At 44.8% G+C, this 72,089-nt stretch overlaps 1 protein-coding gene across 1 annotated transcript; it reads right to left on the reverse strand.

Annotated features, from left to right (window-relative positions):
- Positions 1–17,031: 17,031 nt before the first annotated feature.
- Positions 17,032–38,373, reverse strand: LOC123052412 (brefeldin A-inhibited guanine nucleotide-exchange protein 5). The gene is made up of 32 exons (XM_044475574.1): positions 38,059–38,373; positions 37,765–37,952; positions 36,594–36,715; positions 36,454–36,512; positions 35,912–35,969; positions 35,375–35,459; positions 35,070–35,276; positions 34,910–34,968; positions 34,709–34,778; positions 34,519–34,587; positions 34,319–34,441; positions 34,166–34,219; positions 33,992–34,080; positions 33,726–33,822; positions 33,524–33,622; positions 33,237–33,443; positions 32,979–33,089; positions 32,699–32,883; positions 31,993–32,616; positions 31,465–31,882; positions 21,656–21,895; positions 21,429–21,552; positions 21,163–21,311; positions 20,685–21,038; positions 20,013–20,179; positions 19,723–19,931; positions 19,457–19,620; positions 18,489–18,605; positions 18,243–18,379; positions 17,877–18,165; positions 17,666–17,761; positions 17,032–17,573 (listed from the first exon to the last, which is right to left on the reverse strand). The coding sequence occupies exons 1-32, from the start codon at positions 38,171–38,173 to the stop codon at positions 17,511–17,513; spliced, it is 5,148 nt and encodes a 1,715-aa protein (XP_044331509.1). The 5' UTR covers positions 38,174–38,373; the 3' UTR covers positions 17,032–17,510.
- Positions 38,374–72,089: the final 33,716 nt, after the last annotated feature.

Consider the following 72,089-nt stretch of genomic DNA (forward strand, 5'->3'; position numbering starts at 1 on the left):
CCTCTTTAGAGGCTCCGCCCTTTTTCTCCTTCTCGGACTTGGTCTTACCAGCTTCAGTAGATTTCTTCTTCTTGGACTTGCCCTTCTTCTTGAAACTGGTGGTCTTGTTGACCATCAACATTGTCTTGTTCTTCTGCATTCCATCTTCCGCAGTTTTGAGCATAGCAAACAACTCGTGTGCACTTTTATCCATCCCATTCATGTTGTAATTCATGCTAAAGCCATCGTAAGATGGGGAGTGAAGCAAGGAAAATATCTATACCGAGTGTCGATGGAATCCCAAATTCCAGAGAAGCCAGTCTATCAACATAGCCAGCAAGCTTCACTGTATGCTCACTCTTTGAGGAACCCTCTTTCGTCTTGCATTCAATCAAGGCCTTAGTTAATTCAAAACGTTCAGTCCTTGCCTGTTTTTGTATAGAACTTCCAGTGACCCAATTATGAACTGAGTAGTGGATCGTTCAAAACGCTTATGTAGTTAAGAATCCATGCAAGTTAACATGAGGCACTAGACTGAATCATAGTCATCACAATGAGTAGCGTAAGCAGCAACTTCTCCTGGTGTTGCATACTTTCCGGGAGCATCACCTAGGGGCTGATCCAGCATACTCCTTCTTAGCACTCCTGAGAACAAATCTCAGGTTCCGGATCCAATCCACATAGTTTCTACCATTAGCAGCCAACTTTTCTTTCTCTAATATAGGGGCTAAGTTGAACATATTGCGAGCCATTGATCTACAATGATAGACACAAAATTCATTTAGACATTTTCATAATTAAATCTTGCACTAAGTTGTTAATTTAACAATATATAAATTGCACTCCCACTCAAATCAATATCTCTCGTAATTTATAGTGACTCAAGATCCAAATCTAGTTCTCTGCCATTGATGTGGACATCACTGATGACGAGAATTTTGACCGGTGGCAAACGATTACCCATCATATCACCATATGACTCTTGTTCATCTTTCAATGCTGTGTGCTCTGAGCTCAGAATGATTCTGCTAGAACTTCAACACAACCGAGTGCTATCTGCCGACATGGTCTGACCAGTCTTGTCTTACACCTCACGTCCCATTTGTACTCATGTGAACATGACGCACTCCGAAACGCTGCCCATTATAGATGGTTGCAACACTAGGAAGAGCACCTTTTAACTTGATATTAACTGTGAGAGATCATCCTAATAATTTATTACTGCACAATCAAAGGGTGCAGACAACAAAGGGATAAAACTCTCAGGCAGTTCATAAAAGCATGATATGGTATAGCCCTAGGCGCTGGGAATCTCCGTAATCATCTTCAATATTCAGTTGAGGCGTCGTGATGTTCAATATTTCATTGTCGTGGCAACAGTTTCAAAAACATTGTTGTGGCGGCAATTTCAGAAAACCGTTACCATGGTGACTGTTTCATAAAACATTGTCGTGGCACCAAATTCAGAAATTCCACCGTGGCACGAAATTATAGCTCCTCGTCCTGCACCATGTACACCTTCTCCTCGTCGGGGTCCTCCATGTATGTTTGCCATCATCACCTGTAACCTATAGTCTATCTCTACGAAATTTACATTAACGTGGCAATCTTGTGGCTCCAGCCATCATGTCGTGACACGCATGCCACTTAACATTACAACATATAACCATCTCATACATAAACTCATTATCATGACGAAGGCTATGCCACATCATATGCATACCCTGCAAAACCAAGTTAGACGTCCTCTAATCGGTTTTAGGAAAATTGTAGTTATGCGGTTAACCAATTTTAACAAGTAATACTAGCTGCTAAGTCCACAATTTAGGTGATCATTCTTGATGCTAGATTAAGTTTCGGGGTGTGTGAAAGAAGAGACTTAATAAAAATCTCGTCCCCCACACTAAACTTCGTCTAATACGCGTGACCCCTTAGAAGATCATCCATCTTCGGCGCCCTCTTGAGTACACGACAGTTCACTATTCTCAACTATGGTGAAGCCCAAGGAACTGTTAGCAGATTGTCCATAGAAAGAGCCCATCGATTGTCAGAACCTTGTAAAAGCGACACCATGTCATCGATGAATTGAACCGAATCAACACTCGAGGGAAGCGTAGCAAGAACATCAACCCTCACAATCACATGTGATTTGGATCGCAACCTGCACTTACTCATATAACTGCTCATGATGCCACTGTTGGGAAATGTAGTCAAAAACAAAAAAATGTACCTAAGATCACCCAAGATCAATAAGAAGATGCATAACAAGTTGGGATCACGATCATTACCATCACCGAGTTGCAGCGGAAGAAGAATGTGTCGATGTAGATCATACTTGGAGTCCCTAGAACCTTCGATGAACGATCCCTTGTACTGCCCACGAACAGTCCCTCAAACTAAATACCGAAAGCACAGCCTCTCTACTTGGTTGCAAGCGTGCGGCCTTCACGATCCGGCAGCGCTTTGCTGTCCAGAGCAAATCCTCGCCGAAGAATTTAGAGGGAGGATATTAGAACCACGCTTGTCTTCTAATTATGAGGACAATAGGATTATTCTAGCTCTAATTAGTCAACTAGGACCAACTAGAACTAGAAGAACTAGAGGAGGCACCAAAACTTGTATGAAACAATAGAGTAAAAACCCCTTGTATATATAGGTTGGAGGACGAGGAGGAGAGGGCAGCCACCAAGGGGGGAAAGTCCCCCTTGGGCGTCGGCCAAGGGAGAGGGAGTGGACTCCCTCCCCTTGTCCAATTCCCTCCCCCGCACACACATGGAAAGGGGGGCACCACTTCCTTATGGGCCTATGTGGCCCATAACTCCTTCCCCCTCTTGGCCTTTTTAAGGCCCATTGATATTTAAATTAAGTATAAAATGTTCTAAATACCTCTAGACCATTATATATATATATATATATTAACATCTTTGGAAACATTTTCCACCTATATATAATATATCGGTAATACCCGGTATTACCCGATATTCACCGAAACCCTTCCGGTGACCCCGAAAAGCTTCCGGGTCCCTCGGCACTATTCTGAATATTCATGAAATAATTCGACAAACATATCCTCATGACTCCCGTCCTACTAACACTCAGCAGATCATGATTGCCTTAAGCTTGTGACCCCGTAGGTTCGGTAACTCATAGTCATGAACGAAACCGTTCGTTCAATGACTGACAGCGGGACCGTCGACGTTTGTATCGGTCCATAGCTATGAGTACACAAAACCCGGGATGCATCGGTATACTCCTGAATCATCACTATGCTCACTATACAGAAATCCTCGTTACCGATTTTGTTCTTCTTTCTCGTTATTATGTTCCGCATCACCGTGACGGAGTCACGTGTGTCTCGCCAGACGATGATCGATGCCGTCACACGGTGCAATGAATATATGTCCATCGTCGAAGGAGCAAATCTCACTCTCGAGCTATCTGGTCACTTGTCAAACTTTCCGATGAACCCGTAAGTTGTCATTGCGATCATCGTGTTACCGGTGACGTTTGAGCAACCCCAAAGTCCATTGTATGGTAAGAAGTGAATGTGACACTCTCATGGTATAAGGAGCAATATCACACGTTAACACTCCGAGTTATTACAATTGAATACAGATGATGTTGATTCAATTCATAACAAACAAGATTGGGTCAGTTCAATATGATCTTTCTTCGAACGTCATACTCTTAATGTTGTTTTAGTACTGTCGTTACACTTAACGATATCCTAAGATCCAGAAAACGTGATCACCAACAACACTTGAGCTAGTCCTAGAGGCAAGACTAGGAACCTTTTATTTTACCGTTTATCATTCCACATGTGCATATGAGTTTCCCACTTAATCGCATATTCCAAGATCATAGCAGTTTTAACATAGAATATAAAATCTATAATTATGAATATGGAAATGTAAAAATACAAATATTATTGCCTCTAGGGCTTATTTCCAACAATTACTAGGGATAGAACGCAACTTACGATCTCGAGGTGGATCAAGCTTATACTCGATACATCATCATCAATACAGTCAAAGCAGGACATAGGGTATTACCTCTTTGAGGGGGCCCAAACCTGGGTAAATATTATCCCCTTCATCTCCCGTTACCCATAGATCCGAGATCCACTGCTCGGGACCCCCTACCCGAGTCTGCCGGTTTTAGTACCGACACTGAGAAATTGTCGTTCTGATGCAGCTTCCACGGAAACTTGCCTGGCTCGCTTGTCGGTTGAATGTCCTCTAGACGAGAGAGTAATTTGTTGGAAATATGCCCTAGAGGCAATAATAAATTTGTTATTATCGTATTTCCTTGTTCATTATAACCGTTTATTATCCATGCTATAATTGTATTGACCGAAAACTCAAATGCATGTGTGGATACATAGGAACAACATGTCCCCAGTAAGCCTCTACCGGACTAGCTTGTTGATCAAAGATGGCTATGGTTTCCTAGTCATAGACATGAGTTGTCATTTCATAACGAGATCACCTCATTAGGAGAATGATGTGATGGACAAGACCCAAACTATGAACGTAGCATATGATCGTGTCAAGTTTATTGCTATCGTTTTCTGCATGTCAAGTATATGTTCCTATGACCATGAGATCATGCAACTCACTGACATCGGAGGAGTAACTTGTGTGTACAAAATGTCGCAATGTAACTGGGTGACTATAAAGGTGCTCTACAGGTATCTCCGAGGGAGTATGTTGAGTTGGCATGGATCAAAACTGGGAATTGTCACTCCGTATGACGGAGAGGTATCTCAGGGCCCACTCGGTAATACAACATCACAACAGGCTTGCAAGCAATGTGATAATGAGTTAGCCACGGGATCTTGTATTACGGAACAAGTAAAGAGGCTTGCTGGTAACGAGATTGAACTAGGTATGGTGGTATCGACGATCGAATCTCGGGCAAGTAACATACCGATAAACAAAGGGAATTGCACACGGGATTGGCTAAATCCTTGACATCGAGGTTTGATCGATGAAGATCTTCATAGAATATGTAGGAACCAATGTGGGCATCCAGGTCCCGCTATTGGTTATTGACCGTAGAGGTGTCTCGGTCATGTCTGCATAGTTCTCGAACCCGCAAGGTCTACACACTTAACGTTTGGTGACGATAAAAGTATAGTTGAGTCATTATGGTGGTTACCGAAGGTTGTTAGGAGTCCCGGATGAGATCCCAGGCATGACGAGGAACTCCGGAATGGTCCGGAGGTGAAGATTGATATATAGGATGAAGGGTATCAAAGTCCGGAAGTGTTCCAGTGGCACCGAGTTATGACCAGGATGACCGAAAGGGGTTTCGAGGGGCCTCGACAAGTGTTGGGGAGGCTCATGGGCCTATAGGATGGGGCACACCAGCCCACTAAGGGGTTGTGCGCCCCCCTCACCCCATCCTACGAGGCTAGGAGGGTTGGTGCGCCGCTAGGGCTGCCTCCCCCTTGCTTGGGGGACCCAAAACCCATCTAGGGTTGCCTTTGTGGCCGCCCCCCCCCCTAGGGAAACCCTAGGGTGCCTCCTCCTCCCACCTTCCCCCTATATATAGAGGGGTAGAGGGAGGGCAGCCACACCCATCTATGCCACGGCGTTGCCCTCCCTCTCCCTCGTAGCCCTCTTCCTCTCTGTAGTGCTTAGCGAAGCTCTACTGAGATTCCACCACCGCCGCCGCCACCACGCCGTCGTGCTTCCGGAGGACTCGAGCTACTGCTTCACCATCGCTCGCTGGATCGATAAGGTGAAGGCATCATCAAGTCATACGTGTGTTGAACATAGAGGTGACGTCCGTTCGGCACTTGGATCGAGAGTTCGTGGGACGAATCGTGATTGGATCGCGAAGACGTTCGACTACATCAACTGCGTTTCTTAACGCTTCCGCTCAGCAATCTACAAGGGTATGTAGATGCAATCTCTCCTATTGTAGATGTTCATCTCCTAGATTGATCTCGGTGAGCGTAGGAAAATTTTTGTTTCCCATGCGATGTTCCCCAACAGTGGCATCATGAGCTAGGTCTATGCGTAGATGACTTCACGAGTAGAACACAAAGGAGTTTGTGGGCTTTGGTATTCAGATTGCTTCCTTCCTTGTTCTTTTCCCGATTTGGTGGTATTGTGGGATGAAGCAGCCCGGACCAACTTTACATGTCCACGTACATGAGACCGGTTCCATCGACTAACATGTGACATTGTCGCATAAAGATGGCTGGCGGGTGTCTGTCTCTCCCACCTTAGCTGAATCAGATTTGAAAAAAGGTGGTCCTTGTAGAAGGTTAAATAGCAACTTTCATATCACCTTGTGGCTTTGCGTAGGTAAGAATCGTTCTTGCGAGATACCCATAGCAGCCGCGTAAAACATGCAACAACAATTAGAGGACGTCTAACTTGTTTTTGCAGGGTATGTTGTGATATGATATGGCCAAAGACATGATGAAATATATTTGATGTATGAGATGATCATGTTTGTAATAGTTTATATTGACTTACATGTCGATGCATACGGCAACCGGCAGGAGCCATAGGGTTGTCTTTAATTATTGTATGGCATGTGTCTCAATCATTAAGTGTTATGTAATGCTTTACTTTATCGCTAAGCGGTAGCAATAGTAGTAGAAGCATGGTTGGCGTGACAACTCCGATGGCAGCACGATGATGGAGATCATGGTGTCATGCCAGTGATGATGGAGATCATGTCGGTGCTTTGGAGATGGAGATCAAAAGCACAAGTTGATGGCCATATCATGTCACTTATTATTTGCAAGTGATGTTAATCCTTCTATGCATCTTATTTTGCTTAGGACGATGGCAGCATTATAAGGTGATCCCTCACTAAAATTTCAAGATAAAAATTGTGTTCTCCCTAAGTGTGCGTTGTTGCAAAAGTTCGTCGTTTCGAAGCACCATGTGATGATCGGGTGTGATAGACTCTACGTTCGCATACACCGGGTGCAAGCCAGTTTTGCACATGCGGAACACTTGGGTTAAACTTGACGAGCCTAGCATGTACAGACATGGCCTCAGAACACCAAGAGACCGAAAGGTCGAACATGAGTCATATAGTAGATATGATCAACATGGAGATGTTCACCATTGAAACCACCTCATCTCACGTGATGATCGGACTTGGATTGGTGAATTTGGATAATGTTACACTCGGACAACCGGAGGGATGTTGATTTGAGTGGGAGTTCTTAGGTAATATGATTAATTGAACTCATTATCATGAACAATAGTCTAAGTTGCCTTTGCAAATTATGTTGTAGATCAATAGCTCATGTTGTAGCTCCCTGTTTTAATACGTTCCTAGAGAAAGACTAAGTTGAAAGATATTGTAAGCAATTATACGGACTAGGGCCGTAGTCTGAGGATTGTCCTCACTGCTGCACTGAAGGCTTATGTCCTTGATGCATCGCTCGGCGTGCCAACCCCTCTAACATCATTTGTGGATGTTGTGAACATCTGGCAGACATGTTCTGATGACTACTTGATAGTTTAGTGCGCCATGTTTTACGGCTTAGAATCGGGGATCCAAAGGCGTTTTGAACGCCATGGAACATATGAGCTGTTCCAAGAGCTGGAATTGGTATTTCAGGCTCATGCCCGTGTTGAGAGGTATGAGACCTCTGACAAGTTCTTTGCCTACAAGATGGAGGAGAATAGCTCAGCCAGTGAGCATGTGCTCAGAATGTCTGGGTGCTACAATCGCTTGAATCAAGTGGGAGTTAATCTTCCAGATAAGATAGTGATTGACAGAGTTCTCCAGTCACTATCACCAAGCTACTAGAGCTTCGTGATGAATTATAACATGCAAGGGATGGAGATGATCCCGGAGCTGTTCGCGGTGCTTAAGGCCGCGAAGGTAGAAATCAAGAAGGAGCATCAAGTGTTGATGGTTAACAAGACCACTGGTTTCAAGAAGGGCAAGGGCAAGAAGGGAAACTTCATGAATGGCAAGCCAGTTGCCGCTCCAGTGAAGAAACCCAAGGTTGAACCCAAACCCGAGACTAAGTGCTTCTATTGTAAGGGGAACAGTCACTGGTAGCGGAACTACCCCAATAGATAAGAAGGCTGGCAACTTCAACAAAATTATATTTGATATACATGTTATTGATGTGTACCTTATTAGTACTCCTAGTAGCACCTGGGTATTAGATACCGGTTCAGTTGCTAATATTGGTAACTCGAAACAAAAGCTGCGGAATAAACGGAGACTAGCTAAGGGCGAGGTGACGATGTGTGTTGGAAGTGTTTCCAAGGTTGATGTGATCACCATCGCACGCTCCCTCTACCTTCGAGATTAGTGTTGAACCTAGATAAATGTTATTTGGTGTCTGCGTTGAGCATGAACATGATTAGATCGTGTTTATTACAATATGGTTGTTCATTTAAGTCGAAGAATAATGGTTATTCTGTTTACATGAATAATACCTTCTATGGTCATGCACCCAATGTGAATGGTTTACTGAATCTCGATTGTAGTGATACACATGTTCATAACGTTGATGCCAAAAGATGTAGAGTTGATAATGATAGTACCACTTTCTTGTGGCACTGCCGCTTGGGTCATATTGGTGTAAAGTGAATGAAGAAACTCCATGTTGATGGACTTTTGGAGTCACTTGATTTTGAATCACTTGACACATGCGAACCATGCATCATGGGCAAGATGACTAAAACCTCATTTTCCGGAACAATGGAACGGGCAAGTGACTTGTTGGAAATCATACATAGTGATGTATGTGGTCCGATGAGCGTTGGCGCGCGAGGTGGATATCGTTACTTTCTCACCTTCACCGATGATTTGATTAGATATGGGTATATCTACTTAATGAAGCATATGTCTGAGACATTTGAAAAGTTCAAGAAATTTCAGAGTGAAGTTGAGAATCGTCATAACAAGAAGATCAAATTCCTACGATCTGGTCGAGGGGGAGAGTATCTAAATTATGAGTTTGGCAATCACTTAAAATAATGTGGAATTGTTTCACAGTTGACACCACCTAATGGTGTGTCCGAACGTCGTAACCGTACCCTATTGGATATGGTGCGTTCTATGATGTCTCTTGTCGATCTACCACTACATTTTGGTGTTATACGTTAGACAACTACATTCACTTTAAATAGGGCACCATCTAAATCCTTTTATACCCACCGTATGAATTATGGTTTCGCAAGAAACCTAAGTTGTCGTTGGTTTGGGGCTGCGACGCTTATGTGAAAAGGCTTCAGCTGATAAGCTCGAACCCAAAGCGGACAAGTGCGTCTTCATAGGATACCCTAAGGAAATAGTTGGGTACACCTTCTATCTCAGATCCGAAGGCAAGGTTTTTGTTGCCAAGAATGGATCCTTTCTAGAGGAGTTTCTCTCAAAAGAATTGAGTGGGAGGAAGGTAGAACTTGATGAGGTTGGTGAACCGTCACTTCATTTGGAAAGTAGCACAACGTAGAAAGATGTTTCTGTGGCGCCTGCGCCAAGTGAGGAGGAAGCTAATGATGATGATCATGAAGCTTTAGATCAAGTTACTACCGAGCCTCATAGGTCAACAAGGACTCGTACCGCCCCTGAGTGGTACGGCAATCCTGTCTTGGAGGTCATGTTGTTAAACAACAGTGAACCTACGAACTATGAAGAAGCGATGGAGGGCCTGGATTCCAACAAATGGCTAGGAACCATGAAATCCGAGATAGGATCCATGTGTGGGAACAAAGTATGGACTTTGGTGGACTTTCCCGATGATCGGCAAGTCATTGAGAATAAATGGATCTTTAAGAAGAAGACAAACGTTGATGGTAATGTCACCATTTATGAAGCTCAACTTGTCGCAAAGAAGTTTCCGACAAGTTCAAGAAGTTGACTACGATGAGACTTTCTCACTCATAGTGATGCTAAAGTTTGTTGGAATTATGTTAGTAGTTGCTGCATTTTCAATTACGAAATCTGGCAGCTGGATGTCAAAACAAAGTTTCCTTGATGGTTTCTGTGATACAACCAGATGGTTTTGTTGATCCTAAGGATGCTAAAAGGTATGCAAGCTCTAGCAATCCTCCTATGGACTGGAGCAAACATCTCGGAGTTGGAACGTACGCTTTGATGAGGTGATCAAGCTTTGGGGTTTATACAAAGTTTGCAAGAAACTTGTATTTACAAGAAAGTGAGTAGGAGCACTACAACATTTTCTGATAAGTATATGTGGATGACATATTGTTGATCAAAAATGATGTAGAATTTCTGGAAAGCATAAAGGGTTGTTTGAAAGGAGTTTTTCAAAGGAAAACCTTGGTAAAACTGCTTACGTGTTGGGCAACAAGATCTATAGAGATAGATCAATACGCCTGATAAGACTTTCACAGAGCACATACCTTGATATGATTTTGAAGGAATTCAAAATGGTCAGTCAAAGGAGTTCTTGCCTGAGTTGTAAGGTGTGAAGTTAAGTAAGACTCAAAGCTCTACCACGCCAGAAGAAAGAAAAAGGACGAAGGTCGTCCCCTGTGCCTTAGCCATAGGCTCTATACGGTATGCCATGTTGTGTACCGCTCCTAATGTGTGCTTTGCCAGGTGTCAGGCAAGGGGGTACAAGAGTGATCATGAGCGGATCACTGGACAGCGGTCAAAATTATCCTTAGAGGAATAAGGAAATATTTTTTGGTTATGGAGGTGATAAAGAGTTCGGCGTAAAGGGTTACGTCGATGCAAGCTTTAACACCAATCCGGATGACTTTGAGTAGCAAACCGGATACATATAATGGAGTAGCCATTTGGAATAGCTCCAAGTGGAGCGTGGCAGCAGCATCTACAATATGATATAGAGATTTGCGAAGTACACGTGGATCTGAATGTTGCAGACCCGTTGACTAAAACCTCTCTCACAAGCATAACATGATTTAACCCCGGAACTCATTGGGTGTTAATCACATGGTGATGTGAACTAGATTATTGACTCTAGTGCAAGTGGGAGACTGTTGGAAATATCCCCTAGAAGCAATAATAAATTGGTTATATCATATTTCCCCGTTCATGATAATCGTTTATTATCCATGCTATAATTGTATTGATCGGAAACTCAAATGCATGTGTGGATACATAGGCAACAACATGTCCCTAGTAAGCCTCTACCGGACTAGCTCGTTGGTCAAAGATGGCTATGGTTTCCTAGTCATAGACATGAGTTGTCATTTGATAACGGGATCACATCATTAGGAGAATGATGTGATGGACAAGACCCAAACTATGAACGTAGCATATGATGTGTCAAGTTTATTGCTATCGTTTTCTGCATGTCAAGTATATGTTCCTATGACCATGAGATCATGCAAATCACTAACATCGGAGGAGTACCTTGTGTGTACCAAATGTCGCAACATAACTGGGTGACTATAAAGGTGCTCTACAGGTATCTCCGAGGGAGTCTGTCGAGATGGCATGGATCAAAACTGGGATTTGTCACTCCGTATGATGGTGAGTTATCTCAGGGCCTACTCGGTAGTACAACATCACAGCAGGCTTGCAAGCAATATGACTAATGAGTTAGCCACGGGATCTTGTATTATGGAACGAGTAAAGAGACTTTCTGGTAATGATACTGAACTAGGTATGGTGATACCGATGATCGAATCTCGGGCAAGTAACATACCGATAAACAAAGGGAATTGCATACGGGATTGGCTGAATCATTGACATCGAGGTTCGGCTGACGAAGATCTTTGTAGAATATGTAGGAACCAATATGAGCATCCAGGTCCCGCTATTGGTTATTGACCGTAGATGTGTCTCGGTCATGTCTGCATAGTCTCGAATCCGCAGGGTCTACACACTTAACGTTTGGTGACGATATAAGTATAGTTGAGTCATTATGGTGGTTACCAAAGGTTGTTCTGAGTCCCGGATGAGATCCCAGACGTGACGAGGAACTCCGGAATGATCCAGAGGTGAAGATTGATATATAGGACGAAGGGTATCGGAGTCCGGAAGTGTTCCGGGGCACCGGGTTATGACCAGGATGACCGAAAGGGGTTTCGGGGGGCCCGGCAAGTGTTGGGGCCTCATGGGCCTAGAGGAGGGGGCACACCATCCCACTAAGGGGTTGTGCGCCCCCCTCACCCCGTCCTATGAGGCTAGGAGGGTCGGTCCGCCCCTAGGGCTGCCTCCCCCTTGCTTGGGGGGGCAAGGCACCTAAGGGGGGCCACGCAAAACCCATCTAGAGTTGCCTTTGTGGCCGCCGGTCCCCCTAGGGGAAACCCTAGGGCGCCTCCTCCTCCCCCCCTTCCCCCTATATATAGAGGGGTAGAGGGAGGGCAGCGCCGTGGCATAGATGGGTGCGGCTTCCCTCCCTCTCCCTCGTAGCCCTCTTCCTCTCCGTAGTGCTTAGAGAAGCTCTGCTGAGATTCCACCACCACCACCACGCCGTCGTGCTGCTGGAGGAATCGAGCTACTACTTCACCATCGCTCGCTGGATCGAGGAGGTGAAGACGTCATCAAGCCGTACGTGTGTTGAACGCGGAGGTGCCATCCGTTCAGCCCTTGGATCAGGAGTTTGCGAGGCCGATCGTGATTGGATCGCGAAGACGTTCGACTACATCAACCGCGTTTCTTAACGCTTCCGTTCAGGGATCTACAAGGGTATGTGGATGCAATCTCTCCTCTCGTAGATGTTCATCTCCTAGATTGATCTTGGTGTGCGTAGGAAAAATTTTGTTTCCCATGCGACGTTCCCCAACATAATTAATTCCATGCTGCCAGACGAGGGCCAAAGAGGTCCCTATGAAAAGAAATATTGGAGTTTTCTTGTCCCAAAACTTGTTTGATCATGACAAATTTATGTGTGGCAATCTAGTACAAGCTAGGGTACTGCACCATAAGTGGGGTGGCGCCTAGCCAGGTATCTTCCCAGAATCGAACCTGGGAACCATCCCTATCTAAGAAAGTACCAAAATGAAAAAAGAATTCCTTGGCCTTCATGACACCATACCAAAATTGTGAATCGCCGGGTTTCCAATGAACTTGAGAAATGGCTTTTGACCCCATGTATTTTTACAAATGATTTCCTGCCACACTCCATTCTTAGTGAGTAAGTTGTAGAAGAGCGAAGTCTCAAGATCTTGAATTCCAAGGCCCCATTGACTTTTAGGGAGGCATAATACAGTCCACCTAGCCAGTCGATATTTCTTGCATTCACTATCGCATTGCCAAAAAATTCTGGATCTAAAGTAATCAAGACGCTGAAGAACCCCTTTCGATCAGTGGAAGAAAGACAACATGTATAGAACCATATTGCTGAGGACGAAATTGATCAAAATCAATCACCCCCCATTTATCAAAGAAATGAAAAAAGCCTCAAAAATTGAAACCTTGTGCATGAAGCCCTCTTGTGTGAACTAGTTAGTGAGAAAAACCATAAACTTGCAATACCACAAGTTTGAAAAAAAAACTTCAAGAAATGGCCTATCTAGCATGAACTTGCATGGATTTCAAGGCATATGCCCATGGCCATCGCCACGTCCATGGCATAGTCCATGATAACATGTCCAGATTTAGCATAACTATGGGTGCTACCATTGGGAACAATGTTGCCATAGGAATTATAATTTTTTGCAATAAAAACTAAAAATTTCATTTTTCAAGTGCTAGAAATGACTTTTTGTGAAGGAAGTGCCTGAAATAAGTTTGAAAATTGGGCCTTTCCATTTTCATCCAAAGTAGACCATATTGGATGCCCACTAACCAAGTTTCATGAATTTGAGAGTATTATTTCTATATTTCATTTATTTACTCAATTTCCAGTGAATTACCAGAACTTACTGAAATTTGAACTACAAGTGTGATGTAGTTTGGTCCTAAAAATCGAAAAAAAATCATTTTAGCCTCTAATGTTGGTGTTGCATGCATTTGGGACAACCAAAGTTGAAATTCTAAACCATTTGGTATGAATGGTCAACATTGCAAGTCTGACCCCATTTTGGGGGAAAAAATCAAAGAAAATGAAAACGCCCAAAAAATTGAAATCCTTGTGCATGAAGCCCTCTTGTATGAACTAGCTAGTGGGAAAAACATAAACTTGCAATACCACAAGTTTGAAAAAGAAAACCTTCACAAAGTGGCCTATCTAGTATGAACTTGTATGAACTAGCTAGTATGAACTTGTCTCGATTTTTTTTTACATTTGAAAAAAAATTGGCCCCGGGAGCATGTGCTCCCGGGAGCCAAATTGAATTTCCGGAGTGAATCCCACTACTAATTGTATCAACATGTGTGCTTTCACATCATGAAAAAAATGTCCCGGGGCCAATTAGTTCAGTTGATGTGGTTGTGGCAGAGGCCCCCAAATAGGCGCTTGATCGAGTGGACAAAGGATGCCACGCATTCTTTTGGGCCGGTTCAGAAGAGGTGGATGGGGGTCGGTGTTTGGTCTCCTGGAACCGGGTCTACCGCTCTAAAGAGCTGGGAGGGCTAGGAGTTATTGATCTGTTCAAGCAGGGTATTGCACTAAGGCTTGGGTGGGCTTGGCTCATGAGAACTGACGATTCTAGGTCGTGGCAGTGACTTAACCTAACGCCGGATAAGCAGGTGAGTGCGGCGTTTGGCAGTTTGGTGAATTGGCAAGTGGGCGCAGGCAAGAAGGTGCTGTTCTGGAAGGATCGCTGGATCAATGGTGCCACAATTAAGGAACTGGCACCTCTCGTATTCGGACGTGTGAGGACACAAATAGCCAACGGGAGATGTGTAGGGGATGCGTCGTGGATGCATGCTTGGATGAATGACATCATTGGGGAACTATGTACTGACGGTTTGGCCCAATTCATTCGGTTGTGGGAGATCTTGATGGGCATGCAATTGATCCCGACATTGAAGATAAACCTATTTGGGCTTGGAACCGAGAAGGGATATACACGGCCTCTCTGCTTACAAGATGATATGTATTGGAGGGGTCAGATTCCAGTCCTACACTGCCATCTGGAAGTGCTGGGCTCCTCTAGTGTGCAAACTTTTCATGTGGTTGGCCGTGCAGTATAGGCTTTGGACCTCGGACAGAAGGTTGCGACACGGCCTGCGGGAGGAGATATCGCCATGCTACTTTTGTGAGCAGGAGGAGGACACCGTCGATCACATCTTGTTGCAGTGTGTCTTTGCTCGGCAAGTATGGTACCTATGTTTTAGAAGAATGGAAATCGATCCGGCCCTCTGCCCTTCGGTTCAGGCTAGAATCGGGGACTGGTGGTCGGAAGCGAGGAAGCGCATGCCAAAACTGCAAAGGAAGAGGTTTAACTCTGTCGTCATGTCGATATGTTGGAAATTATGGAAGCAACGCAACGGTAGGGTTTTTGGGAGAACCGAGCTGCGAAATGAAGGGGGTACAGTGGATTTGATTTGGCAAGAACTAGAGATGTGGACTAGGGCAGGAGCCACCGGAGTAGCTACATTTTGTGAGTAGTAGGCTAGGCCATGGGGAGTGGAGACTGATGTAGTATCGTTGTGTGATGTCTATCGAGCTCTGATGTAATCTTTTGTATATATTTTTCTCCCTTATATAAAGCTATGGTACACCTTTAGCGTACCTCGAAAAGAAAAAAGTATTGTCGCAACTACATTTATTAGCTTGATCCACAAGCATCCCCTACCATGCAACATGCATTAGTGCATTCTAAGTGGCATTTAGTTGTAACATGCATAATTTTCATGTTAAGATTTGTATATTTGTTTATACTGAAATATCTTGCATGGTTTAAATCTTAAGGAGTGAATTAGTATTCTACAACGGTAAGCACAAGTTTCATTCACTAGGGAACACATATTACTCCCTCCGTTTCTAAATATTTATCTTTTTAGATATTTTAAATGGACTACCACATACGGATGTATATAGACATATTTTAGAGTGTAGATTCACTCATTTGGCTCCGTATGTAGTCATTTGTTGAAATTTCTAGAAAGACAAATATTTAGGAACGGAGGGAGTAGTTCACTATGAGCCACGAACTGCCACATGTTAGTTTACTTTTGTAGCACAGACAGGGCACAAGGTGTGCCTCCCCACGGGAGGACAAATTAATTCACTTGGTAGCTCATGTTAGTTCACTTTAAGATCACAATTTTCGACCGAAAAAGGTTCATCAAAACCTATCAACATCAGATCTAGTTTTAAAGATAACGTGAGAAATACAGAACTTATCAACATGGGATCCAGTCTAGCTTTAAAGATCTCGACACAAGGACCGGTGAAAACACGCAAGGTACAGCAAATGCTACAAAAGTAAAATGTATACCAAATACTGCAACTGCCAAACGCCACTCGGTTTCTCTAATGCTACAAGTTACTATAGTATTTTGCATAAGGTTGCATGGCATGCCTACATGCTCCGTACTCCCTTCCCAAATATAAGTTTTTCTAGAGATTCCAACAAGTGACTACATACGGAGCAAAATGAGTAAATCTACACTCTAAAATATGTCTACATACATCCGTATCTACATACATCCGTATGTTATGGTCCATTTGAAATGTCTAAAATGACTTATATTTAGAAACGGAGGGAGTATTACTACAATTTTAAAATACTTCGTATCCAAACACAGCTCTATCTGCTTTCCAAAAAAGAAGAATGCATTAACCACGGCAGAGATGGTACGTATCGCAAAACAGGACGCACACGCGAACCAACCTGTGGTTGAGATGGTTAGGTGGACAGTGGAGCAGTGTTCAAATCCTGGTGCTCGCATTATTCCTTGATTTATTTCAGGATTTCCAGCGATGCGCTTTCAGTGGGAGGAGACGTTCCCGTCGACAACGAGGCGCCTACGGTGACTTTGTAAATCTCAAGATGATATGCCGGCTCAGTCTGTCAAAGGTGCTCATAGAGGTAGGGTGTGCGTGTGTGCGTTCACAGGGGTAAGTGTATGCGCGTGTATATACTGATGCTAAAAAAAAACAGGACGCACACGGGAAAAGGCACAATCATACTGTTACCAACTGATACTAGTGGCAAAAAGTTAGTCAAATAAAAAGAAACCAATGACCTAATACAATGTTGTAACAATCTCGGAATCAGATAGTGGAACAATGATTGGACTTTAACTTTATTAAATGCAGCCTACAAAGCCCTACCATGAGTAATCTAGTCTTGCCACATAACAACAGGCACCAAGTACAATGTGCTGACCAATGTACACATATAATGCCATATCCATCGTCTCAACTCTAGTTGTGTATAGAATGATAGAATCATGGCCCTCCAGTCCAGGCACGGAAAAATAACACATAAATTACAGCAACTCACCAAGGAAAAATGGCATGCTGCAACAAGCAAAGCTACTTTCCATGATATCTGTACTCACATCATCTACGAAAACTTGTATACTAATTTACAGATCTCGAGCTTACAAACTCTTCACCTCCTAGGATGTAACTATTAAAGCAGATATGCGCCTTGAGGACGTGAAGCTTCCCTCGGTGCACCATGTGCAAAAAATGCTGATACAGAATATACTCCAGTAAGAAAGATATTTGCAACAGGGAGGAGTTTGACCAGGACTCAGGGCATGAGTGGAGTAAGTTGTTTGCTGAAAAGATCGCCAAGGGCCCCACGAACATCCATCTGAAACATAAGCACAGATTAAAGCTCCAGTACTGCTATAGCTAGTACTCCATGTGTGGAGTATATGTTTATCGCCACAAAACCACACATACCTGATCACAGCAGATAAGTTTGGTGATTAATGGATAGAACTCTCTTAGGTGCTTCTTGAATATCTGAGCATCCATGATGCACATTCCATTCAAAACCTGATATGCAAAACAAAACAAAAAAAATCAAACTATGGGAACAGAATATTTCTCCACAAAAGGATGAAAACCTCGGAAAGGCCCTATGTATATCAGAATCCAGATGTACTATTACCTTCATAATAACAGGTGCACGTAGATCAAGTACACGGTGTATGTCCGCACTAGCAGTTTCCCCGTTGCTAGGCTGGAGATCAGACGCTTCTTTCAAAATATTCCCACAAAATGAAACGAGCTTCCCTTCTGCCAGGCTCCTGAGCTTTTCTTGTTGATCAGACTCCACGCTAGATCCGTTTGTTTCCTCAGATGAGCCATTTGCACCATTGTGCACTGTTGATTTGTGTAGAATCTCTAAATAAATAGTAGTTCCAGCTAGCTCCTGGCGAAGAAGATTTAGTGGTGGCCTACACATGATATTAAGTTCCCAATGTTAGAAACATTAATTTGGGAAGCTAAAATATATGTAGTCTTCAAGCATTACCTTTCAGGCGGTATATGGTGCATCCTTGTCCGAAGGTTCGATGGTGAGTTATATGAAGAAGCAAATTCTAGTAGCGAGAGCAGGATATCCATAATTGCGATCTGTTGTGTAGCTTGCAGTTTGCTCCAATACCTCTTCTGTAAAGTTCATCCGTCGGCACTAGTTAAATATATCAGCAGAAGCAATGCCTGAACATACCATAAATTATTCAGATCTAGTATCCATCTATAAAGCACAAACTGTTACCTGTATACTGTCAATAGCCCCAAGTAGCAGCAGCTGAGTGATGCATTTACTTCTAACAGTCTCCATCATAGGGTTCTCTTCTTCTTCAGTCTTGTCGGCTCCATCAGCTTCAGGTGTCTAGATCAACAAGCAGGCAAATTAAATATATAGAAATAACATAGCAAACCATGAAGAAAATGACACTTTGTACTTCCAAGGTTCCAAACTAAGCTCACTGCTTGTATCTGCTAATAGCCTAATATGCTTCAGTATATTGAATCATAGGTGAACAGCTCCTTCATGGATGCCAGCTCAGTCTAGCACAGATATGACTTCTGGCAGGTTACAACTATAGTCACAGATGCTGAGCAAGGTTTTCGAGTCGATGAGTCGACGAGTCGTTCGGGGGTAGCGACTCTTGACGAGTCATGCCTGGCCGATCGACTAGTCGCAACTAACGAGAGGTTGAGTCGACATCTGGCAATGCGACTCATCGAATAGTTGATGACTAGTCACGCGACTCAAAAACAGTGATGCTGAGAACATCGATATAAAATGGATAGCATATCAGTTGAAGAAAAACACAAAAATAAAAGCCTCAAATTTTATTTGATCCCATACTGATTAGGATTCACAGTATATAAAACTGCCTAGCACGGCAACAAGGCAGTAACATTCCAAAAGTATCTAAACGTATCAATTTACAGTATATTATTCAATATTTTATGTAACTCCATCTATCCTTGTTCGAATGAACTCGGTTGTCGACAAGTAAAACCAAAAACTTATGTTTTGTGTGAAACACAGAAACACCCAATTTATTTACCACACTTTTGTGATAATATATGGTTAATGCGCAGATAGATATAGCAAGCAACAGATGCCTACAGGCATATGTCTAATGACGCCTACAGCACATGTCATCTATTAATGTTCATATCATAGGCTAATGACACCTAATAACATTGGCAAGAGGAAAGAACATGCACCTTTGCAGGTGAGGGCGGAGCAACATCGTCCATTTTGCCCTTTGGTTTCGATGTAAGACTTCTGACCAAAAGATTACCCATCATATTACCCATAAATCTTTGTCCAAAGGTTTGATTAGATGGGGAGACTGCAGGTTGTGCTCTCCCAGATGGTGATGGCAAACCTAGATAAGTGGAACATATTGTGTAGAATTTTCAGTATTCCATTCATGTGAAAGTATTGCTGGGTGCATAAAACAACTAGAGAAACACTTTAGCTTACTTACCTTCTGAATTTTCCAATCCAATCCGTGGACTTGTTTCCTGATGACCCTCCTGTTCGCCATTATTACTTATTGATGCTTCTCCTTCCCTGATATCATGGTAACTACTAGCATCGGTCTCAGATTCTCTTGAAAGTAATTGTTGATTGCTTGTCTTTTGAAATCCTAGTGAATTGAGGAGTTCAAGGGGTTGTGTTGTGTATGATGCATCCCTGCAATGTTAAAGCAACATTAATATATGAAAGACAAAAGCTAGAATACATTTTAGTAGGAACAGAGTTTGAGAAACATACCTAATACTCTTTAGTAGTGTTTCCCAATCACCATCGCTGAATTGGTGACCACCAACCTCTATTAGATGAACTAAAGCTCCCAGAGCAATTGAGACTACAGTTTGGTCTGTTTTCTTGGCACACTCTAGCAGTAAGCCCAATAGAGGTGGAAGCATAAATGACACTTCCTGAAAAATCACAATGAGATGATAACCAACCAAACAACTTTCCAGTATCTCTACTACGTGCAGGACAAGTAGACAACTAAAATATACAAAGTCAACTATGGATACAAACATGAAGTAAATATACCAAGGCCTTCTTTGGTTTAGAGGAATTTTGAGGGAATTTTAAAGAATAGGAACTTTGTAGGAAAAAATCCTTTAGAGCCCTTTGGTTTGTAGGAATAGATTCCTATTCCTGTGTAGGTTAGGAACCAATCCTTCTCATTTCAAAGGAAAAAAACATTAGCCTAGACAAAATGAAAAAATGCCTATGCTATGAATCAAGTGACATCTCTTTCCCTACAGCAATTCAGATACATGTCATTCTCAATTCTTATGGTTTTCCTATTCCTATCCTATGAACCAAAAGAAGCCTAACATCAAAAGTTTTCATGATATTGATGTTCCGAAGATACAAATGATTTCCATTAAGCAACTAAAGTGAAAGGACAGAGAAGGCATTTGTTACCTTATAGAAAGTATTGAAAAGGTTGCAGATTAACTGCAAAGAATGAATGCTAGTATCACGAAGCCAATCATCCCCAGAAGAAAGGCCATCCCTTCCAGCATGTCTCACATGATCAAATATAGGAAAGAGTACACGATGGAAAATGCTCTCCCAAAAGGGAGAAGAGAATTTATGTCCTCTCTCGTTCAGCAGATCAAACAGAACTTCAAGAGCGCAATGTCTAACTTCTGGTCTAGAGTCTAAGGTCAGATCAGACAAGCCAGCAAGCATAGGAAACCAGTAATGCTCCGTCACATCAAAATTGGCCTCTGGGAGAACATCAACAGGCTTAACAGAACCACCAGGAATAAACCCCTATACAAAGAAATGGATGAGGGAAAGATAAGTCATTTCAATGAATAAGAGTGCAACAGAACTACAGATAATAACAGGGGCTGCAAAAAGTTTATTTGCAGCGAAGGGTATTCATTGTCCCAACCTCTGCCAAACGATCTTCACATATACGTAGGAGAGCAATAGCCTTCAAACTAATCCGAGAAGTGCATTTGTTATTGGCGAAACCAATAAGACAGTTAACACAATCCATGAAGCAATCACCAACAACTTGATCAAAATGTTCCAAGATAACTGCAAAGCACATCCATTCAGTTCAAATTTTAAGCCGGGAAGGGAAAAAAATCAATACTGTCAACATATAAGTTGCGGGAAAAGCCATGCATTTATATAGGTTATTCTAAAACTTACCTTGTTCGACGTTTTCAAAAGCACTTTCAACAATATATTCGTTCTCATCATCAGCTGCTGCAGTGAATATCATGAACACACAACGCCAACCTGACTTTATGCTACCAACTTTTGACTTGATCAGCTGCACGTTCATACAACATTTTTTTACTTAGAGCACTATTTGGTATAAAAGCCTATATCATTAGATTTCATTGATTGTCAAAAGAATGTGCATAATAACATACCTGAACAATGCAGTCGACAATTAGACCACGGATCTTTTCGCTGCGACTATTCCTCATTAAAATAACAAAAGGCTTCAGTATGTCATTCTGAAATGTGAATTTGTTCAGCTCCGCACGCTCCAAGTACTTCATGCCAAGCTGCCTCAGTGAGTCAATGGCATACATAGCAACTTTCTCGTCATGGTGGCTCCCAGCAGCAATAAAATGCTGAGCCAGCACCGACCATATTCTGGCCCACACCTACACGTACACAAACAGATGGCAAGTTATTAGCAACAAAGGCCTACTACTTTCATGGCATGACAAATCTTTCCTACTTATAAAGATTGGAGTTGGTGGTGAGTTCACATGTGAGTCCACCATCCTTTCCAAATAAACAAACACACGCATCCCCACATGTGGAACTAGCAACCTTCCAAGAGACATATAAACAAATATAACTTACATGTGGGATCTATCATATAAATAAACAAATACACTACTTTCATGTGAGACCAAATTTTTTTTAAAGGCACAAATAACAAACACAAAAGTGTGACTTCAACTCAAAATAAATTTTGTTTTAGTTTCTTTCCCAACCTATTATGGTCATTTGAAGTTCTCTGACGATGCATGTCTCTACCATATTTTTGCTATCTTTTCTAAACGTAAATCACACAACGGGAACAAGGACACCAACGTTATTTAACCACCTCATAAGCCAATGGCTCGGTGGCAACACATGGGCATTGTGCTAGTAACAATTAGAATTTTGTGTTAGGATTCGAGACAACCCATAACAGTAAAAGATCCCTGATGTTGATGTGCACACTGGCCCTTCTATCCGGTTGATAGACTGGCGTTTAGATGCAGGCCAATAAAATGGCTCCAGCAGGTACACAAACATTTGGGTAAATGGAACACACTGAATCTTTTCACGCTTTTTGCAAAACTTTGGTGCATAAAAACAAACTCAAGGAAACACTGGATTGTTTGGCCTACTGTAACTGGGTGAAAATGTCCGTTTCATCACTTGCTAACTGGATCAGACGTCCAAAACACTAGAGATGATACCCTCCGTGCTGCTGCAAGAATTATGCGCAAGTATTTCAACTAGATTTGGTTGAATGAAACATTAGTATTTAGATTAAGGGCGTGTTCGGGAGCCCTCCGGCTCCTCAACTCCTCGACTCCAGGTCAGGAGCTGAGCCAAATGGTCCAATCGTGGCTATGGGAGAGAGAAGTTGGCGATCCGCCGCGTGCAAATTTGATGGAGTTGAGGAGTTGGAAAACTCAAGCTCCACAAAAACTGGGAAGCGAGTTGGCTGAATTTACGACTGATTGCCACCGCGAAGTGACCGTAGGTACCGCTTCGAGGCAGCGCTCGTCTCCTCCCTCGACTCGATCCACTGCTCGCCCGTTCCCCTCCACGCCTGCGACGAACCCTAGCGCGCCGCCACGAGCACCCAACCGGCACGAGGACCAGCGACCACCCTCCCCACCACCGCGCTCGCCCTCCTCCTCCTCCCTTCTGACCGGAGCTCGACCCCGCCGTCCCCGACCGGAGTTCTTCGAAGCCGTCCCCAACCACCGGAGCACAAAGGCTGCATCGACGAGCTTGTCCCCGACCTCCTCTGCCTCCTCCAAGTACCTCGTCCGTCTATTTGAGGGTGAGAGTTCAGAACAACCCCAATCTGACCTCAGGAGCAGAAGCTAGTGAACCGAACGGTTAGCTCGCTCCAGGATTTTAGGCGAGAAGCTGGCTGCTGACTGGTGGCTATGGAGTCATGGATTTCGTGGCTGTGGAGGGCTCCTGAACACACACTTACAATATGAAAATTTGAAACTAAAATACATGATTTAATGTATTTGATTATTATATAGTTGTAGAATATTTATTAAATATGAGTAGCATGAATGGTGAGCGTTAAGTTGGGCCTTTTCCCATGCATGGTGACATGGTGAGTTGGCATAGTTGCATGTTGAAAGAATTAGAGTTAGTGGGGATCAACTACTTAGGTATATAGGATGAACAATTGTTCAAAACGAAAATATTTGTGTTCCACTGTTCCTTTCGACCATATTTATATATCTGCATCATTGTATAGATAAATAAAAATATTGTTGTGCTGATATCATATTGCTCCAATGCCACATGCCATAATGCATTCTGATTGTTGTGGATCTTTGTATTCTGTCTGTGGCAAAAATTCTTAGAGAATAATATTAGGTTTTTCCACTTCGCAGTTTTTCTTCCCTTGGCACCAATGTGCGCCTTTACCCATTTTTCCTCAGAAATTGCATATCTACTACTGCTAATGTGTGCAATGCAAGCATAATGATGAGGAACAATAAATGAGGAAAATAAAAATATAATCATATGTCAAATCTGTTTGGCTACTTCTAGATACATCTATTGTAGTCTAGTATTTCTTTTCTTTTCTCAACCCTAGCTACAGTTTTCTAGAGTCTTCTAGCTATGAGTAGAATAGTGAATCTTAAGTAATGTTTTCTGGAGTGTTCTAGCCATAAGTAGAAGTATGTGAAGGCTTCCCAAAGCCCTATAAATAGAGGTCCTCACCTCTAGTTTGTAGGGAGACAATGTACCCCCACTACCTATAATAGAACTTGGAGTTCTTATCTAAGATATTGGATTAGATCTAGCGTTCTAGGAGTTTTGGATTGAACTCTTGCTGCCCTATCGGCCTATATTCGCCTCTAGAGCTAGCGCAGCACATTGAAGCTGTTCCTTCAACACTTGTGCTGCACACATTGTAGCAGCAAGGTGGAGTTGCTCCTCCACAACTTTGTGCTGCTTCAGGTGGTACCAGAGCCCCATTGATCCATACAAGTTCTTGTTGTTCTCTTTGAGAAAAAGCTGCAGCAAGCAATGGAGCAATTGGAGAAGAGGATGGATGCTGCAGAACAACAAATCAAAGAGCTGTGTGAAGATCTTAATCGGAGATTTGACCAGCTGGTTGAGATGATAAGAAAGGGTGTTCCCCTGCTGCCAATGAAGAAGATTCATCTAAAGAAGAAGATGTTCAACGACGAAGAAGGGGAGGTAATCTTGGAACAAGATCACCACAACAACGTGCAGTTCAGCGTAATTCAAGAAGGCCAATTTATGTTGAAGCTTCTGAAGATGAAGAATATGAGGATGCCCTTGAAGAGCCTGATCTCTATGCATATCGGAGAGTACCCAACCCTACATATGCAAGGGAAACATACAAGGTAAAAGCTGAGATCCCAACTTAATGGAAATATTGATATTGAAGGGTGCCTTGATTGGTTATATGAAGTGGAGACTTTCTTCGAGGTCATGGAGGTTCCGAAAGATCATAGAGTTCCTTTGGTCACGTACAAGCTGAAAGGAGGAGCCAGTGCATGGCGGTATCACGTTCAAGACGAACGCAGGCTGAGAGGAGAACCTCGTGTGAGAACTTGGCGGCAAATGAAAAGTCTTTTGAAAGGGAGATTTTTACCCGCTGATTATGACCAGATCCTATTTATCCAATTCCAAAATTGTGCTCAAGGAAATAGGACTGTTTCAGATTACACGGAGGAGTTTCTAAGGCTACACGTGAGGTGCAACCTTGCTGAAACTAAAGATCAACAAGTTGCAAGGTACATCAATGGTCTCAATGATGCTATTCAAGATCGATTGATGATGCAACAAATCTGGTCCATTGATCAAGCACAAGCTCTAGTCTTGAAGGCCAAGAGGTTTGTGAGGATGAGAAAGACAACTAAGGCTCCATATCCTCCATATCCCCATACCGAAGGCTCGTCCAGGAGCCAGAATAATAGAGTGGAAGAAAAGACCGCTACACCGAAGGCAAAACGACCCATCCTGAAGCAAACTAGAGGCAAGGGTAAGGCAAATGAAGGCCCAAAGTGCTATAAATGTTGTAAAGAGGGACACATATCCGGTGGTTGCCCACTAAAAAAAATTGTTAACACAACTATCCATGATGGTGAAGACGATGAGGAAGAATACAAATCTGAAGATGTAGAGGGACAAGAGGTTTGTCAAGAAGAAGGTCAAGAGATGGTATGTGTGATTCAGCATCTCCTATTTTCCACACCACAACCTGACGACACAAAGGAAGAAAATATTTGAGAGCAAATGCACGGTGAATGGCAAGGTATGCAAATTAGTGATTGATAGTTGCAACTGCGAGAATCTTATCTCCCAGAAGTTAGTGAACCATTTAAAGCTTGATACTCATGATCATCCAAACCCCTAGACTATTGGGTGGATCAAGAAAGGAGTGAATATGAGGACCACCAAACAATGCAACCTGCCACTTCCTTTGGGCAAGCATTATCGCTCAAATGTGTTGTGCGATGTGGTTGACATGGATGCCAGCCATGTTCTTCTTGGGAGACCTTGGCAATTTGATGTGGATACTACACACAAGGGCAAGGAAAATTCTTATTCTTTCATTTGGAACAAGAGAAAGATCATTATTCTACCAAACAAAACTGACGGTAATATCGCTAAGGACGAGGGGAAAAGAATGTTAACTATCTCCCACACCTCTAATGAGTTTATGGAAGACTTGAAGGAGGCAGATTTGTGTGCTGCACTTATTGTAAAAGGAGAAGAGCACCCGACTGTTGAAATTCCGGCAAAGGTACATGGCTTATTAGCTGAATTTCATAACATACTTGGGGAGCCACAAGGCCTACCACCGATGAGAGGGATTCAACATAGAATCGACTTAATTCCAGGAGAAAGTCTTCCTAATCTTCCACACTATCGAATGAGCCCAAAAGAGCATATTGAAGGAGAGAGTGGAAGAATTGCTACAGAAGGGGCACATTCGAGAAAGTATTAGCCCATGTGTTGTACCGGTCCCTGCTCACGCCCAAGAAAGATGGATCTTGGCGCATGTGTACGGACAGTAGAGCCGTTAACAAGATCACCGCAAGGTATAGATTCCCTATTCCCCGTCTAGATGATATGTTGGATCAGCTTAGTGGAGCAAGAGTGTTCACAAAGCTAGATTTAAGAAGTGGATATCATCAACTCCGTATCAGACCTCGGGATGAATTGAAAACCGCCTTCAAGACAAAAGAAGGGTTGTTTGAATGGCTAGTCATGCCATTTGGACTCTCAAATGCATCAAATACCTTTATGCACTTGATGAATCAAGTACTTCGACCCTTCTTATCCACTTTGTTGTGGTCTATTTCGATGACATCTTGATCTATAGCAAGGATGGGGATGAACACTTTGATCACATTCGGAAGGTGCTAGAAGTACCAAGGGAAAATGAGCTCTACTTAACTTGAAGAAATGTGTTTTCCTGCAAACACAACTTCTTTTCCTAGGATTCGTCATAACATGTGTATTCGTGTTGATGATTCTAAGGTTGAAGCAATCCAAGAATGGCCAACTCCGAAGACCATTTTTGAGGTAAGAAGTTTTCATGGCCTTGCAACTTTCTATAGGCGATTTGTGAAGAATTTCAGCACTATCATGGCACCAATTACTGAGTGTTTGAAGAAAGGAAGGTTCCAATGGACATAAGCGGCTGAAGCTAGTTTCAATGAGATTAAACAAAAACTCTCACAAGCTCCTGTCTTGGTGCTACCTGATTTCAACAAGACTTTTGAGTTGTGTGATGCAAGTGGAGTAGGCATTGAAGTTGTTCTATCTCAAGAAAGGAAGCCCATTGCTTTCTTTAGTGAGAAGTTAAGTGAAGCTAGACAGAAATGGAGTACCTATCAGCAAGAACTGTATGCCGTTTTCAGAGCCTTGAAAACTTGGGAAGTCTTACCTAAAGAGTTCATTGTTTATAGTGACCATCAATCCTCGAAGCATTTCATAAATCAAAAGCATGTTAACCGCATGCTAGCAAGATGGGCAGCATATCTGGAGATGTTTAACTATCTCATCGTGCATAAATCTTGGACAACTAACCGAGTGGTCAATGCTTTGAGTCGTCGTGCATGCCTCTTTCTTTTGAGGCTGAACTTCCAGGCATGGATGAAACAAAGGAGTTGTATGAGGATGATGAAGACTTTGGCCATGTTTGGGTGAAGCACATCAGGGGCCAGCCATTAGGTGATGACTATTTGGCGCAGGATGGCTATCTCTTCAAAAATGAACGTTTGTGCATCCCAAGGAGTTCTCTGCGTGACAAACTAATTAGAGAACTGCATTCAAGTGATCTTAGTGGGCATGTTGGACGGGAAAAGACTATCGCTAACTTGGAAGCTCGCTACTTTTGGCCACAACTAAAGAGAGATGTTGGAAAGTTTGTTCAGCGATGCCCTATATGTCAAACAAGCAAAGGCCAAGTCCAGAACACAGGGTTATACATGCCTTTGCCTATTCCTGTCGCTCCATGGGAGGACATCTCTATGGACTTCATCTTGGGCTTGCCAAGAACAAAACAAGGGAGTGATGTTGTGTTTGCGGTCGTGGACAGATTCTCTAAGATGGCTCATTTCATCCCATGCCGCAAGACAACGGATGCTCATCATGTGGCAAACCTATTCTTTCAAGAAGTGGACTTCATGGAGTTCCAAGATCCATCATCTCAGACCATGATAGCAAGTTTCTTGCTGCATTTTGGCTCACTTTGTGGAAGCAATTCAACACTGAATTCAAATTTTCTAGCACTGCTCATCCACAAACAGATGGATAGGAAGTGGTGAACAAGTTTTTGGGTAATCTGATCCGTTGCATTTGTGGAGAAAGAAAGGGACGATGCGATTTGGCTTTATCTCTTGCAGAGTTCTCCTACAATAACCCCAAGCATAGATCCACATGAAAGAGTCCTTTTTCCATTGTCTACACTAAAGTTTCAACACATGTGGTGGACCTGGTGAAGCTACCATCAAGGGGAAACTCAAAATCAGCATTGTCCTTTGCTGATAATTACGCTGAGTTATTTGAAGAGATCTGTGGTGTTTTGGAAGCACAAAATCAGAAATATAAACAACTTGTTGATTGCGAAAGGAGGCCAAAATCATTTCAAGTTGGGACAAGGTGATGGTCAACCTCCCAAAAGAGAGGCTGCCTTTAGGTGTTAAAGGGAAGCTTAGGCAGTGAAAGTATGGGCCCTTCTCTATCATGAGGGAGATAAATGATAATGCTTATATGATAGATCTTCCAAGCAACATGGGTATATCCAACACTTTCAATGTTGCGGACTTGACCCTCTACCATCCAGAAGAAGCGCTCTATGAAGATAACTCGAGGGCGAGTTCCAAACAACCATGAGAGAATGATGAGGAACAATCAACAACAACAACAACAAAGCCTTTAGTCCCAAACAAGTTGGGGTAGGCTAGAGGTGAAACCCATAAGATCTTGCGACCAACTAATGGCTTTGGCACATGGATAGCAAGCTTCCACGCCCCCTGTCCATGGCTAGTTCTTTGGTGATACCCCAATCCTTCACTCCTCCCATGTCAAATTCGGTCTACCCTGACCTCTCTTGACATTCTCCGCAAGCTTTAGCCGTCCGCTATGCACTGGAGCTCCTGGAGGCCTGCGCTGAATATGCCCAAACCATCTCAAACGATGTTGAACAAGCTTCTCTTCAATTGGTGATACCCCAACTCTATCTCGTATATCATCATTCTCGATCCTCCTCGTGTGGCCACACATCCATCTCAACATACGCATCTCCGCCACACCTAACTGTTGAACCTGTCGCCTTTTAGTCGGCCAACACTCAACGCCATACAACATTGCAGGTCGAACCGTCGTCCTGTAGAACTTGCCTTTAAGCTTTTGTGGCACTCTCTTGTCATAGAGAATGCCAGAAGCTTGGCGCCACTTCATCCATCCGGCTTTGATTCGATGGTTCACATCTTCATCAATACCCCCATCCTCCTGCAGCATTGACCCCAAATATCGAAAGGTGTCCTCCTTCTGAGGCACCACCTGTGCATGGCTAACCTCCTCCTCACACCTAGTAGTACTGAAACCGCACATCATGTACTCGGTTTTAGTTCTACTAAGACTAAACCCTTTCGATTCCAAGGTTTGTCTCCATAACTCTAACTTCCTATTTACCCCCGTCCGACTATCGTCAACTAGCACCACATCATCCGCAAAGAGCATACACCATGGGATATCTCCTTATATATCCCTTGTGACCTCATCCATCACCACGGCAGTCCTATCTTAATCGGGAAGTCATCAATGTCGACATCACTTGTTCGAACACTTGTTGCTGGGACTTTGTGTTTCTCCAAGGCCCGCCACATGGCCACATGAGGAACAATAGATAAGGAAAATAAAAATATAATCATATGTCAAATCTGTTTGTCTACTTCTAGATACTTCTATTGTAGTCTAGTATTTTTTTTCTTTTCTCAACCCTAGCTATAGTTTTCTAGAGTCTTCTAGCTGTGAATAGAATGGTGAATCTTAAGTAATGTTTTCTAGAGTGTTCTAGCCATAAGTAGAAGTATGTGTAGGTTTCCCAAAGCCCTATAAATAGAGGTCCTCACCTCTAGTTTGTAGGGAGACTATGTACCCACACTACCTATAATAGAACTTGGTGTTCTTATCTAAGATCTTGGACTAGATCTAGCGTTCTAGGAGTTTTCGATTGCACTCCTGCTGCCCTATCGGCCTATATTCGCCTCTAGAGCGATATCTAGTGCAGAACGTTGAAGTTGTTCCTCCAACACTTGTGCTGCACACATTGTAGCAGCAAGGTGAAGTTGCTCCTCCACAACTTTGTGCTGCTTCACATAAGCTGTGGTGTTTTCTACCACTTGCCAAACATATATTTGAGAAAGGCCCAAACTTCCCCCACACATTTTCTATGAAGTTTACTTTTTCTCCCCCACTTATTTGGGACGCCATCCCCCCAACGCAGACCATTCACATGTGCTCGCTCCACTGCTGCACACCATTCCCAGTGCACATGTGGTATACCACAGAAAGGACTGAACCCAGGTGTGGCCCCCTATCTCCTGCCGAACCAGCCACCAACCTCCAAGACTGTACCTGAGGTGGCTGCATATGCTACTGTATCTGCTCACTCCGCACACAATCGCAGGCCCATCTCCATCAAGTAATTGATAAAATTCCTCAGCACAGTGCATTTTCTTTTTATTTTCCTATTTTTCTTGAAGGGAAAGATGGCTATCTGACAATTGGCTGAGCACGGTGACCCTAAACAGAATGGTAAAATAAACCCTACTGAACCTGTTTGCAGTGGTACCCAGTAATCACCTCCAATTATATAGTAAATTGTGATTTCAGCACGCCCTAGAGATTCCAGTAGATTGTACCCAGTTCGATTGTATATTTCAGTAAAACAGCATATTTCTTTAAAAAAATCAGGTAGGGGTGCATCCCTTCATCCAGAAGGACTTAAAAAATTAGGTGTTCAGGCTGTCAGTTGAGTAAAATTCAAGGACGCTCACCAATTAGGTGCATATGCGCAACTTCATATATTTATAAATTAGGGTCATTCTATAGTTTACATGGGCATAAACTGAATGGCCAATGGCCAATGGCTAAACAAAAACAATTCTGAATAAACCAGTCTCAACTCTCCCCTGCCCCCATAATGCTCCCAATGAAAAATAAGCAGGTCTTTCTAACATAATATAAAATTAAGTTAGTTCTTCTTTGAATAAAAAAAAAATTCACAGAATGAAGATATTGCCTGATTCAATGAAGCATCCTCTACAATGGCATATAATAGTAAGAAAGTAAGCAATTTTGACCTACTTATTTATCTCTTCACTATGTCACTGAAAATTAAGTCTCATGAAATAACACAAGAATTGCTAAAAGAACAATAGGAAGCATAATGCAAACAATGATATAGACAGAAGCATACCAAACGTATCCGTGCCATATTGTAGTAGCTTATTTCAACAAGCTTTTGCAAGCTGAAGACACGAGGAGGTGTCTGTTTAAGTTCTTCAGCAGAAATAGTACATAGGCCATCGAAGAATTCAACAATAGAATCACTTGGTAGTTTTACACTGTTTACGAACACTTGTTCAGCAGGCTTCCCTGACAACTCTTTCAGTGACTGAACTACAGAATCCCTTGATATTTGATTTGATCCCTGCATAACAGTTGCGGCCATTGAAGGAACTGAAGTGATATACTCGAGTCTTGAGACACATTCTAAAACAGCAGTCCAAGCATCTTGCAAAGCATCCATATCCATGTCAGCTAAGGCAAGGAGAGTTCGCAATGCCTCAACATTTTTACTACGCATTTCCCTGGGAGCATGCAGAAATGTAAACCTGCAAAAGGTTAATGAAGGAAACGACACCATTACATCCATATAATTAAATGGGAAAAATAAAGAAATAAACAGTGCATATTCATAAATAGAAAGGGTTAATTTTCTTACCTCACTAAGGATGTCAAGAAAGCATAGCGCATGGTCTCCATCCCAAGAACACGAGTAAGATGGATACCAGCCTTAAACCCTTCCATGCACAATACAACCCTAGGCTTGTTGTCACCTTCCTCCATAGTTACAGAAAATGTTGCAAGCAAAGGCCATCCTACAGCCTCAAGCATTGGTCTAACAAGCTCAACCTGCTGAGCAACATGAAAAACACCCCTCTTCTGTCCCTGGTTTTTGAAAACTGCTTGGGTCTGCTTAATAATTTTTTCACTTTCTGCCTTTGTATCACTTGCTGACTTCAGTCTTGGGAGAGCTAAATTGAGGATATTGACGAGGCGACCCTTTTCTTCTATTTCAGGTCTTACTTTACTGGTTTTTGCCGCATGAAGATCATCTTTCATCTTTATCTCTTCATTGATAATTGAATCATAAAGTTCCTCCAAGAGCTCCTTAGGAGCACATTCCTCTTCATCACTCGCAGTGTTCAAACGTACGAAATCTGATTTTGACATCTTAGGCCATACCATTGGATTATGTGCATCAGTATTTAACATTATAACAGCATAAGCAAGAATATAAGCAGTATCTGCATTTTTAAAGAGCCCGGGGTTATCAGCACAGTACCTGCAAGTCATCACATAGTTATTTGAGGACCACAATAGAAAATGTCAAAGAAAAACTGTATTAAGATTCTACAAATGCATACCGCTCAGCAAATTTTTCCATTATGCGATCAATCTTTTGTGCCTCCCCAGGAAGGCGAAATCCTTCGAGGAACTCGCGAATTGCGGCATCAAACTTCAACCCCGAAAACTTCATGGAATCGACATAAGCATGCATCACATCAAGGGGAAATTCCTCATGCTGTCCCAAATATTCACCAATCATTACCTGCAAAGTTACAGCTCATCAAAGTTAGTGGTTAGCCACATCACTCTGACCAATAACTGCAACAGCACAAATAACATTAAATTCCATGAGATCACCTTATCCAAGCTGGCATTGCTCTTGAGAAACTGAGCTACAGATGATGCCTTATTTTCAATCAACTTATTTGACAATAAATACTCGACCCCCTTTGCTGGCTTGCGATTGAACTGTAATATAGAAGGGGCGAAAGGGCCAGTTACAATCAGTAGTGCAGCGAGACAAAACTAGGACAACAGGTTTGGTACAACCATTTACATGTATTTGAGAAGTATCATCAGGTAAAGGAAGCCAAATAATAACAGCAAGCCTCCCACCTCTGAAATTGCAGCCTCCATTGTTGATTTGTGAGCTTTAGCTCTCTCAAACTGATTGCGACCATCCTCTTGGACCTTCGTCTCATCAGTTGCCAAGCTCCTTGCAGAAGCACCGTCATCATGAGATTCAGCAACGCTCCCGTGATTTGAGGAATCTCTTCGAGCTTGCTCCCAATCAACCAATGACTTCAAAATACTGACCAAGCACTGCAATTCAGATTTATGTGTTATATTAGTGTCACATAAGAAAATGTGAAGAATTTTTGAGTAATCAGAATAATAGTAACCTGAATAGATGATCCTTTTACAGAAACTGTCTGCGATGAAGCAACTGCAGCCCTATCAGCACTTTGAGATCCATGTGCAATTCTTGACAGAGCACTAACCTGATAAGAAGTGTACGAACAATCAGATACACAACTCACAAGTCGACAAACTTGAGGACATGCCAGTCCTGTGTGGTTACAAAACAATCTTCCTTGTACTTACCATGCGTTCAAAAAGGTTTGGCCCGTCAATGTCACAATCATAATTTACAAACATATCCGCAAGCATTTGTGAGTCTTTGCAGACTTTTTCCAGCATTCTAATTGAAAAACAAGTCAATTGAACAACATCAGACATATATAGGCAGGAAGATGATCTATGTCAGCAAAACAAATAAAAGATAAAGAAGACAAAATTGGATCAAACGCATTGTATGTTTATGCATTATTATGCACCAAGATAAGGTTCCATAAAGAAAGAGGGATCACCTAAGGACACTGGACTTCTGACTGAGGGAGCTATCAGAGCTATCTAGAGACCTTAAGACTATCAAAGGAAAGAAAACACCAATTTCTCCCTGCATAGTATTCCAAAAAAAGGTCAGGATACCAGAAGAAATTCAATGCTGCAAAAAATGTCAGTTCTTCTGATGGAAATTTTACCTTGAGACTCTCTCTAAACCGAAGCAAAAGAACTGAAAATATTCTGGTAGCATACTGCCAAACAAGAAAAGATGGTTTAAAATGATAGAAGAATCTATCAATATAATCATGCCACAAGGGTATGCATCACAAGGGAAAATTTATAAAAATGACCTGAAAAACAACTGGAGATGAAGACACAGATGCCCGGAGAAGAGCGTAGGAAAGGTATGCTTTAACTGAATCAATGAAGTGGAAATTTTTGGCAAACAAATCACTGACTCCTTCTAACAATCCCTGCAGATAAAAGAATCAGCAGACATCATCTAAACAAAGAAAATAAAATATTAACAACCTCCACGATGTAAACTAACCTGCAACAGTTCAAGTGACAGCAGCCTTGTCTTGGTAGCAACCTCATCACTTTCTTCTTTCATGCTCATCTAGGAGGATGAGAAGAAAAAAAAACATGTGATACTCTAGCCAAGTCTCTTTTTGCAGGGAATATTCTAGTCAAGTCTGATAAAAGTAACATCATGTAGGCCATTCAATAGAAACACTAACCTTGCAAAGAGTCCTAAAAAGCAATAGTGCATCCCGCTGAATTATGTTCATTGTATCCAGGTCAATTCCGCTGGAAAAGAGAGGAAAGGGGGGCAAAGGTAGTAAGTTACTGCCACCTCTTAACATGTCACTAGGAATGATGCAAGGAAGTAATATTCTGGATATGAGTAAGTGCTAAACACAATTTAAAGTTCAACCTACCCTGAAACTTTCTTTCCATCCTCGAGTTCAACAGCCTTGTCAAGAACGGCCTCCAACCCCTTCAAAATGGAACATCGTATTAGAGCTAACTAATGAAATATATAACCGTTCAGATTGTCCTGATGGAAGGATTAAAAAGTACCCAGTCCAATTTCACTACCTTAATATCCGCTCCTCCTGCAAGATTCTGAAGCTCTTCAACAGATGTTGGAGATGCTTCTGAAGCCCGGTTCATGGACAACGCATCTCCAAGAGTAGTTTTTTCCTCATCCTGCTTGTCAGTGGATATTTCTCCATTTTCTGAGTCCTCCTTTGTGCTAGACGAAGGTGAGTCTTTAACTGCAGAACTTGCAGGTGGTACAGAAGCCTGAGACATATAGAAAGAAAGATCAACACCAAGAAAAACCTTCAATGAGCCATTTTTCTTCTATGTAATGCTAATATAAGTTCAGGGGGGAAAGTTGCCTGCTCAGACTCCATCCTCCTGAATACAATGCTGATCATCTGTGTTAACATGGCTTTTGAGGTAGCCTGGTTCACAGGGCTCTTGCTGAAATACCAGCAAAAAGTTTAAGCATGTATCAGAATCATAATACAGCAAACATGAAAATGTAATATACTCCCTCCATTCCAGAATAAGGTGTATCGATTTTCGTGCAAGTCAAACTTGTGTATGTTTGACCAAGATTATAGAATAAAATATTGACATCTACAATACAAAATAAATAAAATATGAAAATACTTTCATGATGGATATGATGATTCAAATTTGGTACTATAGATATTGATATTTTTTCTAATAACTTGGTCAAACATGCACATGTTTGACTTTTGAAAAACTAATACGCCTTATATTTTGGAACGGAGGGAGTAACAATTACTACCTCTGTACACTAATATAAGACATTTTTGCAGTTCAATTTGAACTGCAAAAACGTCTTACATTAGTTTACAGAGAGAGTACCTGTTAAGATTTAAGAGTTAAGAATACTAAAAAAATACCTGTTGAGAGCAATGTTATAGCATACCCTAATAACTCCAAGCAATGGTTCTCCATGTACTGCATTACAATAAGAAGTGTCAAACTAAGCATTCCCTACAGCATCTCGCATGAATGTTACATATGGAAAGCCAGCTGCAAGCAGCAATACTTACACCCCCTCACTGACTATGCTGAGGTAATAATTGAATACCAACTTTGAACTTGTTTGCCTAGAGGCTTTCTACAAAGATAACTACAGGTATGCTTTTAATTTACCACAGAAAATACATGGCAGCAAACAAGTATGCAATTTCAGATATAAATTTTGGGGTTAGCTGTACACAAAGTTAAGCTTCATGTCAGATCAGAGTTAAGAACATAGAGCTTCAGGAGGGGGCATGGTCAACACGCCAACACAGCACTAATAATCTACACTTTTTCCCATACCATGCTATCATAGCTTAGTGATCCTATCCAAACAGCCGCATTAGCTTCTAACTTGCATAATAAGCACATTGTTAATAGATGTAAAAAAATGAGCTTAGCATGACTGGAAGGTTACCTCTAAACCTATTTGAAGCAACAGCGTTGAGGAGAACTTTCAAGACCTGGAGAACAGTACTGCAACACACGTGTCAACTCATGTCAGTACCTGTGCATAATTGTGACCTAACATGATATGAACTTAAATGTAATGCATACCTGTCAGAGGAGGTGTTATCAACACACCCACATACCATGTTCAGGATGTCAGTAAATAGTGGGGAATTTTTACCCTCTTCTAGACCAGGATCACCCTCCAGATGGTCATAAGCAACAAGTTTCTGGTAATTATTAAAATGGAAACAGCCCGATCAGAAAAGGTTGTCCAGCAAGTCTCATGTGATATTGCAATGTAAATAGGAAAGGTTACACGATGTTTCAAAGGTGGCAAAAAACATATTAGAGTGATTCTTGAGTATAGCTACACGCGTAGCGGCAATTGGGGTATTCATTTAGAATGCTGCACAAGCAGAATGATAAACACACTTGTCTATATCCCTTTGCAGTGTAGCATATCATGAGCTAGCAAACACAACGGAAGGCCGTAAATGGATACCATATGGACAAGATATGGTATACACCATATATCTATATGTGATAGCTGTGGGCTCATATTCAGATTTACATTGATGTTTATGAATAGCAGACAAATGGACTGCCAAATAAACAAAACTATACCAACATAACAAGTATAGAACTGAAGTAAGCATCTTCATTTGCCTGTTTTGTGGTCTTTTCTAACTGAAAGTTTTGTTGTCTTGTTACGATAACACTTCTGTTAAGTTTGTAAACTAAAACCTTTCAGCTATGAATCAATTTGGTACTCCCTCTGTAAAAAAATATAAGAGACGCTCTTATATTTTTTTACAGAGGGAGCTGTACTGATTTTACTCTCCGACTCCAAGTTTGGTCCAACATCCAGTACATACATGATGATAGCCTATGTTAGATGTCGGTCAGAACTTTATGCTGGTCAAAAGAGTATACAGCCTGTTTACATCCCAAACCCAGATGGCCAAATGCAAGGGGTTGTGTAATGCTTCCAGACATATGGAATGAGCAACCGTCTAATACACCATCTATCACCACATTAACAAACAAAGTATCCCCTACACAGCGCATCGCCACCCTAAGGACCAATGCCTTTCACGGGGGCTTACCGCTGTAGTGAAAGATCAATTCAAGTTTGCTACCGTAGAGAACGATCACTCTTGCCGCACCACATTTGCAGCGTCAACGGTGGTGAACAACAATGTAACTCGTTTTCCGGTTTGCAAGCCTCCGGCAGGTGAACAGGTAGCAACGAGCAGGAAAAGGAGACAGCCATTACATGGAGGCAGTCGAGCGCCGGCTCGACGAGCTTGATGTGCTTGGTCTCGAAGGCGAGGCGCAGCGGCTGCAGCACCAGCTCGGCCTGGGTGCCCTCCAGCACGCGCCCGGCCGAGGCCAGCACCTGCGTGACAGGCGCCGGCGCGCCGTCCTCCTGCCGCTCCTGGGCCGCCACCCCCTTGATGGCATCTGCGACAGACACGCAAACCAGAGCTTAGTTGCTCACCGATCGGGCGCGCGCGCGGGCGCAGCTGCGGGATCCCAATGCGCGGGGGGGCGGGAGGCGTGGACGCACCGAGATAGGACTGGATGGATTGCTGGAGCGCGGCGAACTTGCCGCGGTTGGCGGCGCACTCCTTGAGCATGGCCTCGAAGGCCCGGGTGACGAAGCCTCCCGCGGCGCCCGCCATGGCCGCGGCGGATCTCCCTCCTCCTCCTCCTCCTCCTCCGGGTCGCGGCGGGGCGAGTGGGGAGGAAATGGAGTGGTTAGATCCGAGGAGAGGGAGGGGACGCGAGATCTGGAGAGAGAGAGGGGAGGGGGGGTTTGGATCTGGGCGCCTCACTCGTCGACCTGTTTTGCCTCGCTCGATCGCGGGTTTCAACGGATCGCCAGGACCATTTGCCAAATTTTCTTTCACGGCAATATACTTTGCCTTGCCACGACCTCCCACGCAGTGGCAGACTGCCTGCACAGAAGATTCGGTGCGTGTGCGCAAAGGTTTAGACTAGCCACAATGGGTAGTAACATAGAGTAGTAACACTTATGTTACTATCTCAATAGTGGGTAGTAACATAAGTGTGGTAACATGCAAAGCTTCATTTATTATGTTATAGACTCATATTGCATTGGGACATGTGATGTTACAGTAACTAGCTAAGTTACTAGTACTACATCTCTCCTCATTAACTCATTGCCACATAAGCAAAATTGTTGAGTTGGACTCGATGTTACTACCGAAGTTACTCCCACTGTGGCTAGTCTTAGCCCCACGGGAGAACACGTCGACAAACGATGGTTTATTTTGGGTTCTCAAAAGAAAACGACGGTTTATTTTGCTATAATCACCTCATCAAACATTTGCAGTTTTGCGGTGTACATACTCCAAGCATCTGTGAAGTACATAAAAGAAACAATTTTGACATCGGCTTGGTACATTTGGTGGAGAAGAAGACAGACGGTTCATACAGAAAGTTTGCAGTCCTTGTCACATGCAGCGCTATCAATTCAAGTTTTGGTGTCAAATTTTGTTAAAGCATCAGGTAAAGAGTCCCAATCAAAGTCGAGTATCTGGAAGAGGGCGACTACTGGATTTATCTCTGTAAATGTTGATGCAAAGGATATTGACTTGGGCTCTGGAGCTACAGGCGTGGTGATTAGAGATGATAAGGGAAGATTTCTAGCAGCAGGCTCCCAGATCATTCCCTTCGCGATAGATGCGGCAACTACTGAAGCACAAGCAGTTTTGGACGGAATTCATCTTGCAAACCAACTTGGGTGTCAGAAATTGGCAATCCAATCAGATTGTTCAGAAGTTATTAATATTCTTCAGAATGGGGGGTTTTCTGCGACAACTGCAGCGCCAATATTCGAGGACATATGTATACAGGCAAGCTCGTTCGGCAACGTTCAGTTCACATATTGTCCAAGGGAAGCGAACCGTGTCGCACATACGCTAGCCCAGGAGTGTAATTCAGAGAAGTGTTTTTGGGTTGATGACCCCCCTAGCTTTATTTTATTGTTGTTAATTGACGATGTTAGTGTGATTTAAATTAATAAAACAAGCCATAATGGCATTCAAAAAAAATACTCCAAGCATCTCCCTAGCTGCCCTTGCAAAAAAAACATCTCTGTAGCTGAGCAGAGCCCACATATAAAGCCAGGTTGCATTTACTTACATCTCGGTGTTTGGTCTATAGTTGTTAGGCTCATTTATGTAGTACTCCATCAAAAATTGGTTTTGGAGCTCCGCCTCCATGGAGGCCGGTTTTTGGAAAATTCAAAATTCAACAAAAATCATATTTTTTACATTTCAAAAAAGTCTGGAAAAAATACAGACATACATGGAGGCATGACATGTGGTCCCGGTCAAGGAGAAGAAGGAGCCGAAGAGGAGGGAATGTCTGTGCATCCGAGATCCTTCGGAGGCCAGATCCGAAGACACCCACGCCTCCTCCGTCCGTGAGGAGGAAGAGGAGGACGATGGGAAAGGATTACCTTCCCCAAAAAAGAAAAGGACGACATGCAAAGATGCCGAGGAGGATGACCCTCCTCGGGCCCGCAAAAGGCGCCGAAAGGCCTCCGCAGACCAACCCAGTCAGTCGTCCACCCTTGACAAGGTTGTGCTCTCTGACTCTTCAGAGGACGACCTCCCGCAACCGCGTAGGGAAAAGTCGCTGTTGAGGAGGTACGTAGCTTGATTGCACAACATGTTTTCCAATATTTGTCCTTGACTCGTGACCAACCACCTGCTTATACAGCCCGCAATGCGCCTTTCTTGGTGACGAGTCTTCGAAGAACGAGCTCCCTCCGCCTGAAAATGGGGGACAGCAGAACCGCCGAGCACACCCCTCCATCCCCTGCCCATGATGAGCTAGGGGAGGTGTCATCGCACCAGGCCCCTTCCGCTTCCAACACGGAGGGCGACAATGGTGCTACTACGGTTGAGGTCCAAGCCTCGATTGCCGAGGACCAAAGGGAAGGAATCCCTTTGGTCAAAGAAGGAGACGGGATCGGATGATGATACGTCTCCAACGTATCTATAATTTATGAAGTAGTAATGCTATTATTTTATCATTCTTGGATGTTTTACAATCATTTTATAGCAACTTTATATCATTTTTTGGGACTAACCTATTGACCCAGTGCCCAGTGCCAGTTGCTGTTTTTTGCTTGTTTTTTACATCGCAGGAAATCAATATCAAACGGAGTCCAAACAACGTGAATTTTTTGTGGATTTTTTATGGACCAGAAGACCACCAATGGGCCAGAGCATCACCTGGGGGTGCCCCGAGGGGGGCACAACCCACCAGGGCGCGCATCGGGGCCCAGGCGCGCCCAGGTGGGTTGTGCCCACCTCGGTGGCCTCCCGCATCCCCTCTTTGCCCTATAAAATCCCAAATATTATTAAAACCCTCGGGGTTAACCTAGATCAAAAGTTCCGCCGCCGCAAGGCTCTGTAGCCAAAAACCAATCTAGACCCTGTTTCGGCACCTTGCCGGAGGGGGGAATCATCACCGGTGGCCATCTTCATCATCCTGGCGGCCACCGCGATGAGGAGGGAGTAGTCCACCCTCGGGGCTGAGACTTTGTTAATATAGTCGGATCATATGGTGTTTTCCCCTCTCTATCTTGTTGTGATGAATTGAGTTTTTCCCTTTGAGATTTCATGGTTATCAGATTGAATACTTTTATGGATTTGAGAATACTTGATATATGTCTTGAAATTGAATACTCGTGGTGACAATGCGGTATCGTATTGATTCACTTGATATATGTTTTGGCACTCAACTCGCGGATTCCCGGGGTGACATTGGGGTAATCTATGCATAGGGGTTGATGCATGTTCTTGTCTTTGTTTCTCCGGTAGAAATCTTGGGGCACTCTTTGAAGTTCTTTGTGTTAGATTTGAAGGAAATATGCCCTAGAGGCAATAATAAAGTTGTTATTTATATTTCCTTATATCATGATAAATGTTTATTATCCATGCTAGAATTGTATTAACCGGAAACTTGATACATGTGTGGATACATAGACAAAATGCGGTGTCCCTAGTAAGCCTCTACTAGACTAGCTCGTTAATCAAAGATGGTTAAGTTTCCTAGCCATAGACATGTGTTATAATTTGATGAACGGGATCACATCATTAGGAGAATGATGTGATGGACAAGACCCATCCGTTAGCTTAGCATAATGATCATTAAGTTTTATTGCTATTGCTTTCTTCATGGCATATACATATTCCTTTGACTATGAGATTATGCAACTCCCGGATACCGGAGGAATACCTTGTGTGCTATCAAACGTCACAACGTAACTGGGTGATTATAAAGATGCTATACAGGTATCTCCGAAGGTGTTTGTTGGGTTGGCATAGATCGAGATTAGGATTTGTCACTCCGAGTATCGGAGAGGTATCTCTGGGCCCTCTCGGTAATGCACATCATAATAAGCCTTGCAAGCAATGTGACCAATGAGTTAGTTACGGGATGATGCATTACGGAACGAGTAAAGAGACTTGCTGGTAACGAGTTTGAACTAGGTATGAAGATACCAACGATCGAATCTCGGGCAAGTAACATACCGATGACGAAGGGAATTACGTATGTTGTCATTGCGGTACGACCGATAAAGATCTTTGTAGAATATGTAGGAACCAATATGAGCATCCAGGTTCCGCTATTGGTTATTGACTGGAGAGGTGTCTCGGTCATGTCTACATAGTTCTCGAACCCGTAGGGTCCGCACGCTTAACGTTCGATGACGATTTTGTATTATATGAGTTATGTGAGTTGGTGATCGAATGTTGTTCGGAGTTCCGGATGAGATCACGGACATGACGAGGAGTCTCTAAATGGTCGAGAGGTAAAGATTCATATATAGGACGATAGTATTCGGACACCGGAAGTGTTCCGGGGGTACCGGGTACGTATCTGGTCACCGGAAGGGGTTCCGGGCACCCCACCCCCCCGGCAAAGATATGGGCCTTATTGGGCCAAGGGTGGGACAGACCAGCCCCTAGTGGGCTGGTGCGCCCCCATATGAGCCGGCCTATGTGGAGAAAGTAAAAGGGGAGGAGGAAAGTGAAATGATCGATATAGTTGACTAGAGGGGGGGGGGGTGAATAGGCAACTAACAATTTTTAGCTTTTCTTTACCAAATTAAAGTTTGAATCAAAATAGGTTGTCTAGATATGCAACTAAGTGAGCAACCTATATGATGCAACGACAACAAGCACGCAAGCAAGTAAGAGATATAACCAAGTAAACTAGCTAAAGTAAAGGAACGAGATAACCAAGAGTGGAGCCGGTGAAGACGAGGATGTGTTACCGAAGTTCCTTCCTTTTGAGGGGAAGTACGTCTCCGTTGGAGCGGTGTGGAGGCACAATGCTCCCCAAGAAGCCACAAGGGCCACCGTATTCTCCTCACGCCCTCACACAATGCGAGATGCCGTGATTCCACTATTGGTGCCCTTGAAGGCGGCGACCGGACCTTTACAAACAAGGTTGGGGCAATCTCCACAACTTAATTGGAGGCTCCCAACGACACCACAAAGCTTCACCACAATGGACTATGGCTCCGCGGTGACCTCAACCGTCTAGGGTGCTCAAACACCCAAGAGTAACAAGATCCGCTAGGGATAAGTGGGGGGAATCAAATTTCTCTTGGTGGAAGTGTAGATCGTGGCCTTCTCAACCACTCCCGAGCAAATCAACAAGTTTGATTGGCTAGGGAGAGAGATCGGGCGAAAATGGAGCTTGGAGCAACAATGGAGCTTTTGGGGGAAGAGGTAAGTCAACTTTGGGGAAGAAGACCCCTTTATATAGTGGGGGGAACAAACCAACCGTTACCCCCCTTCTGCCCCGAAGAGAGCGGTAGTACCGCTGTGCCAGCGGTACTACCGCTTGCCACAATAAGCGGTACTACCGCTACACAACGCGGTACTACCGCTTGGCCCACAGCGGTACTACCGCGGAGGGAGGGCGGTACTACCGCACAGGAGCGGTACTACGGCCCCCCACAGCCGCGGCCAGTACCGTAAAACCCGACACGAAAAAGGAGCCCTCGAATCGAGGCGGTACTAGCACGAGACCACCGCGGTACTACGGCTTGGGGCCACTAGCGGTACTACTGCTCTGGAGCGGTACTACCGCTCCCAGAGCGGTACTACCGCTTGTGGCACCCAAGCGGTACTACCGCTCCGTCCCGCGGTACCACCGCTGGGACCAGAGTTAGTACACACATGGGGCTACTAGCGGTACTACTGCTCTGGGCGGTACTACCGCTTGTAGCACCCAAGCGGTACTACCGCTCTAGCCCGCGGTACTACCGCTGGGACCAGAGAGGGCACAAAGAGAGGAGACCCAAGCCCATCATCGAAACGGAAAGGCTCGGAGGGAGGGGCAAAGGAAGTGTACGTGATGATTCCGCCCTAGCCTTTCCAAAACGGACCCCCTCTTGATAGTACGGTGATCCCTATGAAACTAGTCCACCAAACTAATCCGAAAGGACTACGCCGTCTTCGCTTTAAGCTCTGAGGGGAGGAAATCGTCTCGTGCCAAAAGGATGAATCTCTGAAAAACACTCAACGCACATGATTAGTCCGCAAAAGCATTGTCATCAATCACCAAAACATCTTAGGGATAAATATGCCCTTACAATCTCCCCCTTTTTGGTGGATTGATGACAATACGGGATTTGCACAACTGGGAAAAAACAAAGGACATAAGCAAACCCCAAATCTCTAAAATATAGACGGGCTCCCCCTAGATGTGTGCCATCAAGATAAGTGCTTTGAACTGCATGACACACATACTAGGATCAACACTCCCCCTGTATTTTAGAGACCAACAACCTAAGCGAGATACAAGATAGCAGGATATATAACATAATGAAGCATATAACTCATGAGATATCAAATGACTAGAGACAAAGATAAAGATATGATAATGATAGGGTAGCATATGTCTCACACCATATGACTCGAACTAAAGTCTCACTGAACACAAAACCAAGCAAAGCACAAGGTCCAAGCAAAGCACAAAGTAGCACATAACGAAAGCGCAAAGACACACTCGCAACACAACGACGCAAATCCCTAAACTCTCTCCCCCTTTGGCATCGAGACACCAAAAGGGGCAAAGAGCTAACCTACGGCTCCAGGTGAGAGCATGCTGAGGATCTCGAACATCAGGACTCTGCGTGATCATCTGCACTGCCGTCCTCGCCCGGAAACTGCTCGGCATCTGAGTCGGTCCACGGACAGTGCTGCTGGATCCACTCCTCCTCCTCAGTAATCTGACCCTCTGAGCCGCTGGTGACTGTCGCACCCATCTGACGCATCAGCTCCTTGTGACGTCCTCTTGCCTTCTTCTCAGCCACATGAGTCATGTACTGACCATGAGACTCCATGCAGAACAGCTTCTTCATCTTGCGTTTGAGCTTCTTTGCCCAAGAGGGCTCTGCTGCAGAAGGCTCTGTCCCAGGAGGCACATAATCCTCATCATCATCACCGGCATCAGCCTCGTCCTCGGTCTCCATGGCAGCAGCAGAAGATGGAGCTCCAGATCTACCCCAATTATCCTTCTTCCTCAGACGCTTGATCTCATGAGAGACCAACTCTCCAGTTTCCAGCTGCTCCTCAGGATAGGTATGTCTCCAGGCCCTCTCAATAAGCAACATGATGAACGGACCATAAATTGGGCACTTGCGCTCAGAAACAGCCGCCAGAAGCTCAGACCACATGACGTGAGAGATGTCCAGGGACTCGCCGGTGTTTGCGTCCTTCTCACGCTGGCAGAAGAGAAGCATGTCCACAAGGTAAGAGTGTACCATGTCCAGATTCCCAATACGAGGGAAGAGAGTCTCGCGGAAGATACGGTGAAGGATGTCCAGATAGGTAGACAACTCATAGGTTTCCTTCCTGGTCTCAGGGTGGACCTTCCGAGTACAGTAGGGCCAGAGGGCTTGCTTGTGAGTGGAGGTGACATTTTGGTGAGGACGAAAACCAACTGGAGTCTCGAGCCCTTGATCTTCCACCTCAAGCAGCCCCATGAAGGCCTGCCACTTGACAGCTAGCACCTTTCCATTTGTCATCCAAGTCAGAGTCCTGTCTGCATCAGTTCCTAGGTGAACAGTGGCAAAGAACTGTGCCAGCAAATCTGCATCAAAGTCCTTGTTGAACTGCATGATCCTGAGAATGTTCAACTGAGAGCACATCTGTAGGGCATCACCAAAGTACTCAAGGTCCTTCTCCATAGCATCCGTGTTGATGGAATGAACATTGACAAAGAGATTCTTCTTAGCCTTGATCACATCAAAGTATGTGGCATACTGAAACCGGTTCCAGAACGGGCGATTGACAAGATTGGGTTCTTGGTCTTCCTCATAGGGGTTGCGCCGACGCCTGTCCCAGAATTCCTTGCTAGACATCTCAGTCACTTTCTTGCCACTTGGCTTCGGTCGGCTGGCAATCTTCTTCTTGCGAGGAGGATTAGCACTTGAGGAAGCACCCCCTGCCGGCTGTGGAGCACTGGAAGAACCACCTGCAGTCTCAGATGAGCGGTACCGCTTCGACGTTGAACGCCCGGGGTTGACACGGCGGACTTGCTGCTCAGGATGTTCATCACCTGGAACCAAACACACGGACACAAGAAACAACCAGAAGGAACGATCAAAACCAAATAAACACAACAAATATGGATCAACATGTGGTAGGAAACAATGGAACTGGGCATCCAGCGGTAGTACCGTGCCTGCTCAGCGGTAGTACCGCTTAGCCACATAAGCGGTAGTACCGCTCCGTGGAGCGGTAGTACCGCTCCAGCGGTAGTACCGTGCCAGATGGGCGGTAGTACCGCCCGAGACGGGGCACGGCGGATCCCTACTGCCGTGGTCAGATCCGGCACTACCGGGGATGCCAAATTCAAAAATAAACCTACCAAACATCAATCCAAAGAGTCTAGTTGCCTTCTCCAACCTACTCAAGCCTAGATTTGGCCAAAAATCTAGAGATGCAACTACTATTGCCCCTAAAACGCGAGATCTGAAAACTAGACAAGAAGAGAAGAGGAACGGGGGCAATACCGGCATCCATGGCAAGAGGACGAGGTGGGGATCGACTCCACCGAAGGAAATGGAGAGGAACGGTCCGGAGACGGAGGGCCGCCGGAGCCTTCCCGCGGCGAGATGGCGCTGGAGAGAGAGGAAGAGGAACCAGGGGACGAAGCAAATGGGTATGGGGTGGAGGAAACCACCCCTGCCCACGACTTAACCCCCTGGCCCCGCCCCTCAGCGGTAGTACCGTGGTGAGGGGCGGTAGTACCGCTTAGCCGTATAAGCGGTAGTACCGCTCCGTGGAGCGGTAGTACCGCTCCAGCGGTAGTACCGCTCCTGCACAACGGTAGTACCGCCCAGCGCAACTCAAACCAGACTCAACACATATGGTGCAAAACGAAAGACGGGAAACAACGGCAAGAAGACCAACAAGAGCACTAGCAAGAGAACAAGAATCACACGCCTCTATACGAGAGGGCGGTGGCCGAGGCCACCTATGTTTGAGTCACTTGGTATGGCACCGCGAAGAATTATCCTTGGGCCCATGACCAAAGCTCGTCTTTGAAGCACAAGTACCATCAAAAATGGCTAATGTGAAAGAGTGAGATCAGTTTATGCATTGTGGGGGGAGGGAAAGTTCATTGAGAGAACAACACTCCCCCTACGTCCATGCCTACACCTAGACAAGAAAGCACAATGAATGTGAGGGGTGTGCAAAGGTTCAAACCACATTGCTCGAATCAATGATATTTAGCTCATGCCTTAACTCGCGAAATCTTGCTTCATCCAATGGCTTCGTGAAAATATCTGCAAGGTTATCATGAGTGTTGACATAGTTGAGCTCGATCTCCCCTCGCCTAATATGATCCCGGATGAAGTGATACCGAATCTCAATATGCTTTGTCTTGAAGTGTTGCACCGGGTTGAGAGAAATCTTGATAGCACTTTCATTGTCACACCAAAGAGGCACTTTGTCACAAATGACACCGTAATCCTTTAAAGTTTGCCTCATCCATAATAGTTGTGCACAACAACTTCCGGCCGCCACATACTCCGCTTCGGTGGACGAGAGAGACACACAACTTTGCTTTTTAGAAGACCAACTTACCAAAGAGCAACCAAGAAATTGGCACCCTCCGGAAGTGGACTTCCTATCCACTTTGTCTCCCGCCCAATCGGAGTCCGAATAACCTACAAGCTTGAAGTTTGCTCCTCTTGGGTACCATAGGCCAAAGTTTGGGGTATGAGCCAAATATCGAAAGATTCGCTTGACCGCCACAAAGTGGCTTTCCTTAGGTGCGGCTTGAAACCGTGCACATATTCCCACACTCAACATGATATCCGGTCTAGATGCACAAAGGTAAAGCAAGGATCCAATCATAGAGCGATATACCTTTTGATCCACCGCTTTACCATTGGGATCAATGTCAAGTTGGCACTTGGTGGGCATTGGAGTGGAAGCCGGCTTGACATCACTTAGCTTGAATCTCTTTAGCATGTCTTGAGTGTATTTGGCTTGGTTGATGAAGGTTCCTTCTCTTCTTTGTTTGATTTCGAATCCGAGAAAGAACTTCAACTCTCCCATCATAGACATCTTGAACTTTGAGGTCATGAGAGCGGCAAATTCTTCATTGAAAGCTTTGTTAGGGGAACCAAAAATAATATCATCAACATATAGTTGGCACACAAACAACTCCCCTTTGACCTTCTTAGTAAAAAGAGTGGGGTCGATTTTCCCGATTTCGAATCCACGATCTTGTAACAACTCCGTAAGATGCTCATACCACGCACGTGGGGCTTGTTTAAGGCCATAGAGTGCCTTGTGGAGTTGATACACATGATCGGGGAAATAGGGATCTTCGAACCCGGGGGGTTGTTTGACATATACCAACTCATTTATGGGACCATTAAGAAAAGCACTCTTCACATCCATTTGTTGCAAAGTGAAATTATGATGAGAAGCATAAGCAATCAACAAACGAATAGATTCAAGGCGAGCAACGGGGGCAAAGGTTTCACCGTAGTCGATACCCTCGACTTGGGAGTAGCCTTGTGCCACCAAACGAGCCTTGTTGCGAACAATGATTCCATGAGCGTCTTGCTTGTTCTTGAATATCCACTTGGTTCCAATGACATTATGATTCCCGGTTGGCCTTGGCACTAACTTCCACACTTGGTTATGTTCGAAGTTGTTGAGTTCTTCATGCATGGCGTTGAGCCAATCCGGGTCCTCAAGCGCTTCATAAACCTTTTGGGGTTCGACACAAGAAACAAACGCATGATGTTCACAATAGTTTGCTAATTGTCTACGAGTGCTTACCCCCTTTCTTAGGCTTCCAACCACATTCTCCATGAGATGACCTTTGGTGGTGAGCTTGGAAGCGATCTTAGCGGCACGACGCTCCAATTCCTCCTCGGAAGTGAAGTGAGGAGGGGTTACTTGATCATCTTGAGCGTCGTCTTGAGCTTGTTCTTGATCTTGAACTAGCTCGAGGGGAAGAACTTGACCTTGGGCATCATTTGGTGGATCACCACCATCTTGAGGTTGATCTTGCCCTTGATCTTGTTCATGAGGTTGAGGGCCTTCACTTTGTTCTTCGGAAGCGTGTGGGTCTTGGGTTGGTGATGGCTCCACTTGAGTGGAGCATTGTCCTTCTCCTTCGGCCACAAGGGGTTCCTCAATGGGTAGGATATATCCAATACCCATTCTTCTTATGGCTTGGGGAGGAATTTCATCACCTACATCACAAGTACCACTTTGCTCCACTTGGGAGCCGTTATTTTCATCAAACTCCACGTTACACGTCTCCTCAATAAGTCCCGTGGACTTATTGAGAACACGGTAAGCATGGGAGTTTGTAGCATAACCAACAAATATGCCCTCATGAGCTCTAGTCTCAAATTTAGACAAACGAACACCTTTCTTGAGAATGAAACACTTACACCCGAACACCCGAAAGTACTTGAGGTTGGGCTTGTTACCGGTGAGGATCTCATATGGAGTCTTGTTCAAGCCTTTGCGAAGATAGAGCCGATTTGAAGCATGACACGCGGTGTTGATGGCTTCGGCCCAAAAGTTGTATGGAGACTTGAACTCCGCCATCATGGTCCTTGCCGCATCCATCAACGTCCGATTCTTCCTCTCCGCAACACCATTTTGTTGAGGGGTGTAAGGTGCGGAATATTGATGCTTGATCCCCTCATCACTGAGAAACTCATCCAAGGTGTAGTTCTTGAACTCGGTGCCGTTGTCACTTCTTATTGTCAAGATCTTTGCATTGTGTTGACGTTGGGCTTCATTTGCAAAGTCAATGACTGTTTGTTGGGTCTCACTCTTCCTCTTGAAGAAATACACCCACGTGTATCTAGAATAATCATCCACAATTACCAAGCAGTACTTTCTACCCCCAAGACTATCAAAGGATGGAGGCCCAAAGAGATCCAAATGAAGGAGCTCCAACGGCCTCTTCGAGTAAATAAGAGTCGTGGGAGGGTGAGCCTTCTCATGAAGCTTTCCTTCGATACAAGCACTGCAAGCACGATCTTTGGCAAAACTAACGTTCGTTAGTCCACGGACATGGTCCCCCTTGAGAAGACTTTGCAAAGATCTCATATTGACATGGGCTAAACGGCGATGCCAAAGCCATCCCACGTCAACTTTAGCCATTAGGCATGTCGCGGTCTTAGTGGGTTGCTCCGAAAAGTTAATCACATAGAGACCGTTCTCGACATGCCCAACAAAGGCTACTTTAAGAGTCTTGCTCCACAAGAGGGCCACGGTATCAATATCAAAGAAGGTGGCAAAGCCCATGATAGCAAGTTGACGAACGGAAAGTAAATTGTATGCAAGGGACTCAACTAGCATGACCTTCTCGATCGTGAGATCATGAGAAATGACAACTTTGCCGAGTCCCAATACCTTAGAAGACGAGGCATCACCCCACTCGACATTGGTGGGCATAGATGGAATCTTGTGCACGTCCACCACCAAGTCCTTGCTTCCGGTCATATGATTTGTAGCTCCACTATCGAGCAACCATGATCCCCCACCGGAAGCAAACACCTACAAGAGATCAATGCTTGGTTTTAGGTACCCATTTTGTAATGGGTCCTTTGATGTTAGCAACAAGGGTCTTAGGAACCCAAATAGACCATTCAATGTACTCATGAGGAGAACCAACGAATTTGGCATAAACATGCCCATCACTAGCACGGCATAACACATAAGAAGGATTAAAGTCGCCGGCTTTGTTGGAAGGAGTGGCATTGCTCTTCTTGACACCGCCACCCTTCGCATTGTTCTTCTTCTCCTTGGAAGCACCCTCTCCCTCCTTCACAAAAGTTTGCTTGAGAGGAGGAGGTCGCTTGGTCTTGTCATTCTTCTTCTTGTTCTTGGGATTGGGTGCGAACCCAATCCCCTCCTTGGCCACAACTTCCTTTTGATTGCTCAAGAGGTCGTTGAGGTTCTTCTCACCTTGTATGCATGACACAAGGCCTTTCTCAAGTTGCTCCTTCAACTTAGCATTCTCCTCAACAAGATGCACATGCTCACAACACGGGTTAGTAGCATTTGCATTATCAATTAACACCATATGAGGAAAGGTGGCTTTCTCCTTTGTTAGCTTCACTTGGAGTTGATCATGAGACTCCTTGAGGCTAGCATGAACACCCTTCAAGACTTTGTGAGCCTTGTCGAGAATGCCAAACTCCTCTTTGAGTCTAGCAAGATCAACCCCAAGTTTTGCCTTCTCGGAGTTTAGCACACGAGACACAACAAGAGCATGATCAAGATCTTTCTTTAACTTAGCATGATCATCGTTGTATGACTCCTCAAGAGCCAAACGAAGACCACGCTCTTCGTCAAGAGCATTGGAAAGATCCGAAATCTCATCGGCATAGTCACGACTATGCCCCTCCATCTTAGAGATGGTATCTTCGTGAGCCTCGATCATGTCATTGGCTTCACCAAGTTGTTCCAAGAGAGCAACGAAGTGCTTCTTGGATTTACCCTTGAGTTTACCCATAAAGATCTCAAACTCATTTTCCTCCACATTTGTCCCCTCATGTTCATCAATGCTATCCGTCGAAGAAGGATGATTAATGATGGTAGTTTTGATGTTGGAGGTTACCTTATTGGTGGCTTTAGCCATGAGGCACTTGGCGGTGATGTTCTCATTGGGTGAGTCGAAGAGAGACACCCGTGGAGTCTTCGCAATGGCAACGGAGGCCATGGCAACCGACTCACTATCTTCATCATCGTCATCATCCTCATTGTACTCTTCTTGAACCACCAACGCCTTGGGAGGAGTCTTCTTGGTGAAGTTGCTCTTGTTGGGGAACGACTTGGCCTTGTCTTTTCTAATGAGCTTGCCACCATTGTCTTCCCTCTTCTCGTAAGGGCACTCCGCAACAAAGTGGCTCACATTGCCACAATTGAAGCAAGTCCTCATCCGTTGCTTGCCCTTTGCGCCACTTGAGTTGCTTTTGTTGAAGTTTGGCCTCGTGTTCTTCTTGCTCCAAAATTGCCTTGAAGCAAGAGCCATGTGTTCATGATAGGCATACTTCGTATCTTCGAGGTTGCCCTCCTCTTCTTCCTCTTCATCCTCTTCCTCCATACTAACCTTGGCCTTTAGAGCAAGGTTGGGCTTCTTAACTCTTTGAGAGCGAAGAACCGCATTGTCGGCGGTCTTGTCCAAGATGCTCATAGCAACAAACTCATCCAACACTTCACTTGATGACAAGGTGTGGAAGTCCGGCCTTTGACGAATTACGGAGGACATGGCTTTGTGGTAGGGCATCATTGCCTTGAGGAATTTGCGCTTGATCCAATTGTCATCCGTGTCCTTACTTCCATGATCTCGGAGAGAGACCGCGAGTTTGGTTACTCTCCGAAAAAGCTCACGAGGTTCTTCATCTTCTTTCATTGCAAACTCGTCGGCTTCATCTTGCACCACTTCATAGTTGGAGCGTTGAATGCTTGCGCTTCCCCGATAGAGGGAAACAACTTGGAGCCAAGCATCTTTGGCCACGGTGTAAGGCCGGAGATGAGGAAGATCTTCGGGTGGGATTGCTTCTTGGATGATGAAGAGAGCATTCTCATTGAATTGATGATCCACAACTTCTCTAGGAGTGAAGTTACTTCGGTCATGCGGATAAAAACCTTCTTCAATGATTCTCCAAAGGTTAGTGTTCACATGATTTAAATGACGCTTAAAACGATAGACCCAAGAATCAAAATCTACATTCTTCTCAATCTTAGGGGCCGGGCCGGCATGATTCAAATGAGTGGAAGGGAGCGGTCCACCATAGACAGGTGGAGGTTCCACATGGGCAAAGATGCCGGTCCCATTTTTATCACTAGAACAAGGAGCCTTCTCGCTCGAAGCTTCCCCCTTGTCGGAGGTAGCATCCGTCACCTTGTTAGCGGGATCACCCACTTTCAACGGTGCGGTGGTAAGTTTAAGCCCTTCTAAGAATTTATTCAACATGCTTTCGACCTTGGTCGTCATGGAGGTTTTCAATGTGTCCAACGCCACATTGAATTCCTCACGAGAGACCGCGGTTCCCCCATCTCCCGTAGACGAGACTGGATTCTCACCGGAGTGCTCCTCCGCACCGTCTACGACGTCAACCATACTCTTTGGACGGTAAAGTCCTTAATAAAGAGACGAGGCTCTGATACCAATTGAAAGGATCGATATAGTTGACTAGAGGGGGGGTGAATAGGCAACTAACAATTTTTAGCTTTTCTTTACCAAATTAAAGTTTGCATCAAAATAGGTTGTCTAGATATGCAACTAAGTGAGCAACCTATATGATGCAACGACAACAAGCACGCAAGCAAGTAAGAGATATAACACAAGTAAACTAGCTAAAGTAAAGGAACGAGATAACCAAGAGTGGAGCCGGTGAAGACGAGGATGTGTTACCGAAGTTCCTTCCTTTTGAGGGGAAGTACGTCTCCGTTGGAGCGGTGTGGAGGCACAATGCTCCCCAAGAAGCCACAAGGGCCACCGTATTCTCCTCACGCCCTCACACAATGCGAGATGCCGTGATTCCACTATTGGTGCCCTTGAAGGCGGCGACCGGACCTTTACAAACAAGGTTGGGGCAATCTCCACAACTTAATTGGAGGCTCCCAACGACACCACAAAGCTTCACCACAATGGACTATGGCTCCGCGGTGACCTCAACCGTCTAGGGTGCTCAAACACCCAAGAGTAACAAGATCCGCTAGGGATAAGTGGGGGGAATCAAATTTCTCTTGGTGGAAGTGTAGATCGTGGCCTTCTCAACCAATCCCGAGCAAATCAACAAGTTTGATTGGCTAGGGAGAGAGATCGGGCGAAAATGGAGCTTGGAGCAACAATGGAGCTTTTGGGGGAAGAGGTGAGTCAACTTTGGGGAAGAAGACCCCTTTATATAGTGGGGGGAACAAACCAACCGTTACCCCCCTTCTGCCCCGAAGAGAGCGGTAGTACCGCTGTGCCAGCGGTACTACCGCTTGCCACTATAAGCGGTACTACCGCTCACAACGCGGTACTACCGCTTGGCCCACAGCGGTACTACCGCGGAGGGAGGGCGGTACTACCGCACAGGAGCGGTACTACGGCCCCCCACAGCCGCGGCCAGTACCGTAAAACCCGACACGAAAAAGGAGCCCTCGAATCGAGGCGGTACTAGCACGAGACCACCGCGGTACTACGGCTTGGGGCCACTAGCGGTACTACTGCTCTGGAGCGGTACTACCGCTCCCAGAGCGGTACTACCGCTTGTGGCACCCAAGCGGTACTACCGCTCCGTCCCGCGGTACCACCGCTGGGACCAGAGTTAGTACACACATGGGGCTACTAGCGGTACTACTGCTCTGGGCGCTACAAGCGGTACTACCACTCTGGCCCGCGGTACTACCGCTGGGACCAGAGAGGGCACAAAGAGAGGAGATCCAAGCCCATCATCGAAACAGAAAGGCTCGGAGGGAGGGGCAAAGGAAGTGTACGTGATGATTCCGCCCTAGCCTTTCCAAAACGGACCCCCTCTTGATAGTACGGTGATCCCTATGAAACTAGTCCACCAAACTAATCCGAAAGGACTACACCGTCTTTGCTTTAAGCTCCGAGGGGAGGAAATCGTCTCGTGCCAAAAGGATGAATCTCTGAAAAACACTCAACGCACATGATTAGTCCGCAAAAGCATTGTCATCAATCACCAAAACATCTTAGGGATAAATATGCCCTTACAGAGAGGAAATAGAGGGAATATGATTATCCCTTCCTTTCCCCTCTCCCCTCTTTCCTTCCCCGCTCCGAATAGGAATAGGAAAGGGGGGAGGCCGAATTGGGAGGTGCCCAAGTAGGATTCCTCCTACTTGGGGCGCCCCCTTGGCTGCCTCTCCTCCCCTCCAACCTATATATATGAGGGGGGCACCGCTAGAACACACAAACAATTGTTAGCCGTGTGTGGCGCCCCCCTCCATAGTTTACGCCTCCGGTCATACTCACGCAGTGCTTAGGCGAAGCCCTGCGCGGATTACTTCACCATCACTGTCACCACACCGTCATGCTGACGGAACTCTCCCTCGACACTTTGCTGGATCAAGAGTTCGAGGGACGTCATCGAGCTGAACTTGTGCAGAACTCGGAGGTGTCGTACGTTCGGTACTTGATCGGTCGAAATGAGAAGAAGTTCGACTACATCAACCGCGTTGTCAAACGCTTCCGCTTTCGGTCTACGAGGGTACGTGGACACACTCTCCCCCTCTCGTTGTTATGCATCTCCTAGATAGATCTTGCGTGAGCATAGGAAATTTTTAAATTGCATGCTACGTTCCCCAATAGTGGCATCCGAGCCAGGTCTATGCGTAGATGATATGCACGAGTAGAACACAAAGAGTTGTGGGCGGTGATAGTCATACTTCTTACCACCAGCGTCTTATTTTGATTCGGCGGTATTGTTGGATGAAGCGGCCCGGACCAACCTTACATGACCATGTTCATGAGACCGGTTCCACCGACAGACATGCAACTAGTTTTGGATAAAGGTGGCTGGCGGGTGTCTATTTCTCCTACTTTAGTTGCATCGAATTTGACTGCGGTCGGTCCTTGTTGAAGGTTAAAACAACAAACTTGATAAATCACTGTTGTGGTTTTGATGCGTAGGTAAGAACGGTTCTTACTAGAAGCTCGTAGCAGCCACGTAAAACTTGTAACAACAAAGTAGAGGACGTCTAACTTGTTTTTGCAGGGCATGTTGTGATGTGATATGGTCAAGACATGATGCGATATACGTTATTGTATGAGATGATCATGTTTTGTAAAAGTTATCGGCAACTGGCAGGAGCCTTATGGTTGTCGCTTTATTGTATGAAATGCAAACGCCATGTAATTGCTTTACTTTATCACTATGCGTTAGCGATAGTTGTAGAAGCGATAGTTGGCGAGACGACCACGACGCTACGATGGAGATCAAGGTGTCAAGCCGGTGACGATGGAGATCATGACGGTGCTTTGGAGATGGAGATCAAAGGCACAAGATGATGATGGCCATATCATGTCACATATTTTGATTGCACGTGATGTTTATCTTTTATGCATCTTATTTTGCTTAGTACGGCGGTAGCAATATAAGATGATCCCTTAACTAAATTTCAAGGTATAAGTGTTCTCCCTGAGTATGCACCGTTGCGAAAGTTCTTCGTGCTGAGACACCACGTGATGATCGGGTGTGATAGGCTTTGCGTTCACATACAATAGGTGTAAGACAATTTTGCACATGCGGAATACTCGGGTTAAACTTGACGAGCCTAGCATGTACAGACATGGCCTCGGAACACTGGAGACCGAAAGGTCGAACATGAATCATATAGTAGATATGATCAACATAGAGATGTTCACCATTGATGACTACTCCATCTCACATGATGACCAGACATGGTTTAGTTGATTTGGATCACGTATCATTTAGATGACTTGAGGGATGTCTATCTAAGTGGGAGTTCTTAGATAATTTGATTAATTGAACTTAATTTATGATGAACTTAGTCCTGATAGTATTTGCATATCTATGTTGTACATCAATAGCTCGCGTTGTAGCTCCCCTATGTTTTTGATATGTTCCTAGAGAAAACTAAGTTGAAAGTTCATAGTAGCAATGATGCGAAATGGGTCCGTGATATGTGGATTATCCTTATTGTTGCACGGAAGAATTATGTCCTTTATGCACCGTTAGGTGAAGAACCTATTGCAGGAGCAGATGCAAACGTTATGAACGTTTGACAAGCTCGGTATGATGAATACTTGATAGTTTAGTGCGCCATGCTTTACGGCTTAAAACCGGGACTTAAAAAACGTTTGGAACGCCACGAAACATATGAGATGTTCCAAGAGTTGAAATTGGTATTTCAGACTCATGCCCATGTCAAGAGGTATGAGACCTCTGACAAGTACTTTGCCTATAAGATGGAGGAGAATAGCTCAGCCAGTGAGCATGTGCTCAGAATGTCTAGGTGCTACAATCACTTGAATCAAGTGGGAGTTAATCTTCCAGATAAGATAGTGATTGATAAAGTTCTCTAGTCACTATCACCAAGCTACTAGAACTTCGTGATGAACTATAATATGCAAGGGATGACGAAAACGATTCCCAAGCTCTTCGCGATGCTGAAATCGGCGAAGGTAGAAATCAATAAAGAGCATCAAGTGTTGGTGGTTGACAAGACACCAGTTTCAAGTAAAAGGGCAAGGGAAAGAAAGGGAACTTTAAGAAGAATGGCAAGCAAGTTGCCACTCCCGTGAAGAAGCCCAAAGCTAGATCTAAGCCTGAAACTGAGTGCTCCTACTGCAAAGGGAATGGTCACTGGAAGCGAAACTACCCCAAATACTTGGCGGATAAGAAGGATGGCAAAGTGAACAAAGGTATATTTGATATACATGTTATTGATGTGTACTTTACTAGTGTTCATAGTAACCCCTGGGTATTTGATACCGGTTCAGTAGCTAAAATTAGTAACTCGAAACATGAGTTGCAAAATGAACAAAGACTAGTTAAGGGTGAGGTGACGATGTGTGTTGGAAGTGATTCCAAGGTTGATAAGATCACCATCGCACACTCCATCTACCTTCGGGATTAGTGTTGGACCTAAATAAATGTTATTTGGTGTTTGCGTTGAGCATGAATATGATTAGATCATGTTTATTGTGATACAGTTATTCATTTAAGTCAGAGAATAATTGTTGTTCTGTTTACATGAATAAAACCTTCTATGGTCATACACCCAATGTAAATGGTTTATTGAATCTCGATCATAGTGATACACATATTAATAATATTGATGCCAAAAGATGCAAAGTTAATATGATAGTGCAACATACTTGTGGCACTGCCGTTTAGGTCATATTGGTGTAAAGCGCATGAAGAAACCCCATGTGGATGGACTTTTGAATCACTTTGATTATGAACCATTTGATGCTTGCGAACCATGCCTCATGGGAAAGATGACTAAAACTCTGTTCTCCAGAACAATGGAGCGAGCCACTGACTTATTGGAAATAATACATACCAATGTATGCGGTCCGATGAGTGTTGAGGCTCGCGGTGGGTATCGTTATTTTCTGACCTTCAAAGATGATTTGAGCAGATATGGGTATATCTACTTAATGAAACACAACTCTAAAACATTTGAAAAGTTCAAAGAATTTCAGAGTGAAGTGGAAAATCATCGTAACAAGAAAATAAAGTTTCTACGATCTGATCGCGGAGGCGGATATTTGAGTTACGAGTTTGGCCTTCATTTAAAACAATGTGGAATAGTTTCACAACTCACACCACCTGGAACACCACAGCGTAATGGTGTGTCCGAACGTCGTAACCGTACTTTATTAGATATGGTGCGACCTATGATGTCTCTTATTGATTTACCACTATCGTTTTGGGGTTATGCATTAGAGACAGCTGCATTCACGTTAAATAGAGCACCATCTAAATCCGTTGAGACAACATCGTATGAACTGTGGTTTGGCAAGAAACCTAAGTTGTCGTTTTTTAAAGTTTGGGGTTGTGATGCTTATGTGAAAAAGGTTCAGCCTGATAAGCTCGAACCCAAATCGGAGAAGTGTGTCTTCATAGGATACCCAAAAGAAACTGTTGGGTACACCTTCTATCACAGATCCGAAGGCAAGATCTTTGTTGCTAAGAATGGATCCTTTCTAGAGAAGGAGTTTCTGTTGAAAGAAGTGAGTGGGAGGAAAGTATAACTTGATGAGGTAATTGTACATCTCTCGAATTGGAAAGTAGCTGTGGCACCCCGGCTCAGAGCAACCGGTTTACCTTGCATTGGCAGCCCAGAGATCAAGTCTTCTGGCAACACACAACAACTTGGTACAGAAAACAACGACTTTATTGATGCTAGCGGAAACATAGGTCTGATATTACATCAAGTAGCAAGGTCAAGCGGCACACACGGTGCGGCTGAACAGTATGTACATTATTTAATGAACATGAGTGGGCCTCGATCATGATAACTACGCGGCAGCGGAACGACGACGAAGTGGAACTCCATAGCATAGGGACACCGATGTGGACACGATCTAGACGCGGGAAGCTCTCCGATCCGATACGACTTGCCTGAAATCTGGCATGACACGCCAGGTCAGTACATTGAATGTACTTGCAAACTCACAACAAACATAAGCATAATGGCAAACAATACCATGGCAATTAATCAAGTTAATGCAATGCAAATCATACTACTGATGTGGTGAAATAAACTTGTGCACCGAGTGACTCAGACTCTCTTACCAGATGGGTTACCTGGTAGCCGAACGGTGATCATACCTGGATCACAAATGAAACCAACACTTTGGTTCCCACCACGATCATCCTCATGATCTCACAAATAATCACATAACCAGTGCCAACAATAAACTTTTAGTGTGCAAGATTACTTATTAATGTTGATCCATGGTGTGACTTACTCACGAGCTATGTCCGTAATGGAGGACGCGGCTATCGATGATTAAATACACTCTGCAGAGGTAGCGCACTTTACCCACATCACGGAATCCATGGCCTCGTCTTCCCATTTGGGTGGACCAACGGCATTCCGACGAAACCCTCTCATTGCCATGACACTCTCCCGGCCACTCCGACTAACTCCCCACTGGGCTAAGTCATGGGTGGCCCCGTGCTTACCAAAGGCATCAATGACCATCGTCGTGGCAAAAACGGTCCCAAACGGGGACAAGGTACCATAACAACAAACGGGCACACAAGGTTATGTCTCCTTACCGAGCCAGGGTACCGCACACCCATAACCTTCCCTCATTGGAGGTACCGACCAGAGGCATGACAACGGACCGAATCAAGACCTTCCCATAAAGGCAAATGTGGCCGCACTGGGAAAACCTCGATTCAGTGGCACCGTGACTCGATCAACGTTATGTTCAAGTTGGATTAACATCAGGTTTAACTTGAAAATAAAATAACTCGAGTCATCAAATGCCATGATCATGCAACTATTCGACATGCAAAACATACCACTCAAGTAAACAGATCAACATCATCAAAATTTCATGCTTGCACTACTCATCAGTTAAACTTTACTGGTTCTACTTTACTAGTTTTTATCATTCATCATTTTAATTGTATCATAATATATTAAAATCAATTTACCACAAAAAGAAACTACCATTGTTCATAAAAGCATAATCACACAATAAAAGTTTCTTCTACTGCCTTAAACTAGCTCATTACATTCAACCAGTATCATAACAAAGCAATTCAAGCATGATAAAATAACTAGCACTAAACCATATTCATTTAATCAATTAAATGCATGAAAATAACTCATATTCAAGTTGGAAAAATCATAGATATTGAAATGACACCATACAAATGTTGGTGTGGCTTGCCTTAGTGCAGAGGAGGTTCAGACTCCTCCTGGTTATCTTCAAGACAAGCTTCTCCCTCTGAAAATATTTAAAAACAGCAAAATAAAATATCAAGAACCACTCTGAAAATCACCAAAAATTCTAGACAGCAAGGAAAAATCTCAATTTTGGTGTGCTGCTAGAACTTTTCAAAACAAACACAATGCAAAAAGAATCAACTCATTCGGACTTATAGATTGAGAGTTATGGCTGGTCAAAGTTCCCGGTCAAATATTTGAATTAAATTTGAATTAAACAGAAAACCAGGGGGGTGACGTCGATGGCGTATTTTCATAATACACCTCCACTCGTACCGCTTCGGGCGCGAGTGGAGAGGTTGCCAGCAGGCCCCACTAGTCAAGTGTGGAGGGAGAGGGAGAGAGACAGAGCGGAGGCGGTGCTTCACCGGAGCTCACGCCAGCGAGGAGGGGTCCTTGGCCGGATCCAGAGGGATAGAAAGAGAGAGGGGGTCGAGGCGCACCTGCCTGTACCCGTGGCTCGACGAGAGACGGTCGGAGCAGCTCGGAACCAAGCTCGCAAGCGGCGGATGCGGTCGGGTCTCGCCGGAGAAGAGGAAGACGACGGAGAGGGGCGGTTCCAGGGGCTCCAACATGTCCGGGCGGCACCAGTGGACCACCGGGGAGTCGCCTAAGGAGTGGCTCGAGCTCGAGGGGCACCAGAGTGAGGAGGAGGGGCTGTGGGGATCGCCAGCGAGCTCGGGTCGGGGACGGCGGCCAGAGGCCTGCCCGGCCGGGCTGCGGCTATGCTACGGGCTTGTGGAGGTTGGGTGGTGGGTTTGGAGTGCTTGGAGAGGCAGGACGGGCTCGAATTTATAGCCGGAGGGGGAGAGGGGTACGTGGCTCCACCGAAGCTCTCTGGAAGCCGACGAGCGACGGCGAGCGGTGTCAGCGAGGGGTGGAGGTGTTGGAAATATGCCCTAGAGGCAATAATAAAGTGGTTATTATTATATTTCCTTGTTCATGATAATTGTCTATTGTTCATGCTATAATTGTATTAACCGAAAACCGTAATACATGTGTGAATACATAGATCGTAATATGTCCCTAGTAAGCCTCCAGTTAACTAGCTCGTTGATCAATGGATGGTCATGGTTTCCTGACCATGGACATTGGATGTTGTTGATAACGGGATTACATCATTAGGAGAATGATGTGATGGACAAGACCCAATCCTAAGCATAGCACAAGATCGTGTAGTTCGTTTGCTAAAAGCTTTTCTAATGTCAAGTATCATTTCCTTAGACCATGAGATTGTGCAACTCCCGAATACCGTAGGAATGCTTTGGGTGTACCAAACGTCACAACATAACTGGGTGGCTATAAAGGTGCACTACAGGTATCTCCGAAAGTGTTTGTTGGGTTGGCATGAATCGAGACTGGGATTTGTCACTCCATATGACGTAGAGGTATCTCTGGGCCCACTCGGTAATGCATCATCATAACGAGCTCAATGTGACTAAGGAGTTAGCCACAAGATCATGCGTTACGGAACGAGTAAAGAGACTTGCCGGTAACGAGATTGAACGAGGTATGGGGATACCGACGATCGAATCTCAGGAAAGTAACATACCGATGGACAAAGGGAATTGCATACGGGATTGGTTGAATCCCCAACATCGTGGTTCATCTGATGAGATCATCGTGGAACATGTGGGAGCCAACATGGGTATCCAGATCCTGCTATTGGTTATTGGCCTGAGAGATGTCTCGGTCATGTCTGCATGGTTCCCGAACCCGTAGGGTCTACACACTTAAGGTTCGGTGACGCTAGAGTTGTTATTGTTGGGGAACGTAGCAGAAATTCAAAATTTTCTACGCATCACCAAGATCAATCTATGGAGTTTACTAGCAACGAAGGGAAGGGGAGTGCATCTACATACCCTTGTAGATCGCGATGCGGAAGCGTTGCAAGAACGCGGATGAAGGAGTCGTACTCGTAGCGATTCAGATCGCGGTTGATTCCGATCTGAGCACCGAAGAACGGTGCCTCCGCGTTCAACACACGTGCAGCCCGGTGACGTCTCCCACGCCTTGATCCAGCAAGGAGAGAGGGAGAGGTTGAGGAAGACTCCATCCAGCAGCAACACGACGGCGTGGTGGTGGTGGAGGAGCGTGGCAATCCCGCAGGGCTTCGCCAAGCACCGCGGGAGAGGAGGAGGAGGGAGAGGGGTAGGGCTGCGCCGAAAGAGAGACGTTCTCATGTGTCTTGGGCAGCCCAAACCTCAACTATATATAGGGGGGAGGGGGCTGCGCCCCCTCTAGGGTTCCCACCCCAAGAGGAGGCGGCCAGCCCTAGATCCCATCCAAGGGGGGCGGCCAAGGGGAGGAGAGGGGGGCGCCACTAGGGTGGGCCTCAAGGCCCATCTGGACCTAGGGTTTGCCCCCTCCCACTCTCCCATGCGCTTGGGCCTTGGTGGGGGGGCGCACCAGCCCACCTGGGGCTGGTCCCCTCCCACACTTGGCCCACGCAGCCTTCTGGGGCTGGTGGCCCCACTTGGTGGACCCCGGGACCCTCCCGGTGGTCCCGGTACATTACCGATATCACCCGAAACTTTTCCGGTGACCAAAACAGGACTTCCCATATATAAATCTTTACCTCCGGACCATTCCGGAACTCCTCGTGACGTCCGGGATCTCATCCGGGACTCCGAACAACATTCGGTAACCACGTATATCTTTTCCCTATAACCCTAGCGTCATCGAACCTTAAGTGTGTAGACCCTACGGGTTCGGGAACCATGCAGACATGACCGAGACGTTCTCCGGTCAATAACCAACAGCGGGATCTGGATACCCATGTTGGCTCCCACATGTTCCACGATGATCTCATCGGATGAACCACGATGTCGGGGATTCAATCAATCCCGTATACAATTCCCTTTGTCTATCGGTATGTTACTTGCCCGAGATTCGATCGTCGGTATCCCTATACCTTGTTCAATCTCGTTACCGGCAAGTCTCTTTACTCGTTCCGTAACTCACATCATCCCGTGATCAACTCCTTGGTCACATTGTGCACATTATGATGATGTCCTACCGAGTGGGCCCAGAGATACCTCTCCGTTTACACGGAGTGACAAATCCCAGTCTCGATTCGTGCCAACCCAACAGACACTTTCGGAGATACCTGTAGTGCACCTTTATAGCCACCCAGTTACGTTGTGACGTTTGGTACACCCAAAGCATTCCTACGGTATCCGGGAGTTGCACAATCTCATGGTCTAAGGAAATGATACTTGACATTAGAAAAGCTCTGAGCAAACGAACTACACGATCTTGTGCTAGGCTTAGGATTGGGTCTTGTCCATCACATCATTCTCCTAATGATGTGATCCCGTTATCAACGACATCCAATGTCCATGGTCAGGAAACCGTAACCATCTATTGATCAACGAGCTAGTCAACTAGAGGCTTACTAGGGACATGGTGTTGTCTATGTATCCACACATGTATCTGAGTTTCCTATCAATACAATTCTAGCATGGATAATAAACGATTATCATGAACAAGGAAATATAATAATAACCTATTTATTATTGCCTCTAGGGCATATTTCCAACAGTCTCCCACTTGCACTAGAGTCAATAATCTAGTCCACATCACCATGTGATTAACACTCATAGGTCACATCACCATGTGACCAACATCCAAAGAGTTTACTAGAGTCAACAATCTAGTTCACATCACTATGTGATTAACACTCAATGAGTTCTGGTTTGATCATGTTATGCTTGTGAGAGAGGTTATTAGTCAACGGGTCTGAACCTTTCAGATCCGTGTGTGCTTTACGAATATCTATGTCATCTTGTGGATGCTACCACGCGCTATTTGGAGCCATTTCAAATAATTGCTCTACTATACGAATCCGGTTTACTACTCAGAGTCATCCGGATTAGTGTCAAAGTTCGCATCGACGTAACCCTTTACGACGAACTCCTTTTCACCTCCATAATCGAGAAAATTCCTTAGTCCACTAGATACTAAGGATAAGTTCGACCGCTGTCATGTGATCCATTCCCGGATCACTATTGTACCCCTTGACCAACTCATGGCAAGGCACACTTCATGTGCGGTACACAGCATAGCATACTGTAGAGCCTACGTCTGAAGCATAGGGGACGACCTTCGTCCTTTCTCTCTCTTCTGCTGTGGTCAGGTCTTGAGTCTTACTCAATACTCACACCTTGTAACACAGCCAAGAACTCCTTCTTTGCTGATCTATTTTGAACTCTTTCAAAATCATGTCAAGGTGTGCGTTCTTTGAAAGTATCATCGGGCGTCTTGATCTATCTCTATAGATCTTGATGCCCAATATGTAAGCAGCTTTATCCAGGTCTTCCTTTGAAAAACTCCTTTCAAACAACCCTTTATGCTTTCCAGAAATTTTACATCATTTCGGATCAACAATATGTCATTCACATATACTTATCAGAAATGTTGTAGCGCTCCCACTCACTTTATTGTAAATACAAGTTTCTAACAAACTTTGTATAAACCCAAAAACTTTGATCACTCCATCAAAGCGTATATTCTGACTCCGAGATGCTTGCTCTAGTCCATGGAAGGATCGCTGGAGCTAGCATACCTTTTAGCATCCTTAGGATCGACAAAACCTTTCTGATTGTATCACATACAACCTTTCCTTATGAAAACTGGTAAGGAAACTTGTTTTGACATCCATCTGCCAGATTTCATAAATGCAGCTAATGCTAACATGATTCCGACGGACTTAAGCATCGCTACGGATGAGAAAAATCTCATCGTAGTCAACTCCTTGAACTTGTGGAAATACTCTTAGCCACAAGTCGAGCTTCATAGACGGTAACATTACCGTCCACGTCCGTCTTCTTCTTAAAGATCCATTTATCTCGGATTTCATGGCTTCTAACCATTTGTCGGAATATGGGCCCACCATCGCTTCTCCATAGCTCATAGGTTCATCGTTGTCCAACAACATGACTTCCAAGACAGGATCACGTACTACTCTGAAGTATTACGCATCCTCGTCGTCCTACGAGGTTTGGTAGTGACTTGATCCGAAGTTTCATGATCACTATCATAAGCTTCCACTTCAATTGGTGTAGGTGCCACAGGAACAACTTCCTGTGCCCTGCTACACACTAGTTGAAGTGACGGTTCAATAACCTTATCAAGTCTCCACCATCCTCCCACTCAATTCTTTCGAGAGAAACTTTTCCTCGAGAAAGGACCTGTTTCTAGAAGCAATTACTTTTGCTTCCAGATCTGAAATAGGAGGTATACCCAACTGTTTTGGGTATTCTATGAAGACGCATTTATCCGCTTTGGGTTCGAGCTTATCAGCCTGAAACTTTTTCACATAAGCATCGCAGCCCCAAACTTTTAAGAAACGACAACTTAGGTTTCTCTAAACGGTGTCGTCTCAACGGAATTGCGTGGTGCCCCTTTTAAAGTGAATGCGGTTGTCTCTAATGCCTAACCCATAAACGATAGTGGTAATTCGATAAGAGACATCATGGTATGCACCATATCCAATAGGGTGCAGTTATGATGTTCGGACACACCATCACACTATGGTGTTCCAGGCGGTATTAATTGTGAAACACTTTCCACAATGTCTTAATTGTGTGCCAAACTCGTAACTCAGATACTCATCTCTATGATCATATCACAGACATTTTATCCTCTTGTCACGACGATCTTCAACTTCACTCTGAAATTACTTGAACCTTTCAATAATTCAGACTTGTGTTTCATCAAGTAAATATTCTCAGCATCTACTCAAATCATCTGTGAAGTAAGAACATAACGATATCCACTGCATGCCTCAGCACTCATTGGACTGCATACATCAAAATGTATTACTTCCAATAAGTTGCTCTCTTGTTCCATCTTACTGAAAACGAGGCCTTTCAGTCATCTTGCCCATGTGGTATGATTTGCATGTCTCAAGTGATTCAAAATCAAGTGAGTCCAAACGATCCATCTGCATGGAGTTTCTTCATGCATATATACCAATAGACATGGTTCGCATGTCTCAATCTTTTCAAAAACGACTGAGTCCAAAGATCCATCTACATGGAGCTTCTTCATGCGTTCTATACCAATATGACTCAAATGGCAGTGCCACAAGTATGTGGTACTATCATTACTATTTTATATCTTTTGGCACGAACATGTGTATCACTGCGATCGAGATTCATTTTAGGTGCAAGACCATTGAAGGTATTATTCAAATAAACAGAGTAACCATTATTCTCCTTAAATGAATAACCGTATTGCGATAAACATAATCCAATCATGTTCAACGCAAATACCAAATCTCGATAGTAGAGGGAGCATGCGATGCTTGATCACATCAACCTTGGAAACACTTCCAACACACATCGTCATCTCACCTTTAGCCAGTCTCCGTTTATTCCGCAGCTTTTATTTCGAGTTACTAACACTTAGCAACCGAACCGGTATCTAATACCCTGGTGCTGCTAGGAGTACTAGTAAATTACACATTCATATAATGTATATCCAATATACTTCTGTCGACCTTGCCTGCCTTCTCATCTACCAAGTATCTAGGGTAGTCCTGCTTCAGTGACCGTTCCCCTCATTACAGAAGCACTTAGTCTCGGGTTTGGGTTCAACCTTGGGATTCTTCACTAGAGCAGCAAATGATTTGCTGTTTCATGAAGTGTCCCTTTTGCCCTTGCCCTTCTAGAAACTAGTGGTTTTACTAACCATCAACAATTGATGCTCCTTCTTGATTTCTACTTTCGCGGTGTCAAACATCGCGAGTTGCTCAAGGATCATCATGTCTATCCCTGATATGTTATAGTTCATCACGAAGCTCTAATAGCTTGGTGGCAGTGACTATGGAGAACCATCACTATCTCATCTGGAAGATTAACTCCCACTCGATTCAAGTGATTGTAGTACTCAGACAATCTGAGCACATGCTCAACGATTGAGCTTTTCTCCCTTAGTTTGCAGGCTTAAGAAACTTGTCAGAGGTCTCATACCTCTTGACGTGGGCACTAGTCTGAAATCCCAATTTCAGTCTTCGGAACATCTCATATGTTCTGCGACGTTTCAAAACGTCTTTGGTGCCACAATTCTAAACCGTTAGCATTACGCACTGAACTATCACGTAGTCATCAAAACGTGTATGTCAGATGTTTCGCAACATCTACAGACGACGCTGAGGTTCAGCACACCGAGCGGTGCATTAAGGACATAAGCCTTCTGTGCAGCAATGAGGACAATCCTCAGTTTACGGACCCAGTCCGCATAATTGCTACTACCAACTTTCAACTAAATTTTCTCTAGGAACATATCTTAAACAGTAGAACTAAAGCGTATGACATAATTTGCAAAGACCTTTTGACTATGTTCATGATAATGAAGTTCATCTGATTATTAATGAACTCCCACTCAGATAGACATCCCTCTAGTCATCTAAGTGATACATGATCCGAGTCAAACTAGGCCGTGTCCGATCATCACGTGAGACGGACTAGTCATCATCGGTGAACATCTCCATGTTGATCGTATCTACTATACGACTCATGTTCGACCTTTCGGTCTCTTGTGTTCCGAGGCCATGTCTGTACATGCTAGGCTCGTCAAGTCAACCTAAGTGTTTCGCATGTGTTCCGAGGCCATGTCTGTACATGCTAGGCTCGTCAACACCCGTTGTATTCGAACGTTAGAATCTATCACACCCGATCATCACGTGGTGCTTCGAAACAACGAACCTTCGCAACGGTGCACAGTTAGGGGGAACACGTCTCTTGAAATTTTAGTGAGGGATCATCTTACTTACTACCGTCGTTCTAAGCAAATAAGATGCATAACATGATAAACATCACATGCAATCAAATAGTGACATGATATGGCCAATATCATTTTGCTCCTTTGATCTCCATCTTCGGGGCACCATGATCATCTTTGTCACCGGCATGACACCATGATCTCCATCATCATGATCTCCATCATTGTGTCTTCATGAAGTTGTCACGCCAACGATTACTTCTACTTCTATGGCTAACGCGCTTAGCAATAAAGTAAAGTAATTTACATGGCGTTATTCAATGACACGCAGGTCATACAAAAAATAAAGACAACTCCTATGGCTCCTGCCGGTTGTCATACTCATCGACATGCAAGTCGTGATTCCTATTACAAGAATATGATCAATCTCATACATCACATATATCATTCATCACATCTTCTGGCCATATCACATCACATAGCACATGCTGCAAAAACAAGTTAGACGTCCTCTAATTGTTGTTGCAAGTTTTTACGTGGCTTGTATAGGTTTCTAGCAAGAACGTTTCTTACCTACGTAAAACCACAACGTGATATGCCAATTTCTATTTACCCTTCATAAGGACCCTTTTCATCGAATCCGTTCCGACTAAAGTGGGAGAGACAGACACCCGCTAGCCACCTTATGCAACTAGTGCATGTCAGTCGGTGGAACCTGTCTCACGTAAGCGTACGTGTAAGGTCGGTCCGGGCCGCTTCATCCCACAATGCCGCCGAAACAAGATAAGACTAGTAGCGGCAAGAAGAATTGGCAACATCTACGCCCACAACTGCTTTGTGTTCTACTCGTGCATAGAAACTACGCATAGACCTAGCTCATGATGCCACTGTTGGGGAACGTAGCAGAAATTCAAAATTTTCTACGCATCACCAAGATCAATCTATGGAGTTATCTAGCAACGAGGGGAAGGGGAGTGCATCTACATACCCTTGTAGATCGCGATGCGGAAGCGTTGCAAGAACGCGGATGAAGGAGTCGTACTCGTAGCGATTCAGATCGCGGTTGATTCCGATCTAAGCACCGAAGAACGGTGCCTCCGCGTTCAACACACGTGCAGCCCGGTGACGTCTCCCACGCCTTGATCCAGCAAGGAGAGAGGGAGAGGTTGGGGAAGACTCCATCCAGCAGCAGCACGACGGCGTGGTGGTGGTGGAGGAGCGTGGCAATCCCGCAGGGCTTCGCCAAGCACCGCGGGAGAGGAGGAGGAGGGAGAGGGGTAGGGCTGCGCCGAAAGAGAGACGTTCTCATGTGTCTTGGGCAGCCCAAACCTCAACTATATATAGGGGGGGAGGGGGCTGCGCCCCCCCTCTAGGGTTCCACCCCAAGAGGAGGCGGCCAGCCCTAGATCCCATCCAAGGGGGGCGGCCAAGGGGAGGAGAGGGGGGGGGCGCCACTAGGGTGGGCCTTAAGGCCCATCTGGACCTAGGGTTTGCCCCCTCCCACTCTCCCATGCGCCTTGGGCCTTGGTGGGGGGGGCGCACCAGCCCACCTGGGGCTGGTCCCCTCCCACACTTGGCCCACGCAGCCTTCTGGGGCTGGTGGCCCCACTTGGTGGACCCCCGGGACCCTCCTGGTGGTCCCGGTACATTACCGATATCACCCGAAACTTTTCCGGTGACCAAAACAGGACTTCCCATATATAAATCTTTACCTCCGGACCATTCCGGAACTCCTCGTGACGTCCGGGATCTCATCCGGGACTCCGAACAACATTCGGTAACCACGTATATCTTTTCCCTATAACCCTAGCGTCATCGAACCTTAAGTGTGTAGACCCTACGGGTTCGGGAACCATGCAGACATGACCGAGACGTTCTCCGGTCAATAACCAACAGCGGGATCTGGATACCCATGTTGGCTCCCACATGTTCCACGATGATCTCATCGGATGAACCACGATGTCGGGGATTCAATCAATCCCGTATACAATTCCCTTTGTCTATCGGTATGTTACTTGCCCGAGATTCGATCGTCGGTATCCCTATACCTTGTTCAATCTCGTTACCGGCAAGTCTCTTTACTCGTTCCGTAACTCACATCATCCCGTGATCAACTCCTTGGTCACATTGTGCACATTATGATGATGTCCTACCGAGTGGGCCCAGAGATACCTCTCCGTTTACACGGAGTGACAAATCCCAGTCTCGATTCGTGCCAACCCAACAGACACTTTCGGAGATACCTGTAGTGCACCTTTATAGCCACCCAGTTACGTTGTGACGTTTGGTACACCCAAAGCATTCCTACGGTATCCGGGAGTTGCACAATCTCATGGTCTAAGGAAATGATACTTGACATTAGAAAAGCTCTGAGCAAACGAACTACACGATCTGTGCTAGGCTTAGGATTGGGTCTTGTCCATCACATCATTCTCCTAATGATGTGATCCCGTTATCAACGACATCCAATGTCCATGGTCAGGAAACCGTAACCATCTATTGATCAACGAGCTAGTCAACTAGAGGCTTACTAGGGACATGGTGTTGTCTATGTATCCACACATGTATCTGAGTTTCCTGTCAATACAATTCTAGCATGGATAATAAACGATTATCATGAACAAGGAAATATAATAACAACCTATTTATTATTGCCTCTAGGGCATATTTCCAACAGTTATGGGAAATAGTATGTGGTTACCGAAGGTTGTTCGGAGTCCCGGATGAGATCCCAGACATCACGAGGAGTTTTGGAATGGTCCAGAGGTGAAGATTTATATATGGGAAGTCCAGTTTCAGTCACCGGAATAGTTTCGGGGGTTATCTGTATTGTACCGGGACCACCGAAAGGTGTTCGGGGGTCCACCGGGTGGGGCCACCTGCCCCGGTGGGCCAAGTGGGCTGAACAAGGGTGGGAACCAACCCCTAGTGGGCTGGTGCGCCCCCCAAGGGCCCAAGGCGCCTAGGGTTGAAAACCCTAGGGGGTGGGAGCGCCTCCCACCAAACTTGGGGGGCAAGTTCCCCCTTGGCCGCCGCCCCTCTAGATGCATCTAGGGGGGCTGGCCCCCTCTCCCTTCACCCTATAAATAGAGGGGGGTGGGAGGGCAGCCGCACCCCTTCCCTAGCGCAGCCCTCCCCCTCTCTAATACCTCCTCCTCCGTAGTGCTTGGCGAAGCCCTGCCAGAGAACCACGAGCTCCACCACCACCACGCCGTCGTGTTGCCGGAGTTCTCCCTCAACTTCTGCTCTCCCCTTGCTGGATCAAGAAGGAGGAGACATCCCCAGGCTGTACGTGTGTTGAATGCGGAGGCGCCGTCCGTTCGGCGCTTGATCGGATATTTCGCGATTTGAATCGCCGCGAGTACGACTCCATCAACCGCATTCTTGTAACGCTTCCGCTTAGCGATCTTCAAGGGTATGAAGATGCACTCCCTCTCTCTCTTGTTGCTAGCATCTCCTAGATTGATCTTGGTGACATGTAGGATTTTTTTTGAATTATTACTACGTTCCCCAACAGTGGCATCATGAGATAGGTCTATGTGTAGATTCTATGCACGAGTAGAACACAAAGTAGTTGTGGGCGATGATCTGTTCAATTTGCTTACCGTTACTAGTCTTATCTTGATTCAGAGGCATTGTGGGATGAAGCGGCCCGGACTGACCTTACACCGTTACACGTACGCTTACGTGAGACTGGTTTCACCGACTGACATGCACTTGATGCATAAGGTGGCTAGCGGGTGTCTGTCTCTCCCACTTTAGTCGGATTAGATTCGATGAAAAGGGTCCTTATGAAGGGTAAATAGCAATTGGCATATCGCCGTTGTGGCTTTTGCGTAGGTAAGAAACTTTCGTGCTAGAA

This window comes from Triticum aestivum, chromosome 2D, assembly GCF_018294505.1.
Source record: "Triticum aestivum cultivar Chinese Spring chromosome 2D, IWGSC CS RefSeq v2.1, whole genome shotgun sequence".
Lineage (NCBI taxonomy): Eukaryota > Viridiplantae > Streptophyta > Magnoliopsida > Poales > Poaceae > Triticum > Triticum aestivum.

Excerpts from the sequence above, each read along its gene's own strand:
- LOC123052412 (XM_044475574.1), bottom strand. The coding sequence starts at position 38,173 with ATGGCGGGCGCCGCGGGAGGCTTCGTCACCCGGGCCTTCGAGGCCATG. Across the intron at positions 35,970-36,453 it reads TGCTTCAAATAGGTTTAGAG|TACATGGAGAACCATTGCTT; the intron begins GTAACCTTCCAG and ends ATTGTAATGCAG. Across the intron at positions 31,883-31,992 it reads TTCTTGACATCCTTAGTGAG|GTTTACATTTCTGCATGCTC; the intron begins GTAAGAAAATTA and ends AACCTTTTGCAG.